This window comes from Takifugu rubripes, chromosome 9, assembly GCF_901000725.2.
Source record: "Takifugu rubripes chromosome 9, fTakRub1.2, whole genome shotgun sequence".
In the NCBI taxonomy this organism is placed as follows: domain Eukaryota; kingdom Metazoa; phylum Chordata; class Actinopteri; order Tetraodontiformes; family Tetraodontidae; genus Takifugu; species Takifugu rubripes.
Genome location: NC_042293.1, coordinates 5556821 through 5628691, shown reverse-complemented (window position 1 = coordinate 5628691; position 71871 = coordinate 5556821). Strand labels below are relative to the sequence as shown.

The 71871-nt window shown below is 44.2% G+C and overlaps 2 protein-coding genes, 1 long non-coding RNA gene and 1 pseudogene across 9 annotated transcripts; 1 reads left to right on the top strand and 3 right to left on the bottom strand.

Moving 5' to 3' along the window:
• Window positions 1–9122: 9122 nt before the first annotated feature.
• LOC105416904 (uncharacterized) lies at window positions 9123–10590 on the bottom strand. Of its 3 annotated transcripts, XR_003889595.1 has the most exons (4): window positions 10438–10587; window positions 10192–10349; window positions 9678–10025; window positions 9123–9175 (listed from the first exon to the last, which is right to left on the bottom strand). It is a non-coding gene; the product is annotated as an uncharacterized lncRNA (long non-coding RNA). The 3 variants fall into 3 exon arrangements; XR_003889596.1 differs by having other exon boundaries at window positions 9678–10112; window positions 10192–10590; XR_003889594.1 differs by having other exon boundaries at window positions 10192–10577.
• A 3746-nt stretch (window positions 10591–14336) lies between these two features.
• myod1 (myogenic differentiation 1) lies at window positions 14337–16094 on the top strand. The gene is given in 2 exon segments (NM_001032769.1): window positions 14337–15395; window positions 15919–16094. A coding segment is annotated over 1 exon segment (624 nt). The 3' UTR covers window positions 14961–15395; window positions 15919–16094.
• Window positions 16095–17696: 1602 nt separating this feature from the next.
• On the bottom strand, window positions 17697–25329 carry tnnt3a (troponin T type 3a (skeletal, fast)). 4 transcript variants are annotated; one of them, XM_029841378.1, is made up of 14 exons: window positions 25220–25329; window positions 23982–24022; window positions 23615–23628; window positions 23129–23137; window positions 22637–22765; window positions 21101–21119; window positions 20614–20659; window positions 20418–20534; window positions 20096–20173; window positions 19630–19743; window positions 19264–19376; window positions 19100–19190; window positions 18976–19016; window positions 17697–17959 (listed from the first exon to the last, which is right to left on the bottom strand). In XM_029841378.1, exons 2-14 carry the CDS (start codon window positions 23999–24001, stop codon window positions 17923–17925), a joined length of 828 nt encoding a protein of 275 aa, XP_029697238.1. In that variant the 5' UTR covers window positions 24002–24022; window positions 25220–25329; the 3' UTR covers window positions 17697–17922. The 4 variants fall into 4 exon arrangements, with proteins under 4 accessions (XP_029697238.1, XP_029697239.1, XP_003967261.1 ...); XM_029841379.1 differs by lacking the exon at window positions 23129–23137 and having other exon boundaries at window positions 25220–25328; XM_003967212.3 differs by lacking the exon at window positions 22637–22765 and having other exon boundaries at window positions 25220–25323.
• A 6435-nt stretch (window positions 25330–31764) lies between these two features.
• LOC115251077 (uncharacterized) lies at window positions 31765–69379 on the bottom strand (annotated as a pseudogene). Its single transcript, XR_003889635.1, has 5 exons — window positions 69349–69379; window positions 36374–36459; window positions 36138–36211; window positions 35432–35720; window positions 31765–32365 (listed from the first exon to the last, which is right to left on the bottom strand). The product of XR_003889635.1 is annotated as an uncharacterized protein (transcript).
• Between the last annotated feature and the right edge of the window lie 2492 nt (window positions 69380–71871).

Sequence of the window (71871 nt, the reverse complement as noted above, 5' to 3'; positions counted from 1 at the left end):
CACTGTGAGTGTGTGTGCAGGCGTCTCGTCTGAGTTCGTTCCTTGGCCCAGTATACAGGCAACATTGAAAGTTGGATAACTGACGGGAATATATCCTTGTCCTCTAGGTCAGTGGTCCCCAACCACCAATTGGTGGATCAATTGGTACTGGGCCGCTCAAGAAATAATTAAATATTTCCGTTTTATGCATTAGCTGAGTCTGAATGATCTTTTATTCATTTTGGGAAATGGCCGAATTCTTTTGATTATATTTTAAGTGCCAAAATTGAACCCACAAGCGAGCAAAATGAGTAAGAAACAGATGTCTTTAAAAATAAAATTGTGTCAAAGAAAAGCCCCAATCAAGAGATGGAAGAAGAGCCCTCTTCCAAGAAAAAGAAAGCTTTTAACAGACAATATCATGAGTTATACTGAAAATATAGATTTAACCCGGTAGGTGATTCCCGCATTCCAAGCCCACTCTGCGTAATTTGTGGCGACCAGCTTGCTAATGAGGCAATGAAGCTTTCAAAACTTCGCCACTTGGAGACCCAGCACCCTAGTTTAAAAGACAAGCCCCTGGAGTATTTTGAAAGGAAAAAAAACAGGAACAAGATGGGCAGATGAAGGGCCACCACATCAGTAAATGTGAATGCACTGAGACCATTGTACCTGGTGGTCCAGTATTCTGGGTTAAAGTCATGGCAGAATACTCTGAAATCGCCACCGCAGCACTGAAAACCCGGTTGCCATTTCTGACATTCTATCTGTGTGAAGCGGGATTTTCTGCGGTGACAGCAACTAAAACAAAACAATGGAGTAGACTGGGCATAAGCAACACACTTCGGGTGTCATTGTCTCCCATCACTCCCAGATAGGACCGTCTCATTGAAGAGAAACAAGTGCAGGGCTCCCATTGATTTGTCGTTATGGTGAGTTACAATTTTCATAAAAATAAAATGTTCTTTATATCCATCTTTGTAGCGTATCTGTAGCTTATTTTGAAGGGATGTTTAAACTTTATCGTAGTGAGTAGGATAGAGTAGCACTTGTGAGTCTTTGTGGGCACACTTATCCGGCAGTTCAACTCCCCCGGGCCGCAGTGATAAAAAGGTTGGGGAACACTGCTCTAGATGGTGAAATGTGTCTTTTTGGCATTTTTCTTTTTGGCCCCCTTTCCAATTAAACTATTAGGTCCCATAATAAACAAGTGGAGTCAGGCAGCAGAGCAGCATCTCTATCAACAGGGTTAGGGTTAGGGTTTCCCCTATGACCTGTTGATTTCAAGTGGCAGACAGGAGCTGTCTTGGATATTTTTGTTTCGGGATCAGATTAGACAGCCCACGTGCACATGCTCTTCAACCCGCATGTGGGCTGTCTAATTTAACTCCAATTAAGGGTATAGATAATCGATTTTTCATCGCATTATCTGGGTGTCTTAGTCATGTATAGACAGCACAAACATCAGTCAGACTAAAATATTTACATGCACTTCAGCAGTCCAGGTAGGGTTGGATTGAAGCAATAATAAAGCGTAGTAAATGGTGGTTGTTTGTCGGTCAGGGTCTGGGTTCTGTGAAGACGCTGGAGACTGTAACAGATGATGTATTAATAATGTTCAACTGAAATACATAAATTGCTGTAACAGTGTGACTGTGGCATAACAGTCTGATTGCACTGAATCCATTGCAGTCGGCAACATTGTGGACATCAGCAATGTTGGGTTGATGTCCAGCGGAGATCGGGTAGATGCAGAGGTCAAAGTTCACAGGGGACAGAGAGGCCATAAATAGCAGTGGTGCGCCAAAGTAGAGCAGGTATGCTCTGAGTCTGGGTCACAGTTGTGAATGGCAACAGGGGAGGCTCTGTAACTATGCCCATGGGAATAAAGTCAAGGGTTGATCATGAGTGGGAAGTGAGGAGTGCTTGTGAGTGTGACTAAGTGTGTGTGAGTTGTGTGGCCACGTCTGTGTGTGTTTGTTGGCACTGAGGGGTCAGCTCGACAGGTGTGACAGTGCTGTAGACTGACCACACCTGCCCTGCCTGTCAATCAACAAGTGTGTGTTTTGAATGAGACATGACACAAAAAACAAAATATAAAGACATTTAAATAGTGTCCTTATATTTATATAAAGACATATTTAAATAGCTCCTTCATGAACATCACCTTATTGTGGTGGAGGAGTTTGCGTACCCTAATGAAACTGGGAGCTATACTGTCTGGGGCAGTTTGCCCCTGGCAGGGTCTCCCAAAGCAGATTGGTCCAAGGTGAAGGGTCAGACAAAGAATGGTTCATAAGAACCATCATGGAACAGCGAAAACAGCAGCCGTACCCGGCCCGGAGGGTTACCGGGGCCCCCACCCTGGAGCCAGGCTGGGACTTAAATTGAGAGCACCTGGTGGCCGGGCCTACATCCATGGGGCCCGGCCAGGCCCAGCCCGAAATGACTACGTGGACACTCCCGTCTCCAGTGGACCCACCACCCGCAGGAGGAGCATGAAGAGTCCGGTGCAGTGTGGATTGGGCGGTGGACCAAGGTGGGGGCCTTGGATGTTGGCTCTGGATGTTGTAGGGCTGTCCTGGTTGACACACCTCTGCAACATTGTGTGGACATCGGGGGCAGTGCCCCTGGACTGGCAGACCGGGGTGGTAGTCCCTATTTTTAAGAGTGGGGACCAGAGGGTGTGTTCCAACTATAGGGGGATCACACTCCTCAGCCTCCCTGGGAAAGTCTATGCCAAAGTGCTGAAAAAGAGGATTAGACCGATAGTCGAATCTCTGATCGAGGAGGAACAATGTGGGTTTCGCCCCGGTTGTGGAACCACGGATCAGCTCTTTACCCTTGCTGGGGTGCTTGAGGGGAGTTGGGAGTTTGCCCCCTCCTGAAGCTGCTGCCCCCGCGCTCCAGATAAGTGGGAGAAAACGAGATGAGACGAGACATTTAAGTAGTTTGTTTAATGTCCTGTCAAATGTCCTGTTTTTAACTGTTTTAATCTAAAAATTAAAGAGCGAAAAATAACATCCTTTTTTTAACATTGGATTTTTAAAAATAAGATTCTATAAAATTAATAATGTTTAATGGAAGAATCGCTTGGATTATCATTGACTGATTTGATCTGATGAGATCCACTCATTTAGCTACTCATTTACGAATAATCCCATGTATTGTTAGAATACTAACATCAGATGAAAGGTCAAGTAATTTATGGTGCAGTAACAAAGTCTGAATATGTTTGGCTTTATAATAAACTGTTTTTCCGTAGTCTCCATCAATTAGAATCATTCCACCATCTGTTAAATCTACATAAAACTGTTTCAGTTTTAAACATTAATAATTAGGAATGTTTTATTGTTAATTATAGAAAAGGAAAGGTCTCAAACTCCCAGCATGCCCTGAAGTTGGTCAGATGGAGACCGGGCACTGCAAGTGTGTGTGTGTGTGTGCATTTCCTGTGTCGGTGGCAGGTGCAGATCAGACAGGTTGTAGTCCCAACAGCTGTAATCAATCCAAAGAAACACATGAAAACACACACGCATGCGCGTGCACGCATATGCACCTCCATCAGTAACCCAGTATGTGTTCATAAACTTTAATTTTAAGTTCTTATTTGATTTCTGGTTAAAAAGCAATGAAGTTGTTAGGTTCATGAGCACAGTGGAGAATGTACATGTGAAATACAGTATATTAAAAGAATCAAGTATCTATATACGTATCAGTATGTGGTTAGAATGTTAAATTAAAATATTACAATAATAGAGTCTATTTCTTGTACATGAAACTAATCAATTTACATCTTTAATGTAGTCATCTTAATGTGCTTAAAATGAGCACTTTCATGTAAGAACACCCACTAACCCAACTGAGCATGTGCAGGAAGGACAAAGTTTTGTGTAGTGGAGAAATCTCACATCAAGAGGGCTGTGATAAGAACTAAAAATGAAAGTTTATGAACACAACTGTGTCACTGAGGGAGATGGGAGTGTGCACACGTGTGCGTCTGCATGTATGTGTGTGTGTGTGTGTGTGTGTGTGTGAGTGGGCATCTGTGTGCGCACGGCGTGTATGTTTTGAGGGCTGAGACAGACCCCAGGGGACTCTCCAGTTGCACGCCTGCAGACTGGCTGGCACCCTCAAAGCAGCTTCTTCATCCTCGAGGCAGCTGTTGTGACTGTGACAACATGATTGGCCAATAAGAGAGTGTGTTAGCAGAGGAATGGTGTGATTGTTTCTGCAGTCTGAAACAGGATAAACCCTTCACTATACAATCCTCTGAGCTGCGTGGACATACTTTAGTAGTTGTATGCCAAGAGGTTTCTTTTAACTTTTCTTTTAATGGGCAGAACTAGGAGATGCTCTGCCATCAGCAACCGGAGCAGCATTCTGAAAGGAAAATTTAGGTTAAAACGGATGCTGGCTTGAAGATGCTGGTTTGTCCCAATATCAGGTGAATTTCATGACTTACTGTAATAAAGACACCAGAAAATCTGCTAGCAGGAAGTCACACAAAGCTCACAGAAAGCGGGCACACCAGTTGTGGCGTGGACATGTCTAAACATATACTGCAAGAATAAGCACTTCATCTCATCCTGGTCGTCATTCTTCCCTCAGAGGTTTAGTCTTTAAAACTAACATATTTGTCATTATATGAGAGGATGCAACCACCATCAAACCTCCAAACAACCATGGGCTAAAGAAGTTAAAAGAGACATGGAGGTCAGCACATGGGTTTTAAAGTCTATTCTGGATTTGATGGGCAGCCACTACAGCACCAGTGATCTTTTCTGTCAGAACACTAGCTGAGCCCTTTTAACTGAGCAGGTCAAAGATCACTTCAAGATTCCGCATAGCTGAGCTGTTCCTACAGCTCTTCCTGGTCTTTCCTCTCCTTTACCACCCCTGCTCTCTCTCCTCCTCCTCTGCTCTATCTATCCTCTCCTCTCCTTCCCTCCCCCCATCCCAACACCACATATTGTTAGTGCTGCTATATGGTCCCACTTGAAAAAGGTTGATTCATATTTACAGTGATAACATAAATACCTGATGCCCTGCTTTATTCAAGTTTATGATTTCCAATTGTAAATTACAAAGATAACCGCAATGTCATGGCCCCCAACAGAACGTCATTTATCTGCATTAAGATGGATCATGTCAGAGCCTCTGGCGGTTCCAGGGTCAGACGGAGCAGTTGAGTCAACATCAGATGGACTGTCATTTTTCAGGCAGCCTGGCTGGCTGCTGCTGGACCAGAACCAGAACCTGCTCCGATATGATGGGACTTGTTTTGTAGCGCTACTTTCTGATCTGCCTGTATCTCTTCCGCTGTCACAAATGGACCTGCGTCTATGTCGTGGTCAACATGTCATATCACGATAGTCCAATCTGTCGTATTAGAAATAGACGGAAATCCATATATAGCTAACCCATTACACAGTTGACATTTGGACTTAAACAGCAATTATATCAGACATTAAATGTCATTTTTCATTAACTTACAGCTCCAGAGGCAGAGCACATGGTGGATTTTATTCATGAATCTATACTGAAGCATTGTGATCAAGAATGAACCAACATTTCATATAGAGGCAACACTTTTCACCCAGCAGGTTTCCTTGTCAGTGAATCCTGTCAGGTCAGACGTTTGTTTGAGTTGTTAAGCTTAAATTCCCAGTTGACACTCAAGAGTTGGGCTCCATACAGGCAGATGAAGGAAGTGGTCAGAGGGGTCATGACCTTACAGCTCTCAGATTCATGGCCAGTCAAAGGGTCATGAATGATAAGATGAATGTTCAGTTTCTGAGTGTGTCATGTGACCCGAGTTACCGAAACAAAGGACTGACTGCTGGAACATCATTCTCCCAGTCCGTTTAGTACTGATTTGTTGGGTAATCAGATTAAAAATGGACACTACTTTACTGCTATTATGGGCAAGCTACAGAAAACTACTACAGCAATGCTGAAATAGCCTCAATGATTCTGCCCTATTAATTTCTTTATCATGTTTTCTTTATTGTATCTATGGGTAATACAAGTGTTTATGCATATTCAATAATGATTCTCAATTGTAAGGTTGTCACCATATGTTTATTGGACAAGTGGATGATTTTTTTTTAAGTCTCCTGTTGTACAACTACCAGTCCACCTGAATATTCTCCCACCACATTGCTGCAGCTAGCGTTCTGACAGGTATTGACAAAAGAGATCACATACATCCTGTACTGGCGTCTCTTCATTGGCTGCCCATTAAAACTAGAATCATTTTTAAAACTCTTCTTCTGACTTACAAGGTCCTCAGAGGCTTAGCCTAGTGTCACTACCTAGAGGAGCTAGTGACACCTTATCATCCTAATAGACCACTCCGCTCTCAGAATGATGGTTTACTTGTGGTCCCCAGAGTCTCTAGGAGTAGAATGGGGGCCGAGGATTTAGCTACCAGAGCCCCCTGCTGTGGAACCAGCTCCTTGTCCAGGTAAGGGAGGCTGATTCTATCTCTACTTTTAAGATTTCTGTGTAGATTCTCAATCATCCAGGTCATTGTATCCAAGGTAGTTTTCTATGTCAACTGGACTGGGTTTCTTCTCTTGAAGACGTTTCGCCTTCTATCCAGAAGGCTTCTTCAGTTCTGAAATTGCTGGGGAGAGAGCTTGAAAATATGGACCATCTGCATGCTATTGATCTGGGTGGTCACCTGAGAGTCGTTAGCAGGGTCGTTGGTCGGGTCGTTCACCTAGTTTCTGTTGAGGTGTCTCCCCTTTGTCTGCTGGATCACATGGTGGTGAGTCACTGGGTCTCCTGGAATGGTGTAAATGTTTGTTTTGCTGTTGGAAGGAGTGGAGGACTGCATTGTATGTGGGTGATAGGAAGTGCCTCAGGCCACCACCTCTGTTTAAGGATGGTTTTTCCAATTTGACATGGATAGCTTCCTTGACACCCCTTTCAAACCAGCGGTCTTCTCTGGCCAGTATCTGTACTTGGCTGTCCTCGAAGGAGTGCCCACTCTCCTTTAAGTGTAAGTGGACTGCTGAATCCTGACCCGAAGAGGTGGCGCGTCTGTGTTGTGCAGTTCCTGTGAAGGATGTCAGGGCCTGGGATGTCAAATTGGGCACAGAGAGAGGCAACATGGAACCCCTTTCCCGTGGGTTCACCACCTGCAGGAGGGGCCAAGGGGGTCAGGTGCATTGTGAGTTGGGTGGGCAAGGGTGGCAATCCTCGTTGCAGAATGAGAGGGTAGCCTCCCTTCGCCTTCGGGTGGGGGGACAGATCCTGAATGTTGTTTGTGCCTATGGCCCAAACAGCAGTTCAGCGTATCCACCCTTTTTGGAGTCCTTAGAGGGAGTGCTGGAGAGTGCTCCTTCTGGGGGTTCCCTCATCCTCCTGGGTGACTTCAATGCTCACGTTTGCAGCGACAGTGAGACCTGGAGAGGTGTGATTGGGAAGAATGCCCCCCCGATCTGAACCCGAATGGTGTTCTGTTGTTGGACTTCTGTGCTCATCTCAGATTGTCTATAATGAACACCTTGTTCAGGCATAAAGGCATCCACACTTGGCACAAGGATGCGTTAGGCCGCAGGTCAATGATCGACTTTGTGGCTGCATGTTCTGGACACTCGGGTGAAGAGAGGGGCAGAGCTGTCAACTGATCACCACCTGGTGGTGAGTTGGCTCTGATGGTGAGGAAGGATGCCGGACAGACCCGGCAGACCCAAACGTATTGTGAGGGTCTGCTGGGAAGGAGCTTCAACTCACATCTCCGGGAGAGCTTTTGACCATGTCCCGGGGGAGGCGTAGGACATTGAGTGGACCATGTTCTGCGCCTCCATTGTTGAGGCAGCTGACTGGTGCTGTGGCTGCAAGGTGGTCGGTGCCTGTCGTGGCCGCAATGCTCGAAACCGCTGGTAGACACCAGAGGTGAGGGATGCCATCAGGCTGAAGAAGGAGTCGTATCGGGCCTTACTGGCCTGTGGGACTCCTGAGGCAGCAGACAGGTACCGGCAGCTACAGCAGTTTTTTGCTCTTTTGTTCTTTTAATTTGCTGATGGTATTACAAATTTACCTGAGGGAGTCATCCCAAGGGATCAATAAGGTCTAGACTAAAGGTCCAGACCTAGTCTAAATCTAAGTCTTTTCAGAAATGCTATGGGGCCCTCCTTACAGTATAGGGCCTTCCCGTAGACTGCCCTCTAAACATGCTTAGTTCTGTTTTTCTCAGACCCAGAAGTCAAGCATTCTTTTCTTCTTGCACCACTGAGCATCTTTTAAAGGAATGAATTAAGGCTCTGCCCCCGACAGGAGTTCTCTGTAGATCCATGTGTTCAATCACTGTTGATTTCCACATATCAATGTGCAGGAATGGATTCTTTTTAATTTAAAAACAGAGAAACCCCCAAAAAGTACTTACTATAAACTGCAGGATATGAAGAGGATGCTTGATGGGATTTTCTGATGTTTTGCCTCATGTGCAATTTTGTTTAAGTGAACTGACAGTCATCCATTCTTTAGGAGAGGGAATTAAACAAGAATGTGACGGGTGCTATTAGGACCCAAAAGCAGCACTCTGGAAAACTGAACCGTGGTAATGACTTTTATTAGCACACGGGCAAACAGGAACTCAGGCAGACAAGGAAACACAGGAAATAGTCCGTTCTTCAGGCTCAGGGCCCACACAAAGTCTATGGGTTGCAGGCTCGGGGAGTGGGCCGAGCAGAGCCGGAATGCGGAAGGATGTAAATCCTCGGAACCGTGCAGTTCTGCTGACAGCGAGCGGGAGTGACTCACAGGAGAGGAGGCTAACGATGTAGCGGAGCAGACTGGGGACGAGCAGCAGCAAAGTCGGGGCCAGGCGGAGAAGTCAAAACCAGGTGAGCAGACAAGAATCAGAAACGCTGAGGCGGAAATCATAGTTAGGGGCAGAAAGCAGGCAGGTTGTCTGGGGAACAGGCGAGGCAGGCAGAACGAAGACAGGCAGGGAAATAACGCTGGAAAGTCTTGCATGAAAGCAGAAGAACAATCTGACAAAGACTGAGAGTGCAGGGGAGGCTTATAAGCAGGGCTGATTGGGAATAAGCTCCAGCTGTGCTTGCAGGTGAGTGGAGTTGAGCTGATGGGGTGGGAGTGGCTGGCAGGTTGAGTGGAGCAGAGGCAGGGAGAGTGGAAAATTACTGGGGCAGAGGGACAGGAGGGAACTGGGGAAATGGGGCTGTGACAAAGAATGAAAAGTCAAATGTCTATTAGACCTCCTGTTTTGTTCAATGTTGATATGCCAGACATTCACAGTTAAGTTAAACCCAAATGGAAAAGTTGACTACTTTTTGATAACGCTACAACAAAAAATCAAATTTGGCTGAAACTAACTATATGAAACCTTGGAAGGACTAATAAACAGTATCAAACAATGATAAAAGTACAGTGGCATATTAAGCTTTCAGGTAATAAAACAGTAAAGGGATTAAATTAAGCTTGTAAAAACTCTTTTGTAATGCTGAGATTCTCAGTTCCTGTTTAAGTCTTACAGCACTCCAGCTAAAGCTGGTTAGCTACATCATAACATCTGCTAGCGAAGCTGTGTTTTATTCAGCTGGATTTTTGGACAATTTATTTTTACAAAATAACATTTTAGTAACCTGGAATGATTTTATTTGGCCTTCCAGCTGTTTTCATAATACAGTAGAATCACAAAAACATTTTAAAATCCTCATTACCTGCATTTATTGGAACCTATGCAGTACCCTCTTTAACCACTGTCATGGAAGGGCCCTTTCACAGATGGAGAGCGCAGAGAGGCACTGTTCAAAGAAAGATTCAGCTGAGGACAGTGTTTAAGAAATCACTCACTTCATCAAGTTAAACAGGAAAATATGACCTGTTTGCTATCAACACTCACATGTGCATGTAAAGATGTAAATCTAAATTTGTGCGTGAAGGTGTGTGTTGTGGTTCTTTCCTGGCTCTGTGCTGGCAGCAGGGGCCTGGATGGCGCCCCTGAAAGTTGTTGGGTGTCCAGTTTGGTTTATGGTTGCAGGGTGGGATTAATGTCCAACTGCCAACCCCTAAGGGAAAGAGACACTTTCTGTGCTGCTTTAGAGGCTGATGTCACTGTTTGATTCAGCGGCCTCAGAGCAGGCCGACATCTGCAACTACAGCAGATGGCGCTTTGATATCTAAATCAAGCTGGCCACATTTGTTTTTTAAGATATCAGAATCCAAGTTCCTCACCATCCCCACTTTGGTAGGATCTGCAGACACACACGATAGGGTGAGGTTGAAAACAAGTTTACTGAGGTCCAAGTTCTGAGCCAAAGGGTGCATGTGAGAGACAAACAAAGTCAGACTGGAGCAGGCTGAGCAGCATGAGCAGGCATCCAGGAGACGATCTGCAGGAAAGACAAACAATTAGTTCCAGACAGGTAACAGGTTTGAGGAAACAAATGTGCAAACAGAGTTTTAGGAGCCAGGCTGTACCACAGGATGCTAACAACAAATCAGCAACGAGTGGAAAGAACGGCAGGTGTGGATAATGACAGGAGATCATCTTCAGGTGTGCCTTGCTCGCCCCACAGAGGAGAGGCAGGAAACTGCTCCGCCCAGCCTGAAAACAGACAAACAAGGGAAACAGACAAGACACAGAAAGGGAGGGTACCCAGCACTCTCAAACATGAGTGGGATAGACCTTTGTCCACTTGAGGGCCTTTGCTTGGGGGAGGGCGGGTTTTGATATCCTGGCAGGTGCTGAAAGAAACAGGGTCCATAACGCCGGATGAACCGTGTGCCAGCGGGCTAATGACACCCTGAAAAGAAATATGATGCATCACAGTGTGTTTGAGAATGACTTGCATTAAATCTTTGGTGGAAAATATGGCATGGACACAGGTTAATTATGCAATACAAGACATGCTGGGCCAAATAATGCCCCTTAGCTGTGCTATGATGAGCATATGTCACGGCCTGAAGAGATGTATAAGTAATGAAAACACAATCTCGCGTTGATTATTCAAAATAAACAACATCGGGAGGTCACCCGAAACCAAAGCATAAACTAAAAATGAGGGAATATGTTGTTGTTGCAAGAACATTGGCTATTCAGAAATTTCTACTTTCTTGACATTATGTTAGATTGTGTATCCACTAAATCTTTGGGTGTTTCTGAGGACATACTAGGGGTATCTGGGGTGGATGGCAAAGAAGATGCTATGTTTGTATTGCCAAGTTAACCATAGTGTTGTTGACAGAAACATCTCCAGGAAATTCCTTAAAGTGCTGGAAGTGTTTAGATATCTTCTTAATATTCATTGATTCACTCTCTTGTAAAGACCATCAGTTAGCTTAGCAAGACTTAAGCTAGGAGTTTGTTGTCATTGCTAAGATGTGGAGTAATATCAGGCACAGCTGTGATATCCACTCATTACAGCACGGCTGAGACAACAGGCTCAGGTGGATGAAACCTTCAATTCAGTTCAGTCCACTTCATCTTTATTTAGCAGTGTCTGTTCCAATCAAAATTCTTTCTGGGCACCCAGGGCCTGGCCCCCAACAAACAACAGTAGCTGGAAAAACTCCCCTTTTCCTGGAAGAAACCTTGAGCTGGACAAGGCTATTGTAAAGGGACCGTCCTGCTGGCCCTTTTAGTGTTTGTTGGTTGTCATAGAAAGACATCTGTTAGATTCCTGTTTCAGTAAAGAAGCTGATTTAAAAGTGACCTGTTGTGACCTTTAATTCTGCTAAACAGTGACCTCTATGGTAACACTGTGTGTGTGTGTGTGTGTGTGTGTATGTGTTTGAGTGATTGTGTGAGTGAGTGAGTGAGAGTTACACAGGAAATATGTGAGCGGAAGACAAGTTTAATGCCATAATATTATTTTATTTTTTTAATTTTTGTGTGTCTCATATTTTCTTGTGTGAAGAGTTTATATGGTAAAATAATCCAATTGCTCTCAGACAGTTTGTGAGTCAGGATGCTTCATTTTTTGTGATGCACACCCTGAAACCTGATCACCTCTGTGTCCCCGGGACCTACAGCTGTTCACCACAGTGTTGATGGCTGGCATGTTATGGTTACATAGTCTATGTTACGGAGTCTCCAGCCATGAACTTGACTTCCATGTTTCCATGAGGACAGAATCTTGTTGACCCCCAGATCAGATGGGGGCAACCTGATCCCGATCTCTTGACCGATTTATTGATAATTAATGGTGTCTCTGTCTGTTCCGGGTGATGAATGTATCATTTACGCTTTGTGCGTCTTCTAACATTTGGAATAAATAAAGCTGCTGTTTGAATTTGTCTTTAATTTCTTTTACTGTAAATTTTTAAAACTGAAATCCAACAGTATTGAACTGTATTTTAATGATAGCAGTTTTTCCCCTTCTAATCTTTGTTCTTCCCAAAGGTTCTTTTCGTCTTTGGTGGGGGTTTTTTCTTCACAGGAATGCTTTATTGTTCCTGGATGGTGTCAATATTCAACACATACACCATCATGCACAAAATGGGAATGTAACAAAATGTGAACCACCAGGGTGGGACACCTCTGAAACATCATTAGGACTTGCTGAGGCCAATCTCCTGAGCCCCTGTGTGTGAGTTCCTCTATTCAGCTGCTGATCTTGGTCATCACCCCATCAGGAGCTCAGCTGGAGGTCTGAAAGGACATGGAAATAAATGCAATGCTTCTGTGATCTAAGATGACGTCCTGGAGGGACAACCACCAATGACTGACCACTAGGACAGACTGTACCCCAGCGCACATTCATCACCATGGGGGATTTGGTATTGGATGGGAAGAGTGTAGGTTTGGAGGATGTAAACTGGTATCTTATAGGGCAGAAAGACAGTATCAATAGCAACAAGTAGCAACAGTGTGATCTGATGATCCCCCATCCTGCAAGAGCCCCATTTTTTTTATCATTATAGTGGAGCACCTCCCACTGCCACCACTCTGTCATCAGTAATGATGGAGTGAAAGATTCTTTCCTCCAAAAGTGAGAAGAGCTTGAGGTTGTTGTAAAATACTAAAACTGAATCATTCCAGCTTTGTTCCTTTTCCTCCTGCCTTCATGGTGGTCCGGGTTTCCACACACATCCACCACCTCACGTTTGTCCCTTTTCTTATTGCCCCTCCCCCAGCCTGTAATGCAACATCATTCATCATTGGTGCATTTTGTCACATAACACCACAGCCTCCATTTATCCCCTCTGGACCAAGTTATGCTATATTTGTCTCTGTAATGAGGAGTGAGCATTCCAGCAGCTTTTTCAGTGATCAAATTGTCTGGAACACACATCCAATGATGGACGTAGGCTCTCAGAAGATTTACCTTTCCTTGCTGCTAATACATGTCAGCTGACCTGTGATCTGATGAAGACGATGCTATCAGAAGGGATTTAATGAGGTTGACTTGGCCGAGATCACAGATGTGGATTCATCCTCATAAAAATATGGTATCGCCAGCAATCTGCAGCAGAGTCCATCCCTGCATGCTGAGAAACACATCACTCTTGTTTTACTCATGCACTGTCCCACTAGTGGCAGGCAGGTCGTCTTGCTGTTTTTTCATGTCACTCCACTTGCTCCTCGCCTCCTCACTCTCCTGCAAACATGTGATGATAACATCAGAAGCAATGAATTTTTCATGAATGCAAGGGTGTTTTCTCCTAAGGTATCGTCACGTCCGGCTCATTAAAAAATGAAGTCCAGTTAAGGAGTACAACACAGCTGTCACGAGCCCTCGGCAGCTGGACTCTACATCCTCATCTAGCGGCAGCTTTGGTCAACTGCAGTTAAACCCACCTTCACCTCTTCAGGGGAGAATGATAAATTCAAAATATAAATATTTTTCTGAATGTCCACAATAGTTGTTTACATAGAATTACCTGGTTTATGACTTCAGTTGCGAGACTGTTTTCATTTCTGCTCATCCTGCCATAGTTATTTTCTGTCACTGCAGTAGTTTCCTGTTGTTAATACAGTACTTCGTCGTGGGGGTTTGAGGTTATTGGACACTAATTACCGTGAAGTTGTAGGCCCCACCCAATGTCACGGCATTGGTCAGACTTGTGTCGGGGTGTCGGGCCCCGGCCCTCTGCTGGCGTTCAGGCTATAAAATCAGGTGTCAGTCCAGAAGGTCCAGACCAGTTTGACATTCCCCGAAAGAGGTTTTTCTTCTTCTTTCGCTCCTACAGCTGTTGTTTTTAAGCCCGCACTTCCCCTCGGAATCCCAGTTTCCTTCTTGGACCTCAGTTTTCCTCTGGGATCCCAGTCTTCCTCTCGGAGCCCCCTCTCAATCTTGGACTCGCAGTCTTCCTCTGGGACTTCCCCCCCATCCCCACTCCCACCTTTCCTCGTGGCTGCGTGTGAGATCTGAATGATGGAGCTGTCGGAGATCTCCTTCTCCATCCCTGCCGCTGACGACTTCTATGACGACCCCTGCTTCAGCACCTCTGACATGCACTTTTTTGAGGACATGGACCCCCGCCTGGTCCACGCGGGCCTGCTGAAGCCGGATGACTGCTGCTCTTCATCCTCACTCTCTCCTTCCTCATCTTCCGCTTCCCCATCGTCCCTTCTGCACATTCATCATCACACCGAGGCGGAGGACGACGAGCACATCCGTGCACCCAGCGGGCACCACCATGCAGGCCGCTGTCTCCTCTGGGCCTGCAAGGCCTGCAAGCGGAAGACTACAAACGTGGACCGACGGAAGGCGGCGACGCTGCGTGAGCGGCGGCGGCTAAGCAAAGTCAACGAGGCCTTCGAGACGTTGAAACGCTGCACAAACACCAACCCGAACCAGCGGCTGCCCAAAGTGGAGATCCTGAGGAACGCCATCAGCTATATCGAATCCCTGCAGGCACTGCTCCGAGGCGGCCAGGACGAGGCCTTCTACACCGTTCTGGAGCACTACAGCGGGGACTCCGACGCGTCTAGCCCTCGCTCCAACTGCTCCGATGGCATGGTGGGTCCGGGACCGGGAGGCATTAATGTGCATTAATTTCTTTAACGTTTGCTCTCTTGTTATTTCGATAAAGTCTTTTTAGGCTTTGGATTTTTTCCAGTTTGAATTTGCTGCAAATTTTTGGATTCAAACTAAGTCATCTGATTTTAATGTTTATTTGTGCTGTGTGACATTTGTGTTTAATGCTCATTGAAAATCAGATATTTAGCTGATAAGGTTAAGTTTCAAACGATTTTTTTTTTACATTTCAGTTCTGTATTGAACAATCATTCTTCACAGTTTTGATTGTTTTCTTTGATTCTTTCAAAATATTTAAATTTCTTGCTCCGTTTCTTTTATTGTGAAAGGATTTTGATCCGCCTGATTTTAACAGGTTTATTGTTAATCTTCAGACGGATTTTAACGGTCCGACCTGTCAATCAAACAGAAGAGGAAGCTATTACAGCAGCTATTTCTCGCAAACTCCAAAAGGTGAGAAAAATAGTGATTCTATCTAACTGATTTAGTGACACATTCTTCTGGAAGGGGTTCTTCAAATAAATGTATTTAAACTGAGGTTTAGAGAAGACGATTTCGTAGATTTATGCGTTTGGATTAGAGCTTTTTTTTTAAAAAAAAAAAAGAAAGAAAAAAAAGCTCTGATTCAAACGCGGGAACTTTAGAAACAAGAGATTCGAATTTTATTTTAAAGAATCGAAATAACGCAAAATAGAGGGAAAAAATACAACTTTTCAAAAATCGCCCTTAAGGATAATTGCTCCGATTGATTCTGTTGTGCCGCCTGGTTTTGATGATAATTCCTCTGCCTGGTTCTGTCCGTATTTGCTCCGCCTGGTTCTGATAATAATTCCTCTGCCTGTTTGTGTCAGTAAGTGTTCCTTCATGGTTATGATAATTGTTTCGCCCTTTCTGTCAGCATTTGCTCCGCCTGGCTCTGCCATATTTGTTCCGCCTGGTTCTGTCAACAATTGCTCCGCCTGGTTCTGTTTCGCAGGCAGCCTGAAGGCGGAGCGGAACTCCAGTCTCGACTGTCTGTCCAGCATCGTGGAGCGGATCTCCACCGCCACCAGCAGCGGGCCGCCACCCGTAGACGGCCGCGGGTCTCCTGGGCCCCTTCAGGCCTCCTCTCCAAGGAGCAGTCGGGAACCAAACCTGATTTATCAGGTCCTGTAAGGCGCAGATCAGACCCACACTCCTGCCGGCTCACCCCCCAAACAAATCGTCTCCGTTTTATGGATAAAAATTAAAAGACGAGCTCGTCTTTATTAAATAATGAATAATTAAAGAACTTTTTGGTTGAATCTGAAAAAAATGTCGTTCAATTAAGCGCACAATCTCACTCAAAAATAAAATTAAAATGTAGAGAAAACTCGAAAATTTTAAATAATGATGAAAATCATAAAATGATTTATTTTGTATTTTATCCAGAATTCGGTTTACAATTTTCGCGTGGATATTAACAAAAATATATTATATAAATATATATAAATATTGTTATTAATAAAAAAAAGAATACAAATGTTTGTTCTAATCGAAAAATCAAATGTCTACACTTACATTGGCAGGAATTTATTTAATATTTAAAGCATTGGTCTTCTGAGAAATTATGTCTGTTTTTAGCAGTTTCCCCTCATGTTTCTGTTGTAATTTTAATTTATAAAGTCTGTTCACCTGTTTAAGACATTCCTTCACAAATATAACCCTTATCACATTTTCTTCAGAAAAATGAAACCAAGACTTTTAATATTTCCTTTTCAGCAACTACATTTTCCTGTCTGTACATATATTGTAAATAAGAAATGAAAAGTATTAATTCTGTATTTAATGTATGAGCTTCTGTTTGTCGTGAAAATGTTTACCTTTATATTTATACACTTTAAATCTGACTGACAGCCGAATCATGAAATTAATGACAAATAAATCTGTTTATTTATTTTTTAAAAACAACACCCGACTGTTTTTGTTATTCCTTTAAAACTATATTATTATTGTTGTTATTAATAGCAGTAATAATAATAATATCAATTATATCAAGTGGAAAATATTTGACTATATAATTAATGTGTAAATCAATTGGAGAGCAGCAGTGCCACACTACATGGAGTTCTGACCTCTGACTTCTGCCCCACTCCTCAGATGACCTATAAAGATGGTTGGAACATGATAATTTTTATCGATACTCTCAGGATTATTGCATTGACATGGCCGAAGCAGTGTCTATCTATGGGACTGAATTTTTTGTTGGGACATTATTTTTTATCTCTATGAGACTGCATCTTGTTTTATTTTATTTGATCTTGGTTCTATTATTATACTAGTATTTAGTGTTTTCCTATCACTGCACGCCCTTGTGTGTTTCCTCTTTGGAGATGGAAATGTGAATTTCTGTGAGAGATGAATAAAGTTTCTGTCTATCAAATCTCACCTGTGGTCATGAGTTTGGGGAGTGACTCCACCTCGCAGTTGTAGACCTGGAACACCTTGGTGTTCTCCTAGAGGGGCTCTCTCAAACCAGACCCAGATCAGTAAGGAGACACTTACTCCTGATCTCAGGAACCCAGAAATAATGACCTTATTGATCTTAATGATCTCAGAAAAATTGACTGGCCTGAATCTTTTCAGGTGACTATTTCTGTGGTGGAAAAGTTTTTATTTTTCTTCAAATATGATATGGAAATATGTTGTGTTTGTCAGCTGACACAGAAAATGTTGCATGATTGATCAAAGATCCCAAAATTTAGCTTTTAGTGTTAAACAAAATAAATAACAAAGTTTAAAATATGACCTTTATTGATAAGAACAGCTCTTCACACACGGCTCAAAGTGTCACACTTTATTTACAAAAATAGGGAGAACCAAACAGTGGAGGTGCGACGAGGCCCCACATTTACTTCAGTCGGAGCGGCTAAAGGCTAGATAGATGAAAAAGCATGGACACAGCTCATCCTGAGCGACAATGTCGGTGTTTGGTTTCTGAGCAGCGACACCATGGGCTGCTCTACTTCCTGCGGCGGGTGGCAGCTCCCTTCTTGCTGCTGGAAAATAAATAAAACAAGTAAACCTGTTAAAGACAAGTCAGGTGCTCTGTGAACAGCCAGGCTAAAATGCTTCCTGAATGACTAGCATGCCTTGAAGCATTATTTATGAAAAATGGTCACTACGTTTACTGAAAACATGCAATGTTTGCCACGAAAAATACACAATTCATAATAATCTTAATGTAATTAATCAATTGTAGCAGCTGAATGCTGTAATCTGATAATCACACAAAGTTTGCTCAGCGTGTGTTGTCACGTAGCTGTTAGCTTGTAGGTGTCTTTCCCCTGAACAAACCCATCAACACATCATTTAATTTAGTTAGTTAAACTATGAATAATAACATTTATTCAGTGGCGCTGTATTAGTGTTTCATTAGCACATCTGCTAGGTTACCTCAGAAATATTCAACAAAAACAAAACAATACCATGTTAAGACTAAATCCAATTTTTTCCATAATATAAATCTGTTGGTATTTGCTGAATGTGTCTTACATTTATAAATTGTTAATGTGTTAGAATGTTTAGCTGCAACCTTAAAGGTGAAATCTGGGGATCCTCAGGTTGGGTGTTTGGGACATTTTAGACTGTCTGAGAAACTGAGATCGCCTGATATTCACTTTCTGCTTCTGTAACTCCAAAAATTTCAATGAAAAAAAAAGACTTCCCTAACCCTAAGGCATCATGGGAAACAAAAATGGAGCCACACGAATGAACTGTTCTGATTTCATTTGATACTTTTTAAATCATGGTTTCTCAAAATGAAACAGTCTGAAATTTTTAGCAGCACTTATACACACACAAACCTGATCAGATCAATAATATTAGAGTTTAATTCCAGACAGGACAGCTAATGTCAAACTCATAATAATTTGTTTATTGATACTATGGCAGTTGTCAGGTGCCTTAAAGCCTCACTCTGCCACCATGGCAGAGCATTTTGGTTCTTTGACCTCATGCTAACATGCAGCTCATGTCAAGCTAGCAGGAAAAGGCCCTCTTTCACTCTACTTACAATTTACTGAGCTCCTCGACTCTCTTACGCAGTCTTGTAACCTGGACGAGGATCAAACACGCTGTTGGCTTAAGTCGACAGAAGCAAATTTGCATGTGTGATGGAGTCGGGGTCAGATTCTCACCTCATACTTCTGCAACTTCAGTTTCTCCATGTGATCAAACTTCTCAGACTCCAGCTGGCACATCCAATCATACAGCTCATTGATCTTGTCCCTGGAGAAAAAAGTACATCACACGTCATCATTCATGTGGATTTGTTCGCCTCTTTTCTAAATTGCTGGCGCACTTCAGTTTGTCTTCATTCAGATGGTCAATGTTTAGGGCTTTGCGTCTGGCAGCTAGGATCTTCTTCTTCTTCTCTCTCTCAGTCTCTTTCTTACCTCCTCTCTTCTGGTCAGCCTAATCTCACAAACATAGAGGACAGGTTTACAGTTTGGCAACTAAGTGATGTGTTGTCTTTCAACATCTTTACCCTATAAAGGTCAACATGTCAATTTAAGGTAGGCAAAATGTGTGTCATCACTGAGACCTGGTTGGAATAAAAGCTTCTGGGTAACCGCTAATGCTACCAGGTGCCTTTGGCACAGCACTGGCATCAGGGTAAACTGATTGAATGAATTATCCCTGTGGCTCATTTTGTGTGTGAACTGACTCGCTGGAGGTGGCTGCTGTAGTTCGAACCCATGCTGGACAGAGCTGACTTCTTCTTAGCCTCATCTTCTGCTTTCTTCTTGGCATCAGCCTCCTCCCTGATCCGCCTCTCTTCCTGTTCACACAATCAAATCAGAGTGAGACCTCCCTTCATGGACAAACTAATTCAGCCCTCCTTATTTATTAAAAACACTTACTCACACTAATCAGTCTAAACGGTACACACACACACACACACACACACACACACACACACACACGTACAACAATTTGAAAACCCAAACGGTTTTTTCTAATAATCAAAAGCAAAACCTTTGTTTTCAGAAAATATAAATGCCAATTTGATAATTGAATTTGATGTCGCCAAACTGGAAAGCAATAGTTCAAACTATTGTTTTTACAAACTCTGCCACGAAACAATGAGGTTTTATCACTTTCAGAAGAGGAGCTGAAGAGAACGTTCGAACCTCACGCCTGGCCTGACGCTCCTTCTCCTTTTCAGCGCGGATCCGCTGCTGCTCTGCCCGCTCGGCGCGACGTTTCTCCTGTGAGACATCGAGGCAGCCAATTACAGGAGTTCAACCACCAGCCGCTCTTAGCTTAGCATCATCCAGTCCCGCCAGCATTTCGCGGAATATATTTGTGACCTTACATAAAACTGCTATATTGGAAAAAGCTAAAGATCTGGACATTTTGGGGGCCCGTGTTTGACAATTGAGCGAAGGAAAACGTTTAAAAAAAACTGGCGAGCTTTGGGTGAATTAGCTTTAATAGTTCGTGGCGACTCACGATCCTGTCTTTCAGGGCAATCAGTTCCTCCTCCTCCTTCTTCCTGCACTCGAAGTGAGCATCGATCAGGGCCTGGAGCTCGATCAGATCCTTGTTCTGACGTTTCTTCTGGATGTCCTGTAGGGGCCGGTAGAACAACACGATCATTGTAAAGTTTCTCTGTGTTTGGCGCTTCGTGACAAGCGCGTGTACTTACATCAAAGTCCACCTTTTCACCATCCGGGATCTTTGGGGCGGTGGGTCTGAGGGAGACAATGACGTCACCCTCTGATCATTTCACACACATATTTTCAAAAACCATCTGAGGGCCTCAGAAAAGAGTTTGGTAAACAATTCAACAATGGAGGGAACCATGGGGATTCGTCATGACAACAAGAGTAAAAACACAACTGATGTCCAAATAATCAATTAATACTTTAATCAGTTCTGATGATTCACATGTTAACATTCAATAACTCATCTTTTTATGCATGATGTCACCGTGAAAAAAGGATTGGTTTACACTTGAAGAGACTGATTTCAATACCATGGGATAGGTTAGCATCTCCGTTTACAATTTGTTTTAATAAAAAGGAAAAGGAGAATTAAACATTTTTTTTAATAAGTTTTCATAGTAACTGTTAAACTGGTCCACTTTCTGGAAGACCCCCAGATTTAATCTGAAGACATAAAGAGAAACTTACTTGAACTTTGGCTTCTCCTCTGCAGGTCAAAAGGGAACAGTTGATGTGTTAGAAACACAGCCGTGTTTATGGTTGTTAATTATTTCAAGTAATCTTTTTACTCAGATCAAAGGTCTGTCAAAGTTTTAGTTCAGTTAAAAGGGAAACTCCTTAGCTTTTACAATCACTTTCGTCAGTTCACTTACAGAAAATTTACGACATCAATAAAAGATTTAAAGTGTGTGTGTGTGTGTGTGTGTGTGTGTGTGCTTTTGGCTTGACCCCCAAATCTTTTTTAAGCTCAAAGATAATTTCCCTGTTTCCATCTTCGTGTCAGCTTTATTTCATGCAGATCACAGCAACACTCTTGTTAGCATGTCTGGATTGTTCTGCTCTCAGTCTTCTAACATTTATTTTCAATGTTCAATCTGCGGCCTGAGATGTTTAAGAAGAGTTGGGACACCATCAGCCTCCCAGAACAACAATGACAGAGTTTTATATAGATGAAGTTTGTTCTTTAGCAGCTTTTACATGCAGCAAACATCCAAAAACAGCAGAGCATTAGCTAACGTTAGCCAGCAAGAGCTGACGTTCATCTCTGCAAAATCACACTCAGAAATAACGAAGATTTTCAAAAGTGTTAATTCTCAAGTGGAAGCCAAGAATGAAGCAGTGACCCTGTGTGGAATGTGACCAATATTTAAGAATTACCATGAAGAAAACATCTTCTGTCACATTTTCATCAAAAGTCAAGATTCCTATAAATATTGGATCTAGTGTGACAATAGACAGGTAAAAAGAAAAACATCACAATGCCCAAGTTAGCCATAGATAGCTTAGCTTTCAGTGAAGACAAAAAATAATTTGATTCACAGCTCAAACTTGTTTATTTGTAAGTTTGTTTTGTGGTATTACATAATATTTTACTGCTCGCTGGTAACAGATGATAGGTTTTACGTTTGTATAGTTTATAATTTAGTTTAGAATTCTCTGGACTTTTGAGTTAAAGATTTAATTTCCCCCCTAATACTTCTGATGTAGCAATTCATTAGGTTATTTTCCTGTGTGTATTTTATGACTTTATTTTTTTTAACTTACCGGTAATTACTCAGCATTTGAGAATTTTGAAGTGTTCTATTAAACAAATGTCTTCTTCTTACTACTATTATTATTATTGTTGAGCTACTAGCAGCTAACTGAAGCAAACCTATATATTCTAGTGTAATTTAGCATTTACACAGATACTGAACCATCAGGATTTGTCTTGTCTTGTCAGGTTCTGATGGGTCCAACAATGTGTGGAATCCTTGTTGGATCCCATGAATACACATAGCGATCGCAGCAGGCACGCAACAGTGAATATATCTGGAGCGTTTTGGTTCTGTCACACTATATTGAACACATCTGTTCTAATGGTTTTAGACAGGTGCATCGGTGGGCAGCCCAGCTGTACACAGTTGGGTCTGATCAGGGACTGACATATCTCTCTCAAGCTATGGCTTCTGAACACACGATCGCCTGAACGATTAATGACCCCTCCCGCTCCATATCACATACCTTCAGGCTCAGGCTCAGGCTCAGGTTCTGGTTCTGGTTCTGGCTCTGGTTCTACTTCTGGTTCTGGTTCTGGCTCAGGGGCCGCCTCAGGGGCCACCTCTACTTCCTCTACTACCTCCTCTTCTACAGCTACACAACATGCAATGAGTTGCCGGGGGACAGGAAGGAAGGGCGGTTAGCGCGTTAATGGAAGCAGAAGGAATAGAAATATGTGGTCCAGGTGAGGCGATCACATGGATGTTCGTGGAGGTGCGGTTCACAGAAACTGCCACTCGATTGGGGCTACAGCGCCTATACTAGCAGGCAGTTGTGAGAGGGAAAAGGTCTGTCATTGATGGGTGAAAGGTGATTACTCCCTAGTAGTGGGTGTGCTGGTCTGAGCTGGATTCATCTGGCATTAGTGTTCACTAGCATGCTACGAAATCAGGTCACAAGTTCTAAGCATTAGTTTCAGCGACACAAAGTCGGTCTGGTCTGCAGGATGATTCTTACCATCGTATTCTTCACGTCCGTCCGAGAAAGAAAGGAGCAAAAGAAAATAATCAAAAGATCCTGTTTTTGTACCCAATTTTGTCAGAAAACAAAACCTGGGTACAACTGGGGATCCATGCTACACATCCACAACAGTGTCCTCCTGCACTGATGGACTCTCAGAGCAGGAGGACTGCTTGCTTGCATTTGGTCATGCAGAGTTGTGGGACTTGTTACCACCAGGCCAGATCCTCTGTACGTTCTGTCCTGATGTCAACAGTGAATCCTGCAACCGTGTCACACCAAAGATCATAATTCATGTGCAGATTTCTGTAGGAGACAAGTGGATTCTGGGCGAGTCAAGCCAAAACTGCAAACGTTTTGGGGGGGGACTTTCTCAAGTAATGCTGGGCTTTAGCATGGAACTCCGGACTGTACCAGCACCTATAGTTTTGTCTTCAATAAAGTTGGAGAATTTTGAATGATGAGAGCAGCAGTTCTACTTACCCTCGACCTGTTCACTGTAAGACACAAACAAGTCTTATCAGATCTGAACATGTGAAAGAAACCACATTTAAACCACATATGCTTAAATTAGGCTCAGCTGTACCGCAGGTCTGTTAGCATCCTGCTGTGGATTGGCTAACAGTGTTCTGTAGACTATACTAATGTTACTGGAGTGGGTTTTTCTACAGATCATCTGTGAAACAAGTGGCTTTAAACCATGATGCCATTCATTTGATCTTGTTTTGCTGTTACTAATCAAATTTTTGACCTTTTAAAGATTAAAGATTATAGACCTTTTGGGGTATGTATTCACAATCAAATCTTACTCAACCATTCTGAATGTGACATTATACTCAGTGTAACTTACACTTCCTCGGTGTCGGACATGGTGACGGCGGATGTCGGAACCTGCAGATGAGACAGAAACACAAGTATGTGCTGTATTTATAGTTCAGGATAGAATGACATGGTTTAAATGTCTGTACTGACCCAGAGCGACCAACCCAGCCCTGCTTTGCTTCACACATTTTTAAAAGCCCTCACAAACATTCTCTGACTTCAGTTTCTGCTCAGCCTGATTCACTCGCTCATGTTTCAAAAATGGCCCTCCAAACAAGTTTTTCTGTCTCTTCATTCAGCAGCCAAGTGGATGACAGCTTGTTAGGGTTATTAAGAAACTCATATCCTCCATATCCATATCAAACATATCCTCTGACAGACTTTTCTCTTGTTCACTTAGAGCTTACCAATTACTTATTAACATGCTATAAATGAATCCACAATCCCTAAAAATTGTCAGTGTAAACGGTGGAACATGGTAGCTGTTTCCAACAGCTGCAAAAGTGCCAGATCTGGTTTCAGATGGACGCAGTGCTGGAGCTGAAGTTCCTTTTTCTGGCCCAGCACCTATAATAATTCTACCTTCATGTCCTTATGTGGCAGTGACGCTCACACATGGTTCCTTCAGTCATCAGCAGGAGGCCGACCCGTTTCACATTGCAAACAAATCAAATTTCAGCTCTTCCTCTTTTTTATACGTCACTATTTCACCATTTCACGATAGTTAAAGACTTTTTAGTCATTTCTGACCAGCTACATTGTGCGAAACACTTAAACACTGTATCAAGAATAATTATGTCAATTAAATGAAAAATAAGCCATGCCTGTAAAAGCTCATAACCAGAACAGAAATAAAACATCACAGGACATATCTACAGCTGCGTTACTTCCATCAGCACCACTAGCATCACCGAGCTGACGGTGGTGAGCTGACATAACTGGTTAGTATTCGGTGCACGTGAGGAAGTCGGCTTTAATCCGCCTGTAAATCCCTCAGGTATTAATGTCTGCTGGGAACTTGGACACTGACCAAAGCAACACACTCAAACAAAACAAGATGCTGCAAGGGGTTCAGGAACCAGCTGTAATGGTTCTGACCTTCGTTCACCAGAACAACAGCAACAGAACAACAGCTTTAATTAGAACATCTGTGCAGGCCCAGTTGGCTCCATTTTGACCAACATGGGCTCTTTTCCTGACTCTGCTTTAAACACGAGTGGTTCTGGTGGGGAAGGTTCTAAATTAGCCCCACACTCTCTCACTTACCTCAGAAACGCTGAAAGAAGTGAGCTCCTGCTGGCCCAGACAGGCTGTCGGGTTCTGCAAACTTGCCGCGCTGATTATGTCCTTCTGTTATAGTGACACATGATCCCACTGGATGCCTGATTGGCCAAGGAGCTGGCTCAGAGGCGAGGCCAGACAGGGCCCCCTCCACACTCACTCACTCACACACACACACACACACACACACACACACACACACACACACACACACACACACACACAGTTGGCACTCAATAAGGTTACAGAAGAGCTGAGACACCAAGAGGGAAGCTCAAGTTTGGAGAAGGGGCAACCAAGATGCCCCCAGGTTGCTATTCTGGGGCTGCTGCATTAGGCAAGCAAATTTTGATGTAGGTCCTGGAGGAGCAGTGAAGTGGGTGGTCCTTATCAAAAATAAATCAAAATAAATGTTGCTACTTCTGAGACAGAAAGATTTCTCACAGCTTTCACACAATCTTTCAAGTGGGAACATGAAGTAAACATGGCTAAATGAATAATGAAAGTGTGAAAATCCTCAAATGTTCATCTTTTGAGCTGCAGGAGCCTGTGCAAACATGTCTTTGATCACTTTCATCTAAAACACGCACCGGTCTTCACACTTCCCCCAGGGGGCAGCACAACAACATACACGCCATACGGCTCTCTTTAGGGTCTGGTTTCTCTGCCAGGAATTGTTCTCATGCTGTAAAATAGCTGTAAATTGCTGTATATTAAATCAATTCACAAGAACTTCACTGGATTCAAAGACTAAAATCAATTTTCTGTGTCTGCTCAAAATTAATAATTGTTCTTATACAGTTATATAGGAAAATATCTTCTACGGTATAATCTAATTTAAAACAGCTGTCTTTTACAGTAAACTTTAGTGCTGAGATAGTGAGGAGACCCCAAGAAAGATGACTAATCAGGAGAAGAATCCCATCATTTTACATCAAAACCAAATAAACATGGGATCAATTCAAAACTCAAAAGTTTGATGTTTGCCATGCTCTGTTCTGAGATCAGTCTTTGCTGAGAATCGGCTTTATTCATGCACATTTTTACTAATTTAGCAATAATTGCTGTACACACACACACACACACACACACACACACACACACACACACACACACACACATTCTCGGTGACCTCTGACCCAGCTCCCCACATACTGTATTAACAAGTTAGTTGTTGCATTAGCATGATCATGAGGGACCCCTGTGTCAATTTGGTCCTGCTCAATATTTCTTCCTCTTAAAGGCAGTTTTGCTGGTTGGTTCAGACTCTGTAAGAGAAGGCCTGATTCTGTATAAATAAAGTTAAAACACATGTTTACATGATGTATCAAATATGCTTCGTATATGGATCGTACATAGGTCACACATGGATCACACATTGATTACACGTGGATCATGCATAGGTTGTATATGGATCATACATGGATTACACACGAATTATACTTAGATCTTACATGTTTTATGCATAGATCATACATGAATCACACATGGATTGCACATGGATCACACATGGATAATACATGGATCACACATAGATTATACACAGATTTTAAATGATAATACATGGATCGCACATGGATCATACATGGATTGTAAATGAATTGTACATAGATCATACATGATTTTTACATTGATCACACATGGGTGACAAATTGATCATAGTTGGATCATACATTAATTACCCATATGGATCTACACTGATCACATGTGGTTCACACATGGATTGTACATGGATCACACATGAATTGTACATGGATCACACATGGTTCTCACATGGATCATAAATGGTTTACACATGGATCATACATGGATCACACATGGTTCGTAAATGGAACGAACCAGCCATTGAAACAGCCTTCTTGTCCATCGGGTGTTGACAACATTATGTGGACAGTTTACTTCTAGAATCTTATTAAAACCTCCAGGATTTCTTGAATTTTTCTAAATGTCCTCTATGATACACCAGACTGTTTATTGGAATCTACTCTTTCATGAATCCTCAAATTTTCATTTGAGGATTTCAATTTAAAATACAAGTCACATCAAATTAATTCTGTTGTCATCAAAGCTCTGTGGAGGCCTCAATTACAAGTTAAAAAAAAACTTTTGGACTCCACTTTTTGGATTGGCGCAGCTAAAGATTCTGTGGCTCTTCCTGACTTGCACCATCCCACCTCGATCACAGTGTCTGAACAGCTTGTAGGGCTCAGGATTTATTTTTGGACTGTCATGGCTTCTCATCCTTGCATTTGTAGGAAGGGGGGTTGAGTAGGTCTCTACACAAATCTGCTTACTGACACTCCAGGCAGGGAACAGTCAGTAGCTGGCCGGCCGCGCCCTGAGCAGCAGTCCGCAGGTAAACATACCATAAATTTGCATTATATTTTACAGATACTGAGCTAGCAAACTGTTGGGGTTATGGGTAGCAGTGGGAGAGAGGCTCTGTTATACGTAAATCCTTTGGCATCACACACTAGTTTGACGGAGCGCATTTGTGGAGTGTAAATTAGATTAAAAATTTGAAAAAGCTTCAATATTCTCTCCTGTTCTGGACAGGAGACCCCCACCTAGAGCCAGCGCACAACATCAGCATAAACTTCTCACCTGGTATGTTCCATTCTTTTTGTGTTTGTGTGTGTAAAGCACAAATCCTCTGGAAACTACTAACTATTGCTGACATTTTGGGTGGATTGGTTCACTTGAGAGGTGATTATGGAACAGCTGGCTTTTCATTATGGGGTTATTATTATCCTTTCCTCTTTTAACTCCGCCCTGAAGGCGCTCGACATACCAAAACTACCAGAGCCATAAATGGAGGAGTGAGCTCTTGTGACAAGAGGTGGGAGGGGCTTCAAATCAACCCATACCACTCTACTTTTCCTGAGGTGACACATGATACATTTGGGCACTGAAACGGTGTTTGTTTACAGATTACACCATGTCGGCAATCTCACAAAGGAAAAATCGATTGATTGCAAACATTGCAAACAAACATATTGATAATGATATCGTGTATTCATCTGTTTTTCTTACTATCAACTCAGTGTGTATCAATGTTAAGTTTCTGAGAATCTCTCAGATATCAGTGGGTAGTGGTGTCATCAGCAGGAGGGTCCCCCTATATGAGCCTAGTCCTGCTCAAAGTTTCTTCCTGTTAAAGGGGAGTTTTTCCTTGCCACTGTTGCTTGTTGGGGGTCAGGCCCTGGGATTCTGTAAAGTGCCTAGAAACAATTTTGATTGTAACAGATGCGATAGATAGATAGATAGATAGATGGAAGTTGTATCAGCAATTCTGAACAGAAACATTGTTGTTTTACAGGCGATCTTTCTCCCAAACAGTCAGCAGCTTGTCTAAGGAGAGGACAGTGGAAAAAACTCTATGTGGCCCCCTACTGTCCATAAAAGCTTTGAGAATCGATCACAAACTACTATGTAACTACCTGCTCCACAAATCACAACAAAGTAGTCCAAACAATCCGAGTGCAGCAGTGGGGTTTCAAGCTGGTGAAGGGGAGGAGCCACCTGGCTCAATTTTGTTAATAGTTTCATCAATAGTGACATCACATTGCATCTAAAGTATGAAGTGAGGTCATCACATAATCTTCACATTTTCACTGTAAACAAATTAATATTTACATCATTACAATTTACTCTTGGTGATGAGGATTTTATATTAAGGAGCTTTTATTCTTGGTTCAGCCTAAATTCAGAAGAAAATGGAATTCTGTTTTAACTCAACAGTGTTTTTTTCTATCTAAACAAATAACAACAGAAAGAAAACTCACAAAAAATTTAATCTTTTTAATGAGAAAAGCTTTTATGAAGTTAATTCATGTACATCTCAGTTAGCTGTCCATCTTTTGAGTGAACAGGGTAAAAGCAGACATCCAGAATGACTATTACGAAATTCTGAGAAAACAATATCATAAACAATATCATATAAAACTCTGTAGAACAAAAATATGTTGCTTGCTGTCAACTGAAAACAGGGAATAAAAATCTGCTTTTGAAGCTTTTCCACATCATTGATTTAGTTTTGTGAGCCTCCTTAGGAGTTACAAGAATCTACAAAGGAATTGTAAATTGTGAAAAATTAATATGTATAATTTAAAAAAAAGTAATACATTTTGGAGGTTATTTCACTTAAAACATAATTAGTATCATAAAAAAAATCCTGATGCTGTAAAATGATGTTTGATGTGATGCTGCCTGTGTTCGGGTTAGGTTGGGTGTTACGACTTGTTAAATTTTAGGCATTAGGGGACTGGGATTAGGAATTAAGGGTCAAGAGGTAGGAGTTTGATTTTTTCAAAAGAAAAATGATTTTTATGACCAGATGGAAAATTTTACAATTTTCTTTGAAATTTACTTTGAATTTGACCTCTTGTCCTTCTCTCTTTTGGTTTGTCCTCAGGGTGCAGATGCACTCATGGCTCTTGCTTATAGTGCTGTGACCCAGTTGGGCCTATTTTCTCAGCAGTATCCACCACCTCTGCTGCCTAAACCTAGAAAAGACAATATGAGACTTCAGAAACTCCTCAAGAGAAATGCCAAGAAAAAAACCTCTGCTCAGGGATCACAGACTGCTACATATTTCCGCTCAAGCCTTTCACCTGTGGATGAAGCGAGCCCTGATCTTGAGCACAGTGACCGCTCCACTCCTCCTAAAACTCCAGAGACACAATTCAGGCTGGATAACCCCCACCAACCACCGCGGATCACTGTAAGACCACTATACCAACATGTGGCCTCACCTTACCCACACCGTGCCAATTATGAGAAAACAAATATATTCTCACTTCAGACTATGGTGATACCATCATGCTCACAGAATGTGAGTACAGTTTCTACAGACCTGGGACCACAGCTAGAAACATTCAGAATATTTGCACCAGAGTTGCCTGGTAAAACAGTACAAGGTGTGGAGATGAAAAAGGCCGTTGTTGATGTCTATAGCCGTATGCCCACTGCTTCAGATGCAGCCGCAGAGCCCAAACATGCCAGCCTGGGTGTGTCTACTTCTCCAGCAATGGGGGTGAAAGGTCTGACCTGTCCTCTTACGGTGTTGACACCACTTGTCAAACCAAAAAGTCCACGTCCTACATTCAAAGCGACAGAACCATCACGATTCCCCAAACCAATGTTTGATGTCCCTCAAATTCGAATATACACAGCGAGCACATCCTACTATGAGTCTTCTAAGATATCGCCAGTGTACGACTCAGCAGGACTAACAGCTATTGGCAGCGTAACTTCAAGTAAAACACCAACAATAGTCAAACAAGAGTCTACTCTTTTATTGGGACAAGATCCTCAAAAAATTCCTTCTTTTGAAAGGAAAATAGGTACAACAGAAATAAGAGACAAACGTCATGCTGACACAAAAAGAATCCATTCACCCCTTGAAATAAAGCCTAAAACATCAAGTTCTGAGTTCCAAGTGTTTAGAACAGAAAGACCTAAAGCTCCAGCTAAACATATAACTCGAGCTGTAACACCAGTATTTGAAATCTCAAGACCCAATCCTCTACTATTTGCAGTTTCACCGGCCGTGGTGGAGGTGGCGAGGGCAAAAACATCTCATATTGTTACTCAAACAGTTGCTGAGTTCAAGTTCAATGAAGCAGAACTAAATGGGGATATTAATTCTGATATGACACCTGCAGCTACACCCATCCATCAAAGTCTCACCAAATCAGAGCCTGATCTGACAGGAGCCGTGAAGCCAGCCACACCAGCAGATTCTCAGCTGTCTAGGTCTCAAACTACATCATACTACAATGGTTGTCATAGGCCAAAAACTCCATCATCTGAGGCAGCCAGACTTATGACCACATCACCAGGTTATAAAAGACCAAAGACACCAACATACACGACATCCGGTGTATCGCCTGTAGCCTTTCAAAGACCTAAAACTCCAACAGAAGATAATCAAAAGTCAAAGTGTGGCTACCGTGGATTGACTCCAGCAGAATATGCAGCTCATGGAGGAATTAAAACACACTTTCCAGCATTTGGTTTCTCCACCTCTCAGGTACAAATAGATGATGAAATCAAAAGTATCACAGAAGAACCAAAAGAAAGTCAAATAGCTGGTGAAGAACCACAAATGGAGGTACAATGCATGGGAAAGATGTCTACATTCAAAGAACTACTCAGAGACAAAATACATCTAAAAGATGAGACAGTTGTGGCCAAACAGTTGGTTCCTACCATTGTGATCACACAAGAGACCACCAAAGAGGTACAAGCATTATCTACACAAGAAAAAACGCACTTCCACAAAGCAACAAAAAATCCTGCTCAGAGTGTAAAATCTCCCACTCAAGTAGAAACATTACCTCCAAATGTCACCAAAGCAATGATGAAAACACCTGATATCAAACATTTTCTGGCAAAGAGCAATGAGCAGGATCATCTGAATGCGGTACAAAAAGCAAAATATCATGAGGAGACAACAGAACCATCTCTGAAAAAGACAACACATGAAGTCCCCAAACCAAGTGTAGCTTTGTCTGTGAATTCAGCTGTTGTTCAACTGTCAGGAAGTAATGTAAAGGAAACCACTATGGTGAACAAATCTGCAGCAGAACAAAAAAGCAAAAATGAATCCCTCCCAAATCTCTCAAGCACCCAGAAATCAATGGGCATGAAATCTAAAGTCAGTGGATGGTCCCGACTCAAGAAGCACATGGTGGTGGAGCAAGAAGAGCCCAAATTTCCAGAGACAGACTTCAACACAGAGGCTAATGAGCAGAGTCACGGTGGGAAGGAGCAGACAGGTGAGAACTCTGGCAACAAAGCTGCTGTTCAGGAAACTCAAACAAATATTCCCGCCAAGGCAACCAAGATGTGGGATGCTGTCTTGTTCCAAATGTTTGCTACTAAAGAGAACATCATGCACCAGATTGAATTAAGCCAAAGTGAAACTGAGACAAAACAGGAGACAAAGGATGAAAATAACATCAAGGAGATACCATCCTTTGTGTACAAACTTCCTGTGTTGCTCTTTAGCCCAAAGTTTGATGCAAAGAAGCTTAAAGAAGCAGCATCGAGGCCAGTGACAAAAATTTCAACCGTTTTTGAAATGGCCCTGATTGGATGCAAAGGCAGAGACGAGGAACCAAAAGACTTTAACAGAACAGCACGGGGGTTTGCAGCTACTTAAAGTCCTGCTATACATGTGGAACCAGGCCAAAACTGGAACAAGCATGTCTTCAGAGTTAATGTGCAGGTCTGAAAATTCACTGTGGAAAAGTACTGTGGGAAGTTTAAAGTTCATCTCCATTTGCGTGATGGTTAATGTTCGTGGATGGTTAATGTTTGTGGATCCTCAGAAAAATGTCTTAAAGTCATTCAGACTCCAATCAAATTAAAGCATTCATGTTTTCTGTATTTTCAGAGCTTCTGATTTATTTTTTTTAGAAGTTTAAAAATTCACTGAATGTGCTAAGTAAACCAGCATTCTGAGAACGGAGCGGTCTATTGGGATTATAAGGCATCACTAGCTCCTCCAGGTAGGATGGAGCTAGGCCTCTGTTGACCTTGTAGGTCAGAAGAAGAATTTTAAAAATTACTCTAAATTTAATGGGCAGCCAAGTAAAGAGACGCCGGTAAGGGAGTTATGCGAACTCTCTCGACAGAAGGAATGAACAAGGAATGGGTTACTGCCATCCATCCATCCATCCATCCATCCATCCATCCATCGCAAGTAGTTGGTAGGACACAGCTTTTTAAAACAGATATAATATGACTCAATTCCCACGATTAGAATAGATTTTTTTAATTAAATTAAATTAAATTCAATCCAATCTTTCTTTATCTGCATCTGTTACAATCTAAACTGTCTCTAGGTGCTTTACAGCAGGGGTGCTCACATTTTTTCAGCATGCAAGCTACTTACAAAATGACCAAGTCAAAGTGATCTACCTATTCCGTATGAAAGTGATATGTTTTTGTCTTCTTACTTGGTCCCGCTCCCTCATTCATTTTGATGACCATAAGCTTTAGCGATGGCTTAAAATCAGAGGTAATTCGCTGAATAACTTAGCGCTTCTGACTGGTTGCCCTGTATGTCAATCAAGTAACGGGATTGTTCAATCAAGTAACGGGCTGACATCGTAAGTTCTGCTGCACTTAGCGCCGTTGTTTGCGCTTGATTGGTCACCTGAATGTAAAATTCAGTTGTCATCTAACTGGCTGCCCTGTATATAAATCAAGTGATGGGATAAATGATAGGCTGATATTTTTTAATGCCACGCCGTGATCGACCAGTACTACCTCCGCGATCGACCGGTAGATCGCGATCGACGTAATGAGCACCCCTTCTTTACAGAGAGCCAGGGCTTGACCCCAAGGAGGGGAGGGGAGAGGAGATGAAGCCATGAATCAGCAGGGTGGTGGAAGCCTGTCAGGTGATCATGTTTCTGTATCCCAGCAGCCTCGACCTGTAGCAGCATAACTAAGACATTATCTTAATAATTTGATTATTAATTACTGAATTACTGTATTATCAGATTTTTCAAAGAGGAAAGTTATAAGTCTAATCTTAAAGTAGAGAGGGAGTCAGTCTCTGATACCTGAACAGGGAGCTGGTTCCACAGCAGGGGGCCCTGGTAGCTAAATGCTCAGCCCCATTAGTTTAGAGACTCTGGGGACCACAAGTAAATCAGCATTCTGAGAGCAGAGCGGTCTACTGGGATTACAAGGTGTCATTAGCTCCGCCAGGTAGGATGAAGCTAGGCCTCTGATGACCTTGTAGGTCAGAAGATGAAATTTTAAAACCATTCTAGATTTAATGGGCAGCCATTGAAGAGAAGCCAGTACAGGATTCATGTCAGAACTCTAGCTGTAGCATTTTGGATCCAAGCCTTTGTGTTAAAGACAAGCCTAGTAATTCACGAACTGCTTTGTCTCCATCTGCTGTGTCTCTTCAGACATCAACCCATTTGTGTTATGAGATAAGTGCTGTAAAACACAATATAAACCTTGAAAAGCAAGGCACGTTCAGCCACGAGCCACGTTCTCTTTAACAGCAGAAAAACTCAAGACTGTATCTTGATTGAAGACAGAGGACATTTTTGCCTGGCAATACAGATGTAATGATGGGTACATCATCCACCGCTACTAGAAAAGTCTTGATGCAGCGTTCCCACTGCTGCTGATCAGTCAATAAAACTCCAGGTCTATGGCATGGTCATGTGACCCTTATTCTTGTGTGACCCTTATACTTGATACAATGATCGTGCGTAGTACAGCTTCCGTAAAGTTAGAGACAATTTTGATTGTAACAGATGCTATATAAATAAAGATTAAATTAAATGAAACAATACAAGTTGTTTACAGTGAGCGTGTACTAGTACATAGATTGTGTGTATTGAGACACACAGTAAGTGTGTGCTAACTGTGTATTTGTTTGAATTGGTAACAGCTTTAAAATCCTGCCAAAGACTGATGATAAGATGGAACAATGCACTCATGCTGTGAAGGTGAAGGCACGCATGCACACTCCCCATTATCACAGTTGCAAACACAATGCTGATGAACAAGCCTCTGTCACCTTCATTTAGTTAAGAGAGTTCATTCTCTGAGGTGAGTGTCTCCTGTCCAACACACACTAATCCAAACCCTACTGAGTGTTTCATGAATCACACACACACACACGCACACACACACACACACACACACACACACACACACACACACACACACACACCTGGGTGTTGCCGTGTTGCCTGGTTTCATTGGCCACAGGAGCCTTGGTGAATCCTGGAGTTTGATTTCCTGTTGACAGTCATCTGAGTCCACTCAATAATATTTCAGAATATATTGGTAATTAATGAATATTTGCTTTTTCTTTAACAAATTTGTTTTCTTAGATTTCTGAAAAGTGCCACTAAACTTTACCACAGCTGTTGTTTATATCTTTGTGTTCATGCTTGCCAGTCCCACTGACCACCCATCACGGTCACATGTTACGGATGACCACAATGACCTTTTACCATAGCTGAACCTGTGCTGAGAGGTTTGGAGTAATTTACTCTAACATGGACTTTAAGTCCTACACATATGACTAAAGGTCAGACTTTGAAGGGAATTATTTGAAGTAACTCTCTTACCTCTGAATCTGACGTTTGAACATCCTCCATCCTCTGGGTCATCACCTTCTCTCTCTCTCACACCCTCTTTTCTCCTCACACTCTGACACAGAATTTCCTCCTCCTTTTCTTCTCTACTCTTCTCTGTCTCCCCCTCACTCCAGTTTTCCTCATTCTGCCCTGGACTGTGTTGGCAGCTGGAGAAGGTGCTGGATGCCAGCAGAGACTCTGTGGTATTGTTGATCATGATCACCTTCTCACGAATATCTTCGCCTCCCTGCTTGAGTTCCTGCATCTGCTGCTTCTTTTGGTGTGTCCAGTCTCCAAAACCTTCATTATCCTCTGAAGTTGCAGAGTTGCTTGGCCTCCAGTCATACCTACTGAGTTTACTTTTTCACAAAAAGGAGTCAAATTGAAATCAAATCAAATTTAGAGCACCTTCAAAGAACCTCAAAAACATATCAATGTCAATAGGCAGGACCTCCATCCACAATGCGGGAAGGGGGTGGAGGATCGGACGGGGGAACCAGGTCCTACTCTGCGACTGGCTTCACCTTGGAAACATGGAACATGGGTGTATTTTCAATGCTGGGGGAAGCTTCAGGCGGACGGCTGTGGGGTTTACCATCTGATCCACCTCAAACGGCCCCGCGAAGCGAGGAGCAAGCTTCCGGGACTCGACCTAGAGTGGGAGGTCCTTGGTGGAAAACCAGACCTTCTGACCTCGATAGGAGGGAGCTGTGTCGATTGGCCTGTAGTTGAGAACGACGAGAGGTCCGCAGAGTCGTGCGGACCTGCCTCCACACCGTCCAGCAACGGCCATGTTGGCCTGCACTGACGGTACTGCAACGTCCTCCTCCTGGCCCTCAAATAATGGAGGCTGGTAGCACAGGGAAGCCATGAAGGGGGACAGACCAGTGGAAGCATAGACCAAGGAGTTGTGGGCTCCACCCACGGCAGGTAGGTGCTCCAGGAGGATGGATCTTGAGCCACCACACACCTTAGGGTGTCCTCCAGGCTCTGGTTAGTTCTCTCTGCCTACCCGTTGGCCTGTGGGTGGTACCCCGACGTAAGGCTGACTGAAGCTCCCAGCGCCGAACAGAAGGCCCTCCACACCTACGAGCAAAACTGTGGACCACGATCGGATACTATGTCCTTAGGTAATCCATGGAGGCGGAAAACATGCTGGACCAGGAGCTCTTCAGTCTCAGCTGCTGACGGGAGTTTGGGTAGGGGAATAAAGTGGGCCGACTTGGAGAAACGATCGACCACGGGGAGAACGACTTGATGACCCTGGGAAGGGGGGAGGCCGGTGATGAAGTCTACTGCGATATGCGACCACGGCCGTTGGGGAATTCCCAGTGGCTGGAGGAGTCCTGCCGGTGGCTGATGGGAGGCCTTCCCCCTAGAACATAAGGGGCAGGCAGCTATGTATTCCTTGGTGTCCCGGGCCATAGAGGGAAGTGTAACGAGCGGTTGACTCCTGGATGGCAGGTCAATCTCGAAGAGTGGGCCCAGTGCAGCACCTCTGAGCGCATTGCCACCGGGACGAACAGCCGGTTTGCAGGACCTCCCCTCGGATCTGGGGCTGATTGCTGGGCCTCGTGGACTCTCTCCTCCACCTGCCAGGATGCGGCCCCCAGGATGCAGGAGAGGGGTAATATGGGGTTCGGGTCCATCTCCCCTGGCTTGGAGGCGAACTGGTTGAGCCTCTTGGCGTTCCGGAGGTATGTGAGGTTCTTGTGGTCCGTCCATACGATAAATGGTTGGGTTGGGCCCTCCAGCCAGTGCCTCCATTCCTGGAGCGTCTTGTTTCCCACGTCGTAATTCCGCTCCGTGGGTGAAAGCCGGTGATTAAAAAAGGCACACGGATGGAGCTTCTGATAACAACAGTGAGAAACAACCCATATTAAACAAATACAGGGCTTCGCTGACTATTAGCATTAGCATGGCCTCACCGTCTGTTTCACCCGGTGTCTTTGTCTGTTGAGCGTGTGAAATGTTTAGTTACTCCTCTGCCTCCTTTAGTGAAGGGAATAGGTGCAGAAAGTGTAGCTTATTTACGGCTATGGAGGTGAGACTTAGCGAGCTTGAGACGCGGTTCCGCAGTTTGGAGTTAGCTGGAGTTGCATCAGGTAGCCAGGAGAAGCTAGCTGCTGCGGACCCGCCTAGCGTAGCTTCAGCTAGCGGTCCCCCGGCAGCAGCTGAGCAGCCGGCTAGCCAGGGCGGCTGGGTAATGGTTCACAGGAAGCGTAACCCAAAACAGAGGCCCACGGTGCACCACCAACTGCTTCCCGTGGCTAACCGTTTTTCCCCACTCGGCACCACACCCGCTGAGAAACTAACCCTGGTAAATGGCGACTCTGTTTTGCGCTACGTGAAGCCGACTCCAGCGACCATAGTTAAGTGCATTCCGGGGGCTAGAGCGGACGACATAGAAGCAAATTTATGGCTGCTGGTGTGAGGGTGAAGTTTGTCACCTGCGCTGTTCTTATGTTAAGACTCAGACAAACCACGCAAACAACTGGAGTCCTTGCAAGGGAGAGCCGAGCAGCAGTTCAAGCTTCCTCTGTCAACTCTGCTCGTCTGCTGCTCGCTCGCCTCTTTTATTTGGTGCACACAAGATTTATGTCAATCGGGACCTCATGATTCCTTGTTTCCTATCTACTTTTCCCACCTTTACGACCTCCTTGTCTTATCGAACAGGATACCTCTAAGTTTTGGTTATATAAACAGCTCCAGCACTTAGTTTAAACATTCACACATTCCTTTTCTTAACAACATTCCTTAAACACTCTAAATCTACTCATCATAGCATTTTAATGATAATAGCAATAACAACAATTCTTCTCACACTGGCGAGACGTAAATTTGGTAAAGTTATTATTCACGTCGGAGCCAACAACACCCGGCTTCGTCAGTCGGAGGTCACCAAAATTAACATAGAGTCGGTGTGCAACTACGCAAAAATGATGTCGGCTAATTTTATTAGACTCAAAGTGACCTGACAATCCAGGGTCCAGACCAGGATGCAGAGTTGTAGACTTACACACCTCTCAGCTGCTTCCATAGAACCCTCATCCACCAACAATAACATATTTAACACTATAGAGGTAGTCTCTGTTCCATGGTTAAAAGTTCACCAAGCACAGAGCAGGGGAGCGGTCAATCACCATAATCTTATTAAAATTAATACTAAAGCACAAGTTGGAGAAACTAATATCACAATTAAGTGTGGACTGTTAAATATTAGATCTCTTTTGTGTAAATCCCTGTTAGTATACGACCTGATAGCGAATCATCACATTGATTTATTTTGTCTTACTGAGACCTGGCTTTAGGAGGAGGAGTACTTTAGCTTAAATGAAGCTACTCCTCCTACCCATCTTAATTATCATATTCCTCGTGTTACTGGTCAAGGAGGGGAAGTGGCAGCAATCTATCACTTCAAGTTATTAATTAATCCTAGACCAAAATATGGCTCCAGTTCATTTGAAAGCCTGACTCTTGGCATCACCCATCTGAACTGGAAGGCAGAAAAGCCACTTCTGTTTGTAGTTGTATATCGGCCCCCTGCTGGGCCACATTCAGAGTTCCTGTCTGAGTTCTCTGATTTCTTATCTGACTTGGTCCTTAGAACGGAAAAAGTCATTATCATTGGAGACTTTAATATCCATGTAGACGTTGTAAATGACAGCTTTAGAAATGGCTTCATTTCATTACTTGAGTCAGTTGGTTTCCTCCAGCAGATAAACCAACCAACTCATAACTTCAACCACACCCTAGATTTAGTTCTGACTTATGGTGTTGAGGTAGAACATGTGTCAGTGTTCCCTCAGAACCCAGTCCTGTCAGACCATTCTTTGATCACTTTCACATTTATGATTAAGGATTCTTCTATCCTCAGAACAAAGTCTTACTATAGCAGATGTCTTTCAGATAATGCTGTAGCTAAGTTTAAGGAAGTGATCCCTGTGCTAATCCCAGGACCACCGTGTGTTTCCCCAGGGATCAGTCATTATAGTCTTAGCCCTGCTGAGGTTGACTCTATTGCTGAAGGTGCAGCAACCTCACTGAGAATCACGCTTGATTCTGTTGCCCCCCTGAAAAAGAAAATAGTAAATCAGAGGAGGTGTGCCCCCTGGTATAATTCACATATCAGGACCCTCAAGCAGAAAGTGCGAAGACTGGAAAGGAAGTGGCATTCCTGTAAAATAGACAGCTATCATGTAGCCTGGAAAGACTGTCTATTAGTTTACAAAAAGGCCCTCTGTAAGGCTAGAACAGCTTAATTTTCTTCTTTAATTGAGGAAAATAAGAGCAACCCCAGGTTTCTTTTCAGCACTGTGGCCAAATTAACTAAGAGTCACAGTGTTTTAGATCCACGTATCTCGTCTTCCCTTAGTGGTGAAGACTTCATGAGCTTCTTCACTGATAAAGTTGTAGCTATCAGAGAAAAAGCTAACCAGGCCATCCCAACAACTGGACCATCACCAGATGTGCTGACTGTGGGAACATACAGGTTCTCCAACGAGCCCTTAAACTCCTTCAGCCCTATATATTTTTCTGAGGCGTCATCGCTAATTCAGAAATCCAAGACCACCACGTGTCTTTTAGATCCCATCCCAACACACCTGTTGAAGGATGTTTTACCAGTGATAGGCAGTTCTATCCTGGACCAGATCAATGGTTCTTTAGTGTCAGGTTATGTACCCCAGTCCTACAAGGTGGCAGTGATTAAGCCGTTGCTTAAAAAAACATCACTAGATCCTGATGTATTAGCAAATTATAGGCCGATATCCAACCTTCCTTTTATCTCTAAAGTTCTTGAGAAGGTGGTGGTGATTCAGTTACTGGAGCACCTGCAGAGGAACAGCTTGTTTGAGATGTTTCAGTCAGGCTTTAGATCTCATCACAGCACAGAAACAGCACTTCTTAAAGTTACTAATGATCTTCTCATAGCTTCAGATCATGGACTAGTTTCTATGCTGGTTCTGCTGAATCTCAGTGCTGCTTTTAATACAATTGATCACAGCATCCTGTTACATAGACTGGAATATGTGATTGGGATTAAAGGGACAGCACTAGACTGGTTTAGATCATACTTATCTGATAGATACCAGTTTGCTCATGTCCATGGTATTCCCTCTTCATACAGTAGGGTTAGCCATGGGGTTCCACAAGGTTCTGTACTTGGACCAATCCAAAACATTATTCGGCAGCATGGGGTCAATTTTCATTGTTATGCCAATGACACTCAGCTTTATTTATCCATGAAACCAGAGGAGACAGAGAAGTTAGTGAAGCTCCAGACCTGTCTTAAAGACATAAAGTCGTGGATGTCTTCAAATTTCCTCCTCCTTAACTCAGGAAAAACTGAGGTCATGGTGTTTGGTCCTGAACCTCTCAGGGATAGATTAGATCACATGATCACTCTAGATGGTATCTCATTAACATCTAGTCTCTCTGTAAGGAATCTAGGAGTAACTTTTGATCAAAATCTCTCCTTCAACTCACACATTAAATTAGTCTCTAGAAATGCCTTTTTTCACTTGAGGAACATCTCAAAGATCAGGAAGCTACTGACGCGGCCTGATGCTGAAAAGTTAATTCATGCTTTTGTTACTTCCAGGCTGGACTATTGTAATTCTTTATTATCAAGGTGTCCAAACAACTCTTTAAGAAGCCTCCAGTTGATCCAAAATGCTGCAGCCAGAGTTCTGACAGGTATTGACAAAAGAGATCACATTACTCCTGTACTGGCGTCGCTTCATTGGCTGCCCGTTAAATTTAGAATAATTTTTAAAACCCTTCTTTTGACCTACAAGGTCCTCAGAGGCCTAGCTCCATCCTACCTGGAGGAGCTAGTGATACCTTATCAGCCCAATAGACCGCTCCGCTCTCAGAATGCTGGTCTACTTGTGGTTCCCAGAGTTTCCAGGAGTAGAATGGGGGCCGAGCATTTAGCTACCAGGCCCCACTGCTATGGAACCAGCTCCCTGTCCAGGTACGGGAGGCTGACTCCATCTCTACTTTTAAGATCAGACTTAAAACTAACCTCTTTGAAAAAGCTTATTGTTACTAATTCCAGTTACTATCATAGACAGACAAATTATCATACTTAGGGGGTCGTCTAATCGTTAGGTCACATCTTAGTTATGCTGTTATAGGCCAAGGCTGCCGGGGTCCGGAAACATGATCACCTGACAGGCCTCTGTCACTCCACTGGGTCATGGTTTCCTCTCCTCTCCTCTCCTCTCCTTTCCTCTCCTCATCAAGCAGACTAGTTATGCTGATTCTTGTGTAGTTTTTCTGCCCCCCCCCCTATTTATTTACAGGTATCGCCGCCCTCGGAGCTGCATGATGACCTCCGGCCCCGCTGAAGTGATTGTGCATCATATTTTTTGTGTGTGTTTCTGTGCTCTGTGCCTCTCCTCTCCTCTCCTCTCCTTCTCCTTCTCCTTTTCCTCTCCCTCTCCTCTCCTTTCCTCTCCTCTTTCCCCTCCTCCTCCTTTCCTCTTCCTCCCCTTCATTCTACTTCTCCTCTCCTCTACCCCTCTCCTCTCCTACCTATCCTATCCTCTACCTGTCCTCCCCCTTCTCCTCTCTCTTTACCCAGCCGGCCATCAGCAGGAGGGTCCCCCTACATGAGCCTGGTCCTGCTCAAGGTTTCTTCCTGTTAAAGGGGAGTTTTTCCTTGCCACTGTTGCTTGTCTGGGGTCAGGCCCTGGGATTCTGGAAAGCGCCTTGAAACAATTTTGATTGTATAAGACGCTATATAAATAAAGACTGATTGATTGATTGATTGATTTCGTCTTCAGAAATTTCTATGTTGATGACGGACTCGCCTCGCTGGCCAAGGAGGACGATGCTATCGATCTCCTGTGGCGAACCAAGGCTCTGCTGGCGGAGTCCAACTTAAGACTTCACAAGATAGCTTCAAATAGCACAAAGGTCATGGAGGCCTTTCCTGTAGAAGAACGAACAAGTGACTTTAAAGACCTAGATTTGGGAGCAGACCACTTGCCCCTCCAGAGGAGTTTTGGTTTAAGCTGGGAACTCCAAACCGACAGTTTCACCTTCAAAGTGTCAAGGGATGCTAAACCGTTCACTCGCAGAGGCATGCTGTCCACGGTAAACCGTCTTTATGATCCCCTTGAATTTGCTTCCCCCATAACGATCCAAGGGAAAGCATTGGTCAGAGATGTTACCTCAGAGCAGCACGAGTGGGATGCACCTCTTTCACTAGAGAAAGAAACTCAGTGGAAGGTATGGACTGACTCCTTAGTGGAACTTGAACAGGTTAGCATGCAGAGAGCATACATTCCAGTCCCTCTGTCATGTTGTAAATGGATTGAGCTATGTGTGTTTGCAGACGCTTCCACCATAGCGATAGCGGCTGTAGCCTACCTGCGTGCCTTGGACTTTGATGGAAAATGGCATGTCGGGTTTGTGATGAGAAAATCAAAGCTAGCTCCTTACCCCATGCACACTGTGCCACGCCTGGAGTTGTGCGCAGCAGTCTTGGCAGTCGAGCTAGCAGAAGTGATCCAGTCTGAAATGGATATAGAGTTGCAAGCAGTCAGATTTTTCACAGACAGTCGTATTGTGTTGGGCTATATCCACAACAGCTCATTTAGCTACCAGGTCCCCCTGCTACGGAACCAGCTCCCTGTCCAGGTACGGGAGGCTGACTCCATCGCTACTTTTAAGATTAGACTTAAAACCTACCTCTTTGAAAAAGCTTATTGTTGTTAATTCTGTAGTTCCAGTTACTATTATAGACAGAAAAATTATCATACTTAGGGGGTCGTCTAATCGTTAGGTCACATCTCAGCTATGCTGTTATAGGCTGAGGCTGCCGGGGTCCGGAAACATGATCACCTGACAGGCCTCTGTCACCCCACTGGGTCATGGTTTCCTCTCCTCTCCTTTCCTCCTCCTCATCAAGCAGACTAGTTATGATGATTCCTGTGTAGTTTTTCTGCTCCCCCCCCTCTCTATTTATTTACAGGTATCGCCGCCTTCGGAGCTGCATGATGACCTCCGGCCCCGCTGACCCATTGTATTGTCCTGTCCTCTCCTCTCCTCTCCTCTCCTCTCCTCTCCTCTCCTCTCCTCTCCTCTCCTCTCCTCTCCTCTCCTCTCCTCTCCTCTCCTCTCCTCTCCTCTCCTCTCCTCTCCTCTCCTCTCCTCTCCTCTCCTCTCCTCTCCTCTCCTCTCCTCTCCTCTCCTCTCCTCTCCTCTCCTCTCCTCTCCTCTCCTCTGGCCCTGGGTTTCTGGAAAGCGCCTTGAAACAATTTTGATTGTATAAGACACTATATAAATAAAGATTGATTGATTGATTGATTGATTTCAGGGATGTAAATTTAGTGCGGGCAGTCGCGAGAAACTGTAGTTTACGGTAGCGGTGCCGGGACGTCTAAATAGGATAAATCTGCATGTGCAGATTGTATGTGTGTGTGGCGCCTGGGTGTGCGTGATTGGATTCTGAGCTCTGTAAGTGCGTTTGTGTAGCCCCCCCTTTCCTCACTCTCTCTCTTCATGTCTCTCTCTCCCTCTGTCCTTGTTTGAGTGACCTTTGGGGGATCTTCCCATAGTTGTTGTCAAAAAGACTTGTGTAATTAATTGAAACTCTAAGAAATAAAGGAAAAATCGTTTTTGTACCTCAGATAGATTGATTGAGATTTTATCTGAAGCTTGATGAGGACCTAAGGGTGGTCCTGGTAGTGAAGAATATCATATAATTCTGTGCTGAGACAAGGAAACTGGGTGTGATCCAGCAGGACCGCAAGGTTCACACACACACACACACACACACCCACACACACGTATACATGTATGCTGAAGTAGTGGTGAATCAAGAAAAGTTGAGAAATATAGAAGTTTGTTCTTGCAGGTTTACATGTTTATGTAATATCTTTGGAGAACTTTATTTCTATTGATTTTGAAAAATTATTTATATTCGTTGTTGGTTAATTTGGATCTTTTGGATCTCAGGGTGTGGCTCACACTGTGCAGCTGTGTGCTGGGCCTGCAACCAGCAGCTAGCTCGGGGCTAGTGAGAACAAATGTTCACACTCCGACTATCGGAAGTGAACAGGAAGTGGTTCTCGACTTCAAGGGGTGGAGCTAGTTGGCTCCCCCTAGTGGTGAGGCGGAGAGTCCCTCCCCACTCAACCCTTTCTCACTTTCTAAAGTGACAGCTTTTATCAGGAGAAGAAACGGAACACACATTTTCTCTCTCCTTTATCGATCAGCGTTGAATTGTTTAATGCGTGTTGGAATTTTAAGAGATATGCTGGGGCATAAATGCAACAGGTTTATCTACTTGGCTGATTATTGTTTATAGATGATTGTTAAATGATTGTTTAATATTGATAATTGTTTATAATAATAATAGTACTTTGATAAAAACAATGATAATAACATACTAATTCAAATTTTGTTGATAATATATGATAGTGTTCAAGAATTGTGCACTTTTTATTTTCTTGAAGGAGTTTAACAGTTTATGAATTATTGAATTTTTTTCTTTTTCCTCTTTACACTTTTTGATGCATCTGAACTTGACTCCAGTAGGGACAGACGAGAGGAGGAATTGATCTACTGGTGGCGACATAACGGTCTTGCACTAAGGCCAGTGAAATTTTATATATACACACATCCTAATCTTTTGGACAAACATCTACAGCGATTGTTTTGCAGCTCATTTGGACAGGTTTAGAGTCAGATCAGATTTGTTTGAAAGTGATAAGCAATTAATAAATTTCTTCAACCTTTTTAACTTTATTTACACACTTTTCTTTATTAATTCTTTATTATAATTTTGCTTTGCTGCTTCCTTTCATATTTTTATATTTCTACATTTCCATGTTAATTGAATTTATTTTCTTTTTGTATTTATCAGTTAAACAATTAATGGTTTTGCATTTTAGTTAAACATTAAGTGAAATAAACTAAGCATTTACATTTTAAGGTTTGGAATTTATATACCATACTTTCCTAAGACAACTGCTACAGCAAAATGTCAAAAGTGGAGAGTAAAGCATTTAAACGCATGACCCCAATTGAGGTGGTGCAGAAAAACAATCCCCTTATTAAAGGCCTACCAGAGGTCTCAAAGAAATGGAACAAGTGTTGGCCAGATATTGAACAACGGTTGAAGGTACCCTCAACCCTGATGTGATTCAAACAATGTGTACACTTGTTACCGCCTACAAGGCAAATGAGAAAAAACGAAATAGGGGGAAGTCTCGTGCAGAAAAGAGACAGACTGAACTCGCAATGTTGCAACTTTTTGAACAAGAGGGACAGAAGTTGAGAGCGGCTGCAAAAGAGAAAAACGGAACAGCTAAAGAAGTTATTGAAAGAACCACAAAACAAACAGCGGCGCTAGTGGAAAAGATTAATACTCCTTTCTCTCATACGCTCCTCTAAAAAACCCTCCACCGTATGAGACAGAAGCTGAATACACTGACATCTATCCACAACTTCCCGTACTCAGCCAGAAAGGTAAGTACAACATTAAAGATGAGGACAACCAAACTGTTGAAAAGGGAAAGGCAAAAACGGTTATACACATTTATCCAACAACTCCAAAATCCAAATCAAGAATAACACGAGATGATGTCTACAAAACACTGCTCCCGGAGGACGATGATGAAAGTGGTACGGATGAAGCCATAGGTGGTTATGATCCCGCCATTAAGCGTGTGTTGGCTAAAGCTGAAAAGAGGGGTAACAAATCTAAAAAGAAAGCTAAGTCTGGTCAAGATCTGACCGATGACAGTTCAGGGTCAGACACTGATGAAGACTCAGACAGTAATTGTTCTTCCTCTGAGGAAAAACAACGTTCTTTGAGAAATCTCGAAAGGGGTATCGAACAGTGTCGTTTAGACATTAGCTTGACGGGAACTCCAGAAGCTCAAAAGATGCTAGAAAAACAGTTGGAAGATATGGAAAAACGGTGTAAGTTGTTAAAGAAGGGAAAGCTTTCAAAGCTGATCACCTCCGACTACAACTTGCGCTCAAAAAAAGAGAGCTCTGCTAACAAAATGTTTCCTGTTGTTGTTCGTGGTCAAAATCTTGAGTATAAACCTTGGCAGAACTCCAACATGTCAGACATATTAGAGAAGCTACCGATCCTTCAGGAAGGGGCACACCCCTGGATTTCGAAACTGGAGGAACTTTTGATTGGAACGCAACCTGCTGTTGGAGACATTAAAAGGCTCCTAGCTAATCTTATTGGTGTGTCTGCCATGGAAGACCTTTTGCAGAAGGCTGGCATGCCTCGGTTCATTGCAACTGCAGTAAATGATGCTGAACTGTTTTCGGCTCACAGAGGTCAGTTTTGGGGGGCGCTGAAAGACGCGTTTCCAACCAACATACATCCTGATAATATCCTCACTGAACCATTGGGTGAACAAGAAAATCCGAGAGCCTACGTTTCAAGAGTTCTACAAACTTGGCGTAATGTCACAGGCAATGATCCTGACGCAAACCAAATGGAGCAGTCTGTCATTCGAGCTAAAATTCAGAAGGGATTGCCACCGCCGGTGCATAGTAAAATAGCAGAGGTGGTTGGTCTTGGGAACATGATTAAGAGTGTTTATATTGATCACATTGCTCATCAGGTTGAACTATATCGCAGAAAAGAGCTGGAGCTGAAAAACCAAGATCAAGAAACTTTCAGAAAACAAACTGCAGTTGGTGGATAATAAACGCAAAGAGAAAAAGCAAGCAGTAGTGATGGAAAGCCAACCTGATCAGACATCACAAATGCAATCAAACCAAACTCCATGCCAATCTGCAGGTAGCTGGGGTGGATCACCACCTCACAACATGGATTCTGGACTACCTCACACAAAGACCACAGTTTGTGAGGGTGAAGGGATCCCAGTCAGATCGGCTTCTCTGCAGCACTGGTGTCCCGCAGGGAACAGTTCTAGCTCCTTTCCTGTTCACCCTCTACACTGCAGACTTTTCACACAGTACATCTTCATGTCACCTCCAGAAGTTCTCTGACGACTCTGCTGCTGTCGGCCTCATCGCTGATGGGGACGATACGGAGTACAGGGAACTTATTCAGGACTTTGTGGACTGGAGCCTGCGGAACAACCACCAGATCAACGCTTGCAAAACCAAGGAGCTGGTGGTGGATTTCCGCAGGCGAAACAACCCCCCGCCTGCACCAGTGAACAGTACCTGGGCGTTCACCTAAACAATAACCTGGACTGGACACACAACACATACACCCTTGTCAAGAAGGGCAATAGCAGACTGTTCCTGCTCAGGAGGCTGAGGTCTTTTGGAGTGCAGGGACCACTCCTGAGGACTTTCTATGACTCTGTGGTGGGATCAGCCATCTTCTATGGGATTGTCTGCTGGTCCAGTAGCATCACGGACAGGGACAGGAAGAGGATAGACAGACTGGTAAGGAGGGCCAGCTCTGTCCTGGGATGTCCCCTGGACTCGGTGGAGGTGGTGGGAAACAGGAGGATGATGGCTAAGCTGTCATCCATGTTGAACAACACGTCCCACCCCCTACAGGACACCCTGACAGCACTGGGCAGCTCCTTCAGTGAGCAGCTGCTCCACCCTCGCTGTGCGAAGGAGAGGTATCGCAGATCTTTCCTGCCGGCTGCTGTCATACTGCACAATAAAAATCACGCCCGCTAGCACAATCTGAATATTATATATTCTGATATGTATATTGTAATAACCCTCTGTACTATGTACAGGTATACAGGGTCCGAGTATCCATTTACCTGGATTATTGTAAATATACATCCTCTTTGTATATTCCAAATTCTATTCGATTTTATCTTATTTTTCTCTGCGTGCTCTGCTGTTGTTGCACTGTAAATTTCCTCGTGTGGGACAATAAAGGACCTGAATCTGAATCATATCAATTTCCATCTATGACACCTGTTCCACCAGGACCTCAGCAATATTACTTACACTCTGCAGGGTTTTGCTAATGAAACCATAAGAAGCTTTGAACATCTTTCCAACACTCAGAGGAGCCACAGACTTACGTTGTTGAAACATGACATGGCCCTAGTTTACATCTTGGCCAAAGAAGGAGGTTTGTGTGTGTCTTTGAACTTGACAGGAGATGCTTGTTATACTTTGATTCCAGACAGTGGTGATAAGAAGATAAGAGATGAAGAAGATAAGAGATGCATTTGGTCCTTCTGAAGGCGCAGGAACATCAGCGATGGCCTGGCTTCAGGACAAATTTGGTCCAATGGGAGCTATGTTGATACAGGTTCTCAGTGCAGTTGTAGTGTCACTGGGTGTGATGTTTTGTTTTTGTATTTTGTCATTAACTTGTGCCAAGGCGATGATATTGCGTTGGATTGGTGTAGTGATGCCTAGCAACCAGATCCAGATGCCACTCTTAAGTGATAAAGCTTTGGTTGATTCAGATGAGGAGGACATTTCTATATACCATACTTTCCTAAGACAACTGCTACAGGTTGATAAATATCCAGTATAATCAATAATTCAGTATATAGTGTGACCTTCGAGTTATATCCTTATGTTACTCTTTGCATTTAATGGTGTTTATGTTTTCCTTTCCTCCGTTGTAGTACTGGTGACTAGGGGGGAAATGGTTACTTAATTTACTTAATCGTGACAACCATGTTTTGATATGTTTGCATTGTATTCCCTTTAATGAAACCAATGTTTTGTTTGCAAAGATACTGGCACCTCTCTTTTCTGTTTCCAGGACAGTAGTTTGGGATCTACGTTGGGGTGACAACTATGTTGGAATGGACTCAGAAATTCAAAATGAACTGTGAAAGATGCTGGAGGACCCTGAATGAAGATGTGGAACAACTGAAGATCCTTCATCAGGGGACTATGAACTACAAATTCGAAAATTACTGTTTGATGTGTTTAATACATATATCTGAAGTTTTGTGTTAATAAATGTACTAGGGAGATTTCATCAGTAGGCAGATGCTATGAGAACTGAGGTTTTTTCCTTGTTTTGGTAAATAGGGAAATGGGTCCTGAGGCAGGGAAAGGTCCAAGGTAAGGTCCGATGGGTCGACCAGCCTGACCATGGACATTTTTTGATTTTTTTCTCAGTATCTCGTATGTGTTTGCCAAACTCTCCCCTTATACAACATTTTTGCAAATTGGGTTGGAGTACCATAGGTGGTTGCTGTAGACAGAGGGACCGTGAGAGAATTTTCCCGTCTAAAGTGTTTTGAGGGTTGTAAATTTAAAGAGGTCTGTCGGATGGGTTTTTCGCTCTCACACTCTACTAAATTTCACATATTATTCATGCCTACGTAATCAATGTTTTTCTCACGTGTATCAAATTATACCACTTTAGTAGTCACCGTCACCTTTACTTACTTAAAACTTGGTTATCCTTTATTTTTCGAGACTCTATGTAGTCTCGAAGGGGGTAAATATGTAGTATCTGAAGCCTGTGTATCCATTCTGTGCAGGCCTTTACTTCTGTAAGGCCGCAATGTGTTTAGCAGCCAGCCTGGTGCCATATTAGGATATGTTCCACATGTGTCCTGTGACTTCTGCCTTACTTTAAGATTGCAATGGAAGTCTTGTTATTGCCAAGAGAAGCTGCTAAGAGATGACGCTGGAGCTCGTAGGCTCCTGGTTGTTCTCGATATGAGGATGTGTAGCATAAAACCTTTCTACTACTTCCATTTTTGGTACTAACTGAACTCTATACCATTGGGTTTGCTATACTGTGTATCATGAGGTCATCAGAAAAGAATGTGTTGACTTGACTGTGTAAGAAGGAGCTATCGTTGTAAACACTTCGGAGTTCTTCACCAACGGGACCACGAAACCTCCCTCGGGCATGCTGCAGCGTCCGAGTGATACCTGACTGTTCTCTCCAATAAACATCTATGATAACCAAGTCGGTGTCTGCGAAGATTCCTTCCTCATCAACACATCTCAGCTACCACCAGAAGAAAATTCACAACACTCTCACCGCCCGCTTGTTCATCCTCTGCCGGTGTCTCTCCCGAAGTCGATTATCTAATCGAGTAGCCAGGCCGATGAGCGCCTCCAAGCTCCCAGGCTCCTCCCTCGCTGCTAACTCGTCTTTCAGGTCGTCGGAGAGCCCCTGCGTGAAAACTCCCCGAAGCGCTGCGTCGTTCCAGCCGCTTCGGGCGGCGAGGATGCGGAAACGAGTCGGCGACGGAGCTGGAACCCTGGCGCAGGGACAGGATCTGGGAGGACGCTTCGCTGCTCTGGACGGGATGGTCGAAAACACGTCTTAATTCCTCCGTAAAAGCCGGAAAACTGGGTGGTCTGGTTCTCCAGTACGGCTGTGGCCCACTGCGCCGCTCTCCCGGAGAGAAGCAACCAATGATCCAGAAACGGGGTCAAAACTAATCCAGGAAGGAAAAAGTCACAACGATAATCCAGCAGAGAGTAGTCGGGGTTTCGCTAGGAAACAAAACATGCCAACGCCGGCAAACCGTGAGTACAGTCCATTAATAGGTGGCTAGATTACTGATAGGCTGCAGGTGCGGCTGGGGCACGGCTCCACCACGCCCCCTGCAGGAAGAAACCCGCAATGGAGTTCCCAGAGGCTGGGAACCTGACAGTTCTGGGTATTCTGTGAATCTTGGATTTCCAGTGTGCCCTGACTAATCTGTGTATTGTACATGCTCTGACATGCTTATCAATGCCAATTTTACATAATAGTGTGTGCCTATGTGCAATCTAAACTTTAAATATTATTTCGACCAAATGACTCTCATTCAACAGTGGCTTTCTGCAGACATGACAGACTGGTATCACTTATACTATTAATAGAATTCTTCTTGGGCGCTTGTGAAAAGTACCCCCAACAGTGCTGTGTATGGTTGCTAGTGTAAAAAATAAAATATTCAGCCAATTAGCCTTGTGTTCCCGATTTGGGAGGGTCATATGAAATGTAGCCCCTGACACAGAAAATGGCCATAAGGGATTGCTATGAGGTCACAGGTTAGCCAGTCAGAGTGAAGATGGAGACAATGGTAGAAACACTCTGTGGAGCTGGGGTCTGACAGGCCTGAAAAAACATCACCCAGCCACTCCATTCACTTAATCCTGTCTCAAACACAAACACACACACACACACACACACACAGGAAATTAACTTATTATTGTGGAATTTAAGTCATTTTCAGAATGTTGAATTGAATACTGGAGTAGGCAGGGAAATCAGCCCCACCAAGAATTTTCTCACCAGCTGCTATTGGTGGTGCGGCTTCTTTATGGTCTACATGTTTTGCTTCTTCTGCTTGTTCTATATAATTTGTGCTGTTATTTTTCTTCTTTATGTCCTGCATGTTACGTATGATGTGTGTGGTCTGCTGGTCCTAAATGTGTTGTGGATTACTTTTTCCTGTAGTCCGGCCTGATTGGATACTGATGGTCGTATATTTGTCCATGTCTTGCTAGGTGACACCAGCTGTTAACATGGTGACTCACTTGCTTTTACTACTCATGAGACCATCATTAACCTTTTTTCAGGAGAGAATCAAATGAAAAGCAACAGAAAGAAGTTCAGTCCGGTTTATTTTTTATTGATTCATCCTGTCACAGTGGAAGCATAGGGGAATGGACCTTTAAAGCACATGCTCCGCTCACACATGATGTCATCGACCTGCATGCTACCTCTGGGTTGAACAGTGCACATGTACCATAGAGGAGTGTACGAACATGATAGCTTTTCATTTTAAGACATTGCTGCTCAGTGGGATTTCATGTGTTTGAGTTACTCCCACTAAATGAGAACAAAGAAGATCTGTGCTAATCCCAGGACCACTGTGTGTTTCCCCGGGGATCAATCATTATGATCTTCGCCCTGCAGAGGTTGACTCTATTGCTGAAGGTGCAGTAGCCTCACTGAGAATCACACTTGATTCTCTTTTTTCCCTGAAAAAGAAAATAGTAAATAAGAGGAGGTGTGCCCCGTGGTATAATTCACATATCAGGACCCTCAAGCAGAAAGTGCGCAGACTAGAAAGGAAGTGGCATTCTTGTAAAATGGATAGCTATCATGTAGTCTGGAAAGACTGTCGAGTAGTTTACAAAAAGGCCCTCCGTAAGGCTAGAACAGCTTATTTTTCTTCATTAATTGAAGAAAACAACAATAACCCCAGGTTTCTTTTCAATTCAATTCAATTCAATTCAATCTTTATTTATATGGCACTTTTCATACACTAGGTAGCACAAAGTGCCTCACAAAGGATAAAAACAGCAAAGAGAACAAGAGAATCAAGAAAAGGACACACACACACACACACATGCATACAACACACTTACACACACACCCACACACATAAACAAGCTGAGGCAAGCTGAGACATGGCTGGGCACCGAGACCTGAGGCGAAGGACACGCCACCTTTGGAGGCCCACCATGCCGAGGGAGGTCACGGTCTGTGACCACAGGTGGTACCGCCACAAAGACCACCCCGACCCGGACAGACCGGAGGCTCCACACCAAAGCACAGAGCCCCCTAACCACCCAGGCCAGAGTCGACAATGGGACAGCACCCCCAGCGGTAGACCGGAAACATCTCCCAGCCTGGCAGGCCCCCATGAGGAAACACCATGAGGAAACACTGGAGCTAAAAACTGAAGGACTAAAACAGTAAATGGGATAAAAGGTATAAAAGCTAAAAACTAAGGAACTAAGAATTGAAGTAGTAAAACAGTACTAAGACTAAAACAGACTGAAACAGTAAATGGGATAAAAGACTAAAAACTGAGAATAAGATCTGAGGGAGTAAAACAGTACTAAGACTAAAACAGACTAAAACAGTAAATGGGATAAAAGGTGTAAAGACTAAAAACTGAGAAACTAAGAACTGAGGGAGTAAAACAGTAAAAGTATCAAGTAAAATAAGGATAAGACATAAAAAAGCATGAGGACATGAGGTTCTCCGGCAGGCTGTTCCACAGTCGGGGACCATAATAACTGAAGGCCGCTTCCCCGTGCGTTTTAGAGCTTACTTGTGGAATGGTTAAAAGGCCGGTGCCGGAGGACCTCAGACTCCGCGAGGGTTGATAGAATAAAAGCATGTCTGATAAATAAGTCAGGCCAAGACCATTAAGACATTTAAAAACTAATAAAAGAACCTTAAAATCGATCCTGAAACGCACGGGTAGCCAATAAAACCGGTGTGATGTGCTCCTGCCCTCTGGTCCTCGTCAGCACTCGTGCAGCTGAGTTTTGTAATAATTGTAGGTTAGAAATGCTCTTTTTTGGAAGACCAGAGAGCAGGGCATTACAATAATCTAAACGACAAGAGATAAAAGCGTGCATCAGCACCTCCGTGCTGGCCTGAGAGAGAAACGGGCGGACTCTGGCTATATTCTTCAGGTATTTTTCAGCATTGTGGCCAAATTAACTAAGAGTCACAGTGTTTTAGATCCATGTATCCCTTCTTCCCTTAGTGGTGAAGACTTCATGAGCTTCTTCACTGAGAAAGTTCTAGGTATCAGAGAAAAAGCTAACCAGGCCATCCCAACAACTGAACCATCACCAGATGTGCTGACTGTGGGAACATACAGGGTCTCCAACGAGCCCTCCAACTCCCAAATCAAAATAGTCTCTCGAAGTGCCTTTTTTGACCTGAAGAACATCACAAGGATCAGAAAGCTACTGACGCGGCATGATGCTGAAAAGTTAATCCATGCATTTGTTACTTCCAGGCTTACTTCCAGGCCGGATTATTTTAGTTCTTTATTATCAGGGTGCCCAAACAACTCTTTAAAAAGCCTCCAGGTGTTCCAAAATGCTGCCAGAGTTCTGACAGGTATTGACAAAAGAGATCACAAAACTCCTGTACTGGCGTCTCTACAATGGCTGCCCGTTAAATTTAGAATAATTTTTAAAACCCTTCTTCTCACCTACAAAGTCCTCAGAGGCCTAGCTCCATCCTACCTGGAGGAGCTAGTGACACCTTACCAGCCCAATAGATCGGCAGTTTACTCAATATAATGCATTTTTGTGTGTATTCTATGCTCTATGCCTGTCCTGTCCTCTTCCTCATCAAGTAGACTAGTGATGCTATTTCTTGTGTAGTTTTTCTGCTTCCCCTCCCCTTATGTATTAATTTACAGGTATCGCTGCCTTCAGAGCTGCATAATGATCCCCGATCCCGCTGACCCACTCAATCGGCAGCTTACTCAATATAATGTATTTTTGTATGTATTCTATGCTCTATGCCTGTCCTGTCCTCTCCCTCTCCTCTCCTCTCCTCTCCTCTCCTCTCCTCTCCTCTCCTCTCCTCTCCTCTCCTCTCCTCTCCTACCTATTCTATCCTCTACCTGTCCTCCCCATTCTCCTCTCTCTCTACCCAGCCGGCCATCAGCAGGAGGGTCCCCCTACATGATCCTGGTCCTGCTCAAGGTTTCTTCCTGTTAAAGGGGAGTTTTTCCTTGCCACTGTTGCTTGTCTGGGGTTAGGCCCTGGGATTCTGTAAAGCGCCTTGAAACAATTTTGATTGTAAAAGATGCTATATAAATAAAGATTGATTTGGTTTTGTTGTGATCTGAAGGCACTTTTCCACTACAGAGTATCGGCTGGACGACAGGGTTCGATTCGACATGCAATAATCCGGTTAGTTTTCCATGCACCATGGTACCTCTTTCACGTGGCTGTATGGAGTGAAAAATGTGCTACACTTTACCACTATTCAACGTGACTTATCTTAAGAATAAAAATTGGGCAGTTCGCAACTTTTGCAGCAGCAAAAAAGGATATTTTTTACCGTATTTTCACGACTATAAGGCACACCTAAAACACTGAGATTTTCGCAAAAATCGACGGTGCGCTTTATAATATTGAGTGCCTTGTGTGTGGACTGAGTTTCAAAATCTGCTGTGCGCATTTGGTGGGTGCACTATGGTAAACGCTCCGCCAATCGGAGCACACTGTATTAAAAGGCGCAATCTCAGTTATGGGTGCTATTTCTGTAGTTAAAACATACACAAGGCGCACCATATTATTAGGCGCATGCTGAAACATACAGTAAAAAATGACAACGGAAGTAAAACCGTGAGTTTCGACACATTTATTGAACAAAATATTCATTCTTCCGCCACAAAACCATCAAAGTTTTCATCTTCTGTATCTGAATTAAACAGCTGCAATATTTCAATGTCCAATATCCTGAATTCCTCTTCTTCATCATCTGAATCAGACTCACCCACCGGTTCCGGTTCAGCGTTGATTTTGTGAAAGCTCTTCCAATACATGAAGACGGTATCATGGCCCATACGTCTACAATCCACCCGCATATGGTGGCATAACTTGCCCGCCGCTGCCTCATAGTCTTTGTGAAGGAGTGTTCGCCTTCCGTCATCCTGCGCTCTGGGATGTCAAAAGTCAGAGGGATCTCATCCATGTTGGTGTTGTGGCTGGGCGCGGTAATCTTGTCGCGGCAGTAGGTGCGGAAGATGGCCACCCTCTCCTGGTAATCCACGGGCAGCCGCTGCGCAACAGTTGTCCTCACGCGTATGGAGAGATGCCGCCTCCTCATAAAGCGAAAACACTAAGATTGCTCGATTGCCATTTTCAGCCGCATATTCGATGGCCTGCAGTTTAAAGTAAGCCTCATTCATATGCGTGTCACTTGACCGGCGCCATTTTAGGGGATCCTTATGCGTAGGTGTGCCGCTAATCGATTTGGCTTAGCGTTTACCGTAGTGCACCCACCAAAGACGCACAGCAGATTTTGGAAGTCAGTCCACACACAAGGCGCTCCATATTATAAGGCGCACCGTCGATTTTTGAGAAAATCTCAGTGTTTTAGGTGCGCCTTATAGTCGTGAAAATACGGTAAATCCACAAACAGAAATATAATAATTAAAATATCTTTTTTTCTCTTACTATGCATGTTGCTTAGTGGGACTTCTGGCATTCCTTGCTTTGAACAATCCTCTTCAAATCTGGTTTTTATTCAGTTGTTCCCACACGAAGACATTCTTTCACATGGGTGTCAGTCAGAACAGATTGATGCTTTGATTTTACGTGTTTCGGGATAGAAAACACAGACTCGCAGACGAATGTTGACCCAAATATTGAGAGTATCTTAAGCGCAACCCGTTTGACATTGGGGTATTTTTCCATTGGCACACTTTTCCAGAACTCAATGGCCCCTTCCCTTAAAGCAGGTTTCAGTTGGTCCTCCTCACAAAGATTGATAATCTTTAACTTAGCTGGAGCCTTATCTGTGACTAGCGGGGCTTTCCAACAGTGCGTCTCCTCATTAAAAGGGGCAACGAGGAATGCAATCTGTGGCCTTTTCAGTTGTAGATCACGGAACCGGGTCACGAAGCTTTTGTGCAGGTTTTCTCCTTTGGCTGTGCATTTTTTCCCTGCCATTTTGAAGGCAAACTTGACACTAATTGTTTACTCAAAAGATCTTGTCCTGAGAAACTTTGCGGTATTTTCATCTTGGCGAAAGTACTGTATTGAACTCAAGCGAAGCGAACACGCACATTAACACTAGAAGTCCCAGAGAGCGGCCATTTGGCCTTTTTACCTAGAAAACCCACAAGACGGCCAATTGGCCCCAAGTCCCCCCTGTGGACACTCATTTTGTTATGGAAATGTGGCTGTTAGTGGCACACGGCCGGAGCCACATGAACCTGTGTGGGGGAGGGGACATACCTTACAGCTCAGGAGGTTCTTTTGAGAGCAAGTTTTAGTTGTGAGATGGATAAATACCTCAGTGAACATAGCCATAAAGACTTAAACTGGACTATGAGCTGTATGCAGTGGAAAGGATCAACAGGAAGGAAGGGATCAACACACTGACATTTATTGTTAAAAAAACAAAACATATTTACAAAGAATGAAAAAGCAACTTTTTCCCAGTTTTGGTGTGGAGGGTTGTTGCAGAAGTAATTGTTATTTTTGTGCTAAAAATAGTAAAAAAAAGAAAAAGAAACCCAAGCATATTTACAAAGAATGAAAAACCATGCATTATGAGTGAAATACATTTGAGCAGTCACTCACAATCCTGGCACTGCCATTGCTCCTTTCGGCATTTCCCACATGTAAATCGGTAGCAGTCAACACAGCGCACAGTTGCATTATTGTCCCTACATTTAATTTTAGCCTGACACTTGGCTCTTTTTCCTAGTTGTGATGTGGAGGGTTGTTGCCGAAATAATTTTTGGGCCACTTTTGGGCCTTTTTCTTACCCAAGTGGGTTTGAGCCAACTCTCTTGCAAGCTCCAGCAGGAAATCCACCTGTCTCTCCTGCCTCCCGGTGCATAACTGATAGAGCACGTGTGCATTCAGTGCTGCCATATCTATCATGTTATAGAACACTGCTACTGGCCAGCGCCGTGTTCCTGCGCGGACAGTGTACCCTCGCACCATCTGGTCCATGACATCGACGCCGCACTTTGTTGTGTTGTAGAGTGTGATGGTGTTTGGCTTCTTTTTGGTGGTATCCTGTGTCTGAATCATGCTGTGCATGCTGCTGAGAACAGCTGCTGAAGCGATAGTCCATGTGCACTGAGGTATTTATCCATCAAACAATTGTCTGGTTGCAGTCGATGAGTCGTTATGGTCACATGGGACATTCACAGGTTCACAATTTAGAATAGAATGTGTTTTTGTCTGTGTAGATTCTCAATCATCCAGGTCATTGTATCATTGTAGATTTCTCTGTCAACTGGACTGGGTTTCTTCTCTTGAAGACATTTCGCCTTCTATCCAGAAGGCTTCTTCAGTTCTGAGTGAATGTGTTTTTATTCCTCATTCTCTGTAAGGTGTGACCCCCTCACCCCACACACTGCCACTAACAGCCTCATTACCATAACAAAATGAGTGATTAGTGTATTCGGGAAAAGTGGTCAGGCCAAATGGCCTCTGTGTGGGTCTTCTACGTAGACAGAAAAATGCTGGGACTTCTAGTGTTAAAAAAAACCATAAACCCAAACTTCGATATGAACGTTAGAGCCGCATGAAACCAGGCAAAGAGCCGCATGCGGCTCGGGAGCCGCGGGTTGGCCAGGCCTGCTCTAGCAGTTAGCATGTTAGCATGTAGACCAAATGCATTATTAATTTTTGGTGTTTCTTAAATGTTTTTTTCTTTTTGGGGTCATGGGGAGGGCGCACATATAGGCAAAGGTTAGGTCCACCCCACCACTATGTGAGCATTTGCAGATTTGGTGCATTGCTCAAGGGTATCTCAGCGGTGCTCTGAAGGTGTTGTGACACCTCCCCTCACTAACAGAACACCTTCCATGTTTTTGTCTGCACCAGGGGTCAAACCTAGAACCCAAGCCCCCCAACACTGATTATTTGTCTCTGAGAAATGTTTGGTTTGTAGTGTTGGCTCTTTTATTGCCAGAGTCTTAAGAGAATAGACAGAAAACATGATACTATATATATTTTTTATTATAGTTGAAGGCAAAATCCAAACTGTAGCAAGACCAAAAATTAGTAATATGTGCATGAAGCAACATGGAAAAACAACTTTTTAAGCAATACCGGCATTGGTTTAGTTTGTCAAATGATGCTGACAACCTGAACTTACATTTTTCTCAGCAACAAAGCAATTGCAAGATACAAGTGAAGGATGGAGTTATCACTGGTATCTAGTAACTAGCCATCTGATTGTCTGCAAACAGAAAACAACAATGTATCTTTCTAACTATGCTTGGCTCTTCACTGTGAGCTCCCCGTAAGTGAAATGAGTTCCTTACCTAACCTGTGCCTAACCCTAATCCTGAAAAGTCACAGAACTCGTCGACCCTCTGTCTACGGTAGTTTCCAACAATGTCACGGTTGACTCAAGGCAACTCTCCCAGTCATTGCCCTAATAGCGTCCATTTTCTTAATCCACATCTAGTTCTTTCTTTTAAAAAAAGCCCAGTCCTTCCTGTTTGTTCCAGGACTCTCTGATAATTGTCTTTGGTGTTTTTAGCTTTTATTGATAGCACACGTGTGTCCTCTGGTTTCTCTGACTGCCCATCAGAGAGCTCCAGTAAAACCTAATTTCTAATCTCACCTGTAGCTCCAACTTCACTTGTCAGCCTCGCAGCTCTAAAAGGTCAAAAATGTACCATGTTGTTGTCGCAGTGTATTGCCTTACCTGTAGCCTTTATTATTTATTTTATAAAATAGAAATATCCACCATTGCTGTTGTGGGGTTTATAAGATTAAGATTAAGATGAACTTTATTCATCCCCGTGGGGAAATTGAATTGTAATAGCACCCTATACAGAGCATAGAAACAGAATAAATAAATACAGATAAGATTAGAACATTATAAGCATATACTGTATACAGCATATATTATAAGCATATATATATAATATATACATAATATAATATATACACATTATAAGCATTATAAGCATATGTACATAAATATAGAATAAAATAGAAATAAAATTACAACATTAACATTACACAATTATTGTTATTGGCTGGGTTTTGATTAATTATACAGTCTGATAGTGGATGGCAGGAATGACTTCCTGTACCGTTCCTTCGAGCAGCGAGGCTGCAGGAGTCTGCTGCTGAAGCTGCTTCTCAGTTTGTCCACTGTGTTATGGAGGGGGTGGGAGGGATTGTCCATGATTGTCCGCAGTTTCAACACCATCCTGTCCCTCACCACCTTGTCCAAGTTTGCCAGTCTACAGCCAACAACAGACCCTGCCTTTTAATGAGTTTGTTGAGTCTGTTGGCATCCTTTGCTTTAATGCCTGCACCCCAGCACACTGCAGCAAAGAAGATGGTGCCAGCCATGACAGACTGATAGAACATGTGGAGCATCCTGCTGCAAACACTGAAGGACCTGAGTCTCCTGAGGAAATAGAGTCTGCTCATGGCCTTCTTGTAAACAGCATCGGTGTTTGTGGACCACTCCAGTTTATTGTCCAGCTGAACACCCAGGGACCTGTAGGATGAGACTATTTCCACATCCTTCCCACTAATGCAGACTGGGGAGGGAGGGGACTTGCTTTTTCTGAAGTCCACCACCATCTCCTTCGTCTTGGTCACGTTGAGCTGCAGAAGGTTCTCCCTGCTCCACCTGACAAAACTCTCCACAAGGTCCCTATATTCATCGTCCTGTCCATTCTCCACACACCCGACTATGACTGTGTCATCCGAGTACTTCTGGAGGTGACATGTCTCAGAGTGGTACTGGAAGTCAGCTGTGTAGGTGGTGAACAGAAAGGGGGAGAGCACAGTTCCTTGAGGAGCTCCTGTGTTTCTCATCAGGGGGTCGGACACACAGCTCCGCAGTCTCACAAACTGTGGTCGACCTGTCAGGTAGTCCTCGATCCAAGAAACAAGGGGAGTATCCAAGGTAGTTTTCTCTGTCAACTGGACTGGGTTTCTTCTCTTGAAAACTTACTACAGAAACTGGAAAAGGATAAAGCCATTGACAGACCACAATACTACCGTCTATATCCAGGAGAAACCATCCCTTGCATATATGGATTGCCCAAGATCCACAAACCAGGGACCCCTCTCAGACCCATAGTAAGTAGCATCAATTCTGTAACATACAACATTTCCAAATACTTGGCCTCCATCTTGTCTCCCATGGTTGGCAACACCCCACACCACATCAAAAACTCCCAAGACTTTGCTCAAAAGGTCAGTGGACTCACACTACTTCCAGAAGAGACTATGGTATCTTATGATGTCACGTCACTCTTCACGTGCATCCCCACTGCCAGCGCCATAGACACCATCCACAAGCACCTTCTATTGGACAAGAATCTTCCAGAAAGAACAACCTTAACACCGGCCCAAATCTGCACCATGCTGGACCTGTGTTTGAACACCACCTATTTCCAATACAGAGAAGGCTTCTACAGGCAGAAACATGGCTGTGCCATGGGCTCACCAGTATCCCCCATAGTTGCCAATCTATACATGGAGAAGGTGGAATCCCAGGCCCTGACATCCTTCACAGGAACTGCGCCAAGCCACTGGTTCAGGTATGAATTGGAAGCGTTCTCCGATCACCTCAACAAAACAGATGAGCATGTAAAATTCACCCGGGAAGATGTAAAAGGAAACAGTCTGGCCTTTCTGGACTGCGCAGTCAAGATCACTGAGGACAGAAATCAGTAGTCAGAAACACAGTCTGTCAGTCCATCCAGGTCCTCACCATGTGGTTCACAGAGAGCAGACCAGTTGGTGGTCTCCAGGGCATCCCGCAGACAGTCCATGGCACCATCTGACCATTTCCTAACAGTCCTCACAGTGACTGATTGCTGCTGAACCACAGGTGTGTATGATGGGGAGAGCAGCACGAGATTATGATCAGACTTGCCTAGCGGAGGGAGTGCAGTGGAAGTGTATGCACTGGTGACATTAGCATACAGTAAATCCAAAGTCTTCCTGTCTCTCGTGCTGCACTGGACATATTGATGGAATGTAGGGAGAGTGGACTTAAGGGAGGCATGATTGAAGTCACCTTTGATGAGGATAAAGGCTCCGGGATGTTTAGTCTGCAGGTCAGCCGTGACAGAGTGAATAACGTCACAGGCCGTGTCCGCTTTACCGGTCGGAGGAATATAAACGGTGATGGCGATGACATTAGTAAACTCCCGTGACAGATAGTATGGACGGAGTCCGATAGCAATAAGTTCCACGTCTGGATTGCACACGCGCTCCTTGACGTGAATATGCTCCGGGTTGCACCACCGTTGCTAACAAACACAGCCAGTCCCCGTCCTTTCTTCTTACCGGCCGCTGTGGTGTCTCGGTCCGCTCGCACAGTGGTGAAACCAGTGATCGTCACATTAGAGTCCGGTATCAGTCCATGGAGCCATGTCTCCGTGGAACACATGATACTGGCCTCTCTGTACTCCCGCTGGGTCCATGTGAGCGCCTCCAGCTCGTCCATCTTATTTGCCAGGGACCTGACATTCCCCGTTATGACCGCGGGGACGCAGGGTTTAAAACCCTTGCCTCTTCATCCTCTGTTTAACTCCAGCCTTAGTCCCTCGTCGTTTCCTCCTCAGCTCCTTCGGGATTTGGGGCTTCTCTCCGACCACGAAGGATGGTGGTCTTAGAGCCATCAGCTGGTCTCGCGTGTAGACAATACCGGTCCGCTTCTCGGCACAGCTGATGGGGGCCGCGGATAACCCAAGCACCGCAAAACAGAGAAAAAAGTATTCGAGCCTCCAGAACATGGTGTCTGAATACTCCAGTTGAAAATGGAAAGAAAGAAAGTAAATCCAAATAGAAAAGAATGTAAACAAGTATAGAAAACACTACAAAAATTTAAAAAATAACAATTAAGTTTAGGGAGCTACTACTGGCTGCCGCCTGAGACAGCGCCATTTTGAAGATGGCGCTTTTGAAGATTATAAAATGAGAACTTTAAGTTTTCTAAAATCTGTTGCTCTTGTGACTCATCAATGACGTGAGTCCCTCGGACAATCAGGGCATTACTAGACCATCATTAAAATACTTGGCATGCTTGGAACCCCTAGCCAATCAGGACATAAAAAGTACCTGTCACCCTGGTACCCCTAGTGGAAAATCATCTAAACTGTGTGGAGTCGAGTCGCACTGATGAAGTACCATTTGAAAAGCGGCATAAAGTAATATTGATGTACAAAACAGCCATATCTGATTATTGATAACCCTGCATTATATGCAGAGTAGAATTAGCAGATTATTTTACATTTATAGCCATTTAGACACCTTTATTAGTTCTGTGCAGCCCTTATCAGATTTGTTGAAAATGGATGAAAGGGATGAAAAAGTGATTTAAATTCGAATGTCACGATGACAGCTGAGCACTGTCGTGTCCCTCGGTCAGATTTTCAGAAAAATTCAATCTGGCCATTAGTTTTCAACAACAACAAAAACAACAACACATATAGAACAACTTATATGTCCAATAATGCCACAAGGAACACAAGAGTCCATATAGCACCATGGTTGAGATGGTGAGCAAGTACACAAAAACATTGTCAAACACATAGATACAATTGACGTGGGATGCGATGAGTCTCAGGGATGAAGGCAAAACTGAAAGTAAGTTTTCAACAAGGTTGGCAAGCAATATCTGGATGCAGGAGTAGAGCTAATGAGGCCTATGCAGGAGCTGTAAGAGTAGCAAGAAATATTTGAAGATGGTGTACACAGCCTGGGGAAATAGCCTGGGGGGTTGTCAACAACCATGTCCAGCAAGCAGAGATCCAGGTTAGCCAAAAGCTGCAGCTCACATTAACCTGGGCCACTAACTATACAAAGACTGGGTAACACTGCAGTTTTTTACAAGCATCCAAACATTTAAGGCTGGAGATTCGACAATTAGCAGCAGAGGCAAGTTTAAACCATGCGTCCACTGAACCCATCCATGAAGAGTGCCAACATCTGCATTACATATTTTAACAATTGTCTGAGATCTTTTTAGATGTCTCATGATTTTTTACATCTGTCTTGCCTTGCATAACGAAAATCTAGGTTTGTAACTGGGATACTGATGGCATGCATTAACACGCTTAACGTCAGCTGGTAACATATTGCGTCACGTCCTGTCTTCTCAATCGTTCGTTGGTTGCATTGTGCACGGGGTGTTGTATTCACTTAATATTGAACACTTTGAACACTTTGTGTGTTGTATTCACTTTAATTAAAATTTGAACACTTGGGACATTCTAGTCACCTGATAACAACAGTGAGAAATAACCCACATTAAACAAATACAGGGCTTTGCCGATTATTAGCGCTAGCATGGCCTCACCATCTGTTTCACCCAGTGTCTTTGTCTGTTCAGCGTGTGAAATGTTTAGTTACTCCTCTGCCTCCCTTAGTGAAGGGAATAGGTGCAGAAAGTGTAGTTTATTTACAGCTATGGAGGCGAGACTTAGCGAGCTTCCGCAGCTTGGAGTTAGCTGGAGTTGCGTCAGGTAGCCAGGATAAGCTAGCTGCTGCGGAGCCACCTAGCGTAGCTACAGCTAGCGGTCCCCCGGCAGCAGCTGAGCAGCCGGATAGCCAGGGTGGCTGGGTGACGGTTCGTAGGAAGTGTAGCCCAAAACAAAGGCCGATGGTGCACCACCACCCGCTTCCCGTGGCCAACCGCTTTTCCCCATTCGGCGAAACACCCGCTGAGAAACCGACCCTGGTAATTGGCGACTCTGTTTTGCGCTACGTGAAGCTGACTCCAGCGACCATAGTCAAGTGCATTCCGGGGGCCAGAGCGGGCGACATAGAAGCAAATTTATGGCTGCTGGCGAGACGTAAACGTAAATTTGGTAAAGTTATTATTCACGTTGGAGCCAACGACACCCGGCTTCGTCAGTCGGAGGTCACTAAAATGAACTTGGAGTCGGTGTGTAACTATGCAAAAACGCTGTCGGACTCCGTAGCATTCTCTGGTCCCCTCCCCAATCTGGCCAGCGATGAGATGTTTAGCTGCATGTCATCGCTTCGTCGCTGGCTGTCACGGTGGTGTCCCGAAAACCAGGTGGCCTTTATAGACAATTGGAGCACTTTTTGGGGAAAACCTGGTCTGATTAGGAGAGACGGTGTCCATCCCACACGGCATGGTGCCTCTCTCATTTCTAGTAATTTGGCTGATTTTATTAGACCCAGAGTGACCTGACAATCCAGGGTCCAGACCAGGATGCAGAGTTGTAGTCTTACACACCTCTTTGCTGCTTCCTTAGAACCCTCATCTGCCAACAATAACATATTTAACACTATAGAGGTAGTCTCTGTTCCACGGTTAAAAGTTCACCAAGCACAGAGCAGGGGAGCGGTCAATCACCATAATCTTATTAAAATTAATACTAAAGCACAAATTGGAGAAACTAATATCACAATTAAGTGTGGACTGTTAAATATTAGATCTCTTTTGTGTAAATCCCTGTTAGTGCACGACCTGATAGCGGATCATCACATTGATCTATTTTGTCTTACTGAGACCTGGCTTCAGGAGGAGGAGTATGTTAGCTTAAATGAATCTACTCCTCCTACCCATTTTAATTATCATATTCCACGTGTTACTGGTCGAGGAGGGGGAGTGGCAGCAATCTATCACTCCAAGTTATTAATTAATCCTAGACCAAAATATGGCTCCAGTTCATTTGAAAGCCTGACTCTTGGCATCACTCATCTGAACTGGAAGGCAGAAAAGCCACTTCTGTTTGTAGTTGTATATCGGCCCCCTGCTGGGCCACATTCAGAGTTCCTGTCTGAGTTCTCTGATTTCTTATCTGACTTGGTCCTTAGAACGGACAAAGTCATTATCATTGGAGACTTTAATATCCATGTAGATGTTGTAAATGACAGCTTTAGAAATGGCTTCATTTCATTACTTGAGTCAGTTGGTTTCCTCCAGCAGATAAACCAACCAACTCACAGCTTTAACCACACCCTAGATCTCGTTCTGACTTATGGTGTTGAGGTAGAACATGTGTCAGTGTTCCCTCAGAACCCAGTCCTGTCAGACCATTCTTTGATCACTTTCACATTTATGATTAAGGATTCTTCTATCCTCAGAACAAAGTCTTACTATAGCAGATGTCTTTCAGATAATGCTGTAGCTAAGTTTAAGGAAGTGATCCCTGTGCTAATCCCAGGACCACCGTGTGTTTCCCCAGGGATCAGTCATTATAATCTTAGCCCTGCTGAGGTTGACTCTATTGCTGAAGGTGCAGCAACCTCACTGAGAATCACGCTTGATTCTGTTGCCCCCCTGAAAAAGAAAATAGTAAATCAGAGGAGGTGTGCCCCCTGGTATAATTCACATATCAGGACCCTCAAGCAGAAAGTGCGAAGACTGGAAAGGAAGTGGCATTCCTGTAAAATAGACAGCTATCTTGTAGCCTGGAAAGACTGTCTATTAGTTTACAAAAAGGCCCTCTGTAAGGTTAGAACAGCTTAATTTGGAAATGGAAAATAAGAGCAACCCCAGGTTTCTTTTCAGCACTGTGGCCAAATTAACTAAGAGTCACAGTGTTTTAGATCCACGTATCTCGTCTTCCCTTAGTGGTGAAGACTTCATGAGCTTCTTCACTGATAAAGTTCTAGCTATCAGAGAAAAAGCTAACCAGGCCATCCCAACAACTGGACCATCACCAGATGTGCTGACTGTGGGAACATACAGGTTCTCCAACGAGCCCTTAAACTCCTTCAGCCCTATATATTTTTCTGAGGCGTCATCCCTAATTCAGAAATCCAAGACCACCACGTGTCTTTTAGATCCCATCCCAACACACCTGTTGAAGGATGTTTTACCAGTGATAGGCAGTTCTATCCTGGACCAGATCAATGGTTCTTTAGTGTCAGGTTATGTACCCCAGTCCTACAAGGTGGCAGTGATTAAGCCGTTGCTTAAAAAACCATCACTAGATCCTGATGTATTAGCAAATTATAGGCCGATATCCAACCTTTCTTTTATCTCTAAAGTTCTTGAGAAGGTGGTGGTGAATCAGTTACTGGAGCACCTGCAGAGGAACAGCCTGTTTGAGATGTTTCAGTCAGGCTTTAGAGCTCATCACAGCACAGAAACAGCACTTCTTAAAGTTACTAATGATCTTCTCATAGCTTCAGATCATGGACTGGTCTCTATGCTGGTTCTGCTGGACCTCAGTGCTGCTTTTGATACAATTGATCACAGCATCCTGTTACATAGACTGGAACATGTGATTGGGATTAAAGGGACAGCACTAGACTGGTTTAGATCATACTTATCTGATAGATACCAGTTTGCTCATGTCCATGGTATTCCCTCTTCATACAGTAGGGTTAGCCATGGGGTTCCACAAGGTTCTGTACTTGGACCAATCCTTTTCACCTTGTACATGCTTCCCTGAGGGAACATTATTCGGCAGCATGGGGTCAATTTTCATTGTTATGCCAATGACACTCAGCTTTATTTATCCATGAAACCAGAGGAGACAGAGAAGTTAGTGAAGCTCCAGACCTGTCTTAAAGACATAAAGTCGTGGATGTCTTCAAATTTCCTCCTCCTTAACTCAGGAAAAACTGAGGTCATGGTGTTTGGTCCTGAACCTCTCAGGGATAGATTAGATCACATGATCACTCTAGATGGTATCTCATTAACATCTAGTCTCTCTGTAAGGAATCTAGGAGTAACTTTTGATCAAAATCTCTCCTTCAACTCACACATTAAATTAGTCTCTAGAAATGCCTTTTTTCACCTGAGGAACATCTCAAAGATCAGGAAGCTACTGACGCGGCCTGATGGTGAAAAGTTAATTCATGCTTTTGTTACTTCCAGGCTGGACTATTGTAATTCTTTATTATCAGGGTGTCCAAAGAACTCTTTAAGAGGCCTCCAGTTGATCCAAAATGCTGCAGCCAGAGTTCTGACAGGTATTGACAAAAGAGATCACATAACTCCTGTAATGGCATCGCTTCATTGGCTGCCCATTAAATTTAGAATAATTTTTAAAACCCTTCTTTTGACCTACAAGGTTTTCAGAGGCTTAGCTCCATCCTACCTGGAGGAGCTAGTGATACCTTATCAGCCCAATAGACCGCTCCGCTCTCAGAATGCTGGTCTACTTGTGGTTCCCAGAGTTTCTAAGAGTAGAATGGGGGGCCGAGCATTTAGCTACCAGGCCCCCTGCTATGGAACCAGCTCTCTGTCCAGGTACGGGAGGCTGACTCCATCGCTACTTTTAAGATCAGACTTAAAACCTACCTCTTTGAAAAGCTTATTGTTGCTAATTCTGTAGTTCCAGTTACTATCATAGACAGACAAATTATCATACTTAGGGGGTCGTCTAATCGTTAGGTCACATCTTAGTTATGCTGTTATAGGCCAAGGCTGCCGGGGTCCGGAAACATGATCACCTGACAGGCCTCTGTCACTCCACTGGGTCATGGTTTCCTCTCCTCTCCTTTCCTCTCCTTTCCTCTCCTCATCAAGCAGACTAGTTATGCTGATTCTTGTGTAGTTTTTCTGCTTCTCTCCCCCCTCTATTTATTTACAGGTATCGCCGCCCTCGGAGCTGCATGATGACCTCCGGCCCCGCTGAAGTGATTGTGCATCATATTTTTTTTGTGTGTTTCTGTGCTCTGTGCCTCTCCTCTCCTCTCCTCTCCTCTCCTCTCCTCTCCTCTCCTCTCCTCTCCTCTCCTCTCCCCTCCTTCTCCTTCTCCTTTTCCCCTCCCTCTCCTCTTCTTTCCTCTCCTCTTTCCCCTCCTCCTCCTTCTCCTCTCCTCTACCTCCCCTTCACTCTACTTCTCCTCTCCTCTACCCCTCTCCTCTCCTCTCCTACCTATCCTATCCTCTACCTGTCCTCCCCCTTTTCCTCTCTCTTTACCCAGCCGGCCATCAGCAGGAGGGTCCCCCTACATGAGCCTGGTCCTGCTCAAGGTTTCTTCCTGTTAAAGGGGAGTTTTTCCTTGCCACTGTTGCTTGTCTGGGGTCAGGCCCTGTGATTCTGGAAAGCGCCTTGAAACAATTTTGATTGTATAAGACGCTATATAAATAAAGATTGATTGATTGATTGATCGTGTCATCGGATTTGCGGCCGCATGTTCTGGACAGTCGGGTAAAGAGAGGGGCAGTTTTGAACAGTGCATCAAATCAAGGGCTAACCATGCCCATCACCCCATGCATCACTTGGGTGTGAGATGCACCCCAATGTGTCCGCCGCACAGCCCCCCCTGAACACCCAGAAGGGAAACAGCAGAAAGAGGGAAAAGAAAAAGAAAAATTTTATATATCAGTCCCTGACAGGGGGTTTAATCAGCCTGCCATAACGGCTGCGGCGCCCCTCTTCTGGGAACGCAGATGAGTCGCAGGCAGGAGAAACAAAGTCCACAGCAGGCTGTAAATTAGAACAAAGATCATCAGACGGGACATTCTGGACCTTAGGTGGATGGCCCCGACGGGGGACCTGAGTCGGCAACACATCCTGCCCAACCAGCAAATGCGCCGGCTTCAGCCTATCCAACGTGACCCGCTCCGACCGACCACCCATATCGAGCACGAAACTCTTCGCCCCTGTCTCAAGCACCCGGAATGGGCCGTCGTACGGAGGGCGAAGGGGTGACCGGTGGGCGTCATGTCGTACAAAAACAAAATGAGCCGTTGCCAAGTCCGTCGGTACAAACGACTGCGGGAAACAGTGGAGCACAGGGGATGGAACCAGAGCAGGCCCAGCCGAAAAGGAACTTCCGGCAGGAAAGTTACAAGGAGGTGCACTCTCCAGCAGAAATTCCCCTGGAACACGAAGCGGTTGTCCCAAGACCAATTCCACAGGCGAAGCATCCAAATCCTCTTTAGGAGCTGAACACAAACCGAGCATCACCCAAGGTAAACAATCCACCCAGCTGTCATCTGAAAGCGCGGCACGCAATGCTGCCTTGAGTGAACGGTGAAAGCGTTCACAAAGCCCGTTAGCCTGAGGATGGTACGCGGTGGTACGGTGAACCTGTGTGCCCAATGACCTAGCCATAGATGACCAGAGTTTAGAGACAAACTGAGGTCCCCTGTCAGAAGTAATGTCGGAAGGGGAGCCAAAACGTGCGACCCAAGCAGAAAGAAATACTCGAGCGACGTCTGCCGATATCGTGGAGGAAAGAGGGACCACCTCCGGCCACCTGGTGGTGCGATCCACCATAGTGAGCAGATGAGTGTACCCGTGGGACGGAGGTAAGGGTCCCACCAGGTCCACATGCATGTGGTCAAACCGTCTGGCTGGAATTGCGAATGTTTCAAGGGGTGCCTTGGTGTGCTGGTGAACCTTAGCATGCTGACATGCCACACAGGCTGCTGCCTATTCCCTGACCTCTTTGCGAAGGCCACGCCAAACAAACGACACTCACCAGTTTCACCGATGCACGGACCCCCGGGTGTGAGAGGGAATGGACCATATCAAAGACCCTGTGGCGCCAGGCCACCGGGACCACAGGTCGGGGACAACCGGTGGAAACGTCACAAAGGAGGGTAGGACTGCCATCCTGTACTACAGCTTTCTCCAGCTTCAAGCCTGTACCCGTGGACTCAAGAGCCCGTATCTCCGGGTCCCCAGACTGGTCAGCCACCATGGCAGAGAAATCCAGCCCTAAGTGCACAGGACAAGAATTCCTGAGAGGAGGACAAGGTCACCTGCAGATCTCCCGTCTGCGACCGGGAATCCTCCTCTGGCTCAGAAGCTGGAGCAGCAGTAGGGCTGACAGCACGCACCCCTCGATGAGGAAAACCCCCGACCATGCTGTGAGAGGGCTGATCTGGATGCTGCCGATGAAAGTCACGGAGGAGCTGTCAGTCCAAAATGTGACGAGCAGGAACCCAAGATCTCTCTTCTGGGCCATAACCCTCCCAGTCAACGAGATACTGAAGGCCTCTGCCACGAACACGGGAGTGAATGATGCGGCGCACAACATAGGTGAGTCCCCCATCGATGAAGCGAGGAGGAGGCGGTGGAGGAGCAGCAGGCACCAGAGGGCTCTCTCGGACAGGCTTGACCTTGGACACATGGAAGGTTGGGTGAACCCTGCTTGAGCCTGACTGCCACAGGATTGATGACTCTTTCGATGGGGAACGGTCTGATGAACTTGGGAGCCAGCTTGTTGGACTCCACCCGCAGTGGAGAGCCAGACCTTCTGGCCCACCTGATATTCTGGAGCTTGGGAACGACGACGGTTGGCAGCAGAGGAGTAGCGGCCAGCAGTCTTCAGGAGGGAGGCTCTAGCTCGGGCCCAGGTCCAATGACAGCGATGGAGGAAGGCTTGAACTGAAGGGCAAGAGGCCTCCTTCTCCAGGGCTGGGAAGAGGGGTGGCTGATACCCATAGGCACACTGAAAAGGAGACAGGCCTGTGGCAGAGCTTGTCAAAGTGTTGTGAGCCAGGCTTCAGATCAATACAGCAGTCGTAGGGGCGGTGGGGGGGGGGGGGGGGGGGGGCAGCGAGGTAGCTTTGGTCTTACTGAACACCTCCCTGAGGTCGTGGTACTCAGCAGGGACTCTGGCCAGGTCCAGGCAGGTGCTGGGGAGCGTAGTCTGGCATTGATGCATCCCGAAGGCAGACCTGGTGGCAGAAACCGCTCCAGCTGGGGATAGTGGCTGTGGTCCAGTCGACATGCGGGTTGTGTTTGCGGAGCCATGGAAAGCCCAGGATCAGAGGAATGTTGGATGAGGGCAGGAGATGAAACTGGATGGTCTCATGATGGTTACCAGAAATCAGCATGTGAACAGGGGCAGTCTGGTGGGCAACCGTTCCCAGAAGATGACCATCCAGGGCCCTGGCAGGAATCGGTGGGTTGAGGGGAATCCTCTCTAGCCCGAGTTGCATGGCCAAGCCCTTGTCCATAATATTGCCATCGGAACCGGAGTCAATGAAGGTGGCCAGGGTGTGAGAGTCATCAGCGAGAAGAAGCTTGGCTAGAAAGATGGGGCGTTTAATCTGAGAGGAAGATTTCACTCCCACATGACTCACCAGGACTTCCTCATTCACTGGTGAGCTCTGCCTTTTAACGGACAGAGAGAGATAAAATGTCCATACTTGCCTGCAGTACATAGAGAGGTTCCCCATCTGGCGACGCTGACGCTCCTCTG

Bases quoted from the DNA above. Each gene is read 5' to 3' on its own strand.
- tnnt3a (XM_029841378.1), bottom strand. From the start codon at position 24,001: ATGTCCGACACCGAGGAAGT. The intron at 20,174-20,417 runs GTGAGTCGCCAC...GATGTCTCACAG, and splicing joins TTGCCCTGAAAGACAGGATC to GAGAAACGTCGCGCCGAGCG. The intron at 17,960-18,975 runs GTAAGTAGAGTG...TTTATTTTCCAG, and splicing joins GTCGAGGAGCTCAGTAAATT to CAGCAAGAAGGGAGCTGCCA.